The 70,783-nt window shown below is 46.5% G+C and overlaps 2 protein-coding genes and 1 pseudogene across 8 annotated transcripts; 1 reads left to right on the plus strand and 2 right to left on the minus strand.

Annotated features, from left to right (window-relative positions):
• Positions 1–14,346: 14,346 nt before the first annotated feature.
• CETN2 (centrin 2) lies at positions 14,347–17,468 on the minus strand. Its single transcript, XM_080652931.1, has 6 exons — positions 17,402–17,468; positions 17,130–17,276; positions 16,402–16,560; positions 16,012–16,140; positions 15,365–15,502; positions 14,347–14,960 (listed from the first exon to the last, which is right to left on the minus strand). The coding sequence occupies exons 1-6, from the start codon at positions 17,402–17,404 to the stop codon at positions 14,871–14,873; spliced, it is 666 nt and encodes a 221-aa protein (XP_080509057.1). The 5' UTR covers positions 17,405–17,468; the 3' UTR covers positions 14,347–14,870.
• A 178-nt stretch (positions 17,469–17,646) lies between these two features.
• NSDHL (NAD(P) dependent 3-beta-hydroxysteroid dehydrogenase NSDHL) lies at positions 17,647–43,097 on the plus strand. Of its 6 annotated transcripts, XM_080652571.1 has the most exons (9): positions 17,682–17,813; positions 21,099–21,236; positions 23,431–23,545; positions 27,637–27,795; positions 31,900–32,046; positions 35,435–35,563; positions 38,008–38,150; positions 39,908–40,010; positions 41,758–43,096. In XM_080652571.1, the coding sequence occupies exons 3-9, from the start codon at positions 23,474–23,476 to the stop codon at positions 42,088–42,090; spliced, it is 1,086 nt and encodes a 361-aa protein (XP_080508697.1). In that variant the 5' UTR covers positions 17,682–17,813; positions 21,099–21,236; positions 23,431–23,473; the 3' UTR covers positions 42,091–43,096. The 6 variants fall into 6 exon arrangements, with proteins under 6 accessions (XP_080508701.1, XP_080508698.1, XP_080508699.1 ...); XM_080652575.1 differs by lacking the exon at positions 35,435–35,563 and having other exon boundaries at positions 17,647–17,813; XM_080652572.1 differs by lacking the exon at positions 21,099–21,236 and having other exon boundaries at positions 17,667–17,813; positions 41,758–43,097.
• A 20,347-nt stretch (positions 43,098–63,444) lies between these two features.
• LOC308240310 (large ribosomal subunit protein eL43-like) lies at positions 63,445–68,329 on the minus strand (annotated as a pseudogene). Its single transcript has 3 exons — positions 68,289–68,329; positions 63,810–64,024; positions 63,445–63,642 (listed from the first exon to the last, which is right to left on the minus strand). The product of its transcript is annotated as a large ribosomal subunit protein eL43-like (transcript).
• Positions 68,330–70,783: the final 2,454 nt, after the last annotated feature.

Below are 70,783 nucleotides of genomic sequence, written 5' to 3' on the forward strand. Positions count from 1 at the left end.
CAAGAGGCTTAATAAGCCTCCCGGGTTTCGGCACCAGAATGTAAGGTTTAATCAGAGATGTAAGACTTATTCTGACCGAAGCCAATAAGTTGACCAAGACAAGCAGGGTAAAAGCGAAAAATCACGTTTATTAAAAGCTCTCGGGTGAGGTCCCACGGTCTGAGAGCACAGGCCGGGGGAGTCACACTTTATTCACCGGTGGGCTTCACCGGTGGGCTTAGAGAAAATGAATTCATATTCTAAGCAAGGCTACAAGCAGAACTTCCCTTTTTATTAAAGAGCCAGCCCTATGTGCACTTAGTGGTTATCTCGCTGCTGGCCTTGAAAACAACACAGTTCTATCCAATTAAAAAATGCACCTGGCATGGCATTGAAATTATGGGCACATCTAGTCTCTGGCCTACAAGGTCAGACAGCTTAAGTCTATCTTCCTCATTATTCAAGCAGGTTAAAGCAGGCTAGAAAGCAAAGTTTGTAAAGTTCCTGCTTTCCCAGCCCCAGACCTTACAGGTTCTCCCTGGACAAAGCCCATGCCACTACCACCAGCAGGAGGCCATAGGAGAATAGTTCTCTCCCCAACTCTGTGTTCAGCCTGCTTGGGCCTATGCTCTTGAAGGATTCTGCCATCTGGCCAGCCATACCTGTGAAAAGGAGAGTAGCTTGGGTCATAAGGACCCATTGGTAGAGCTCATAGCTGCCAGAATCTCTTTCAGGAATTGAAGGAACAGAGGGACAGAAGTTTGGCACTGGACTTCTTCCTTTCTTTGAAACCTGGCTCCCTCCTTGTTCTTATTATTCTTTATTTTCTGTTTTCCTTAACACTGTGCCTGTCACATAGCAGATGTTTAATACATTTTAGTTAAACAAATGAATGTAATTTCACCTCTGCTGTCTCTGTTGCTAAATACAATGGATAGTTTGCAGTCCTTTCATTATTGGATAACTGCAGAATGTGACAATGATGATGGCAGATGGTGTCCCTAGAAATGCATGATTTGCATAGTATTTGAGCCCACAGTGTTGGAGGAACGAAGCAGAGTTTCTAGTAGTGGAGCCTGAGAAGATACATGAAACAAAGGTCCTGGGAACAGTATGCATATTCTTGAGTATGAGACCAGTTTAGCAAATAGAAGTGGCAACATTTGTATCTGTCCCTGCAGCCTCTCTGCTTTTAGTTGCCTGGTTGTCTCTCTGCACAGAGCCTGACCTCACTCACACTGCCCACCAGCACCTTGACCTAGGGCAGTCAGGCCTTGGAGGTGTTATGCCCAGATTTCATGATTCCCAAAGACCACGAGGGAGCCGAGTTTGATGCAAAAGCAAAGAGCCTTTAATCGAGCTAGCTCGAGTTCAGTCCCACATACACACACTGGCACAGCGGCGAGGTGGAGAGAGAGAGAGCCCCAGACCCCAAATGCGCTGATTTATAGGGGGCCTGGGAGAGGTAGGAGGGGTGAGGTAGTGTGGCCTCCGCTGATTGGTCGGGGTCAGGTTGCACATGGGGGCAGGGCGCGGCTTACTTTCCTCTTGCATTTCTATTGGCTAATTCAAAAGTGTGGGTTGGGCTCTTGGAGAGGTTCTAGGGCGGGAACCTGACTCCACGAGGTGGAGGACATGGAACAAAAGGAACACCCGCCCTTTCATTCCCCCCTTGTCTTGAAACTTACAGGCCCAATCATGGGTCGGTTTGTATTTCTACTGAACAACATTCCTGGGTCACAAGGGTACACCATCCCAAATTCCCTGCACTGATAAAATCGGAGTCCCCAAGTCTTCCTGGATCACAGATGGGTCCGCTGACCGGATGTGAGTGTGATGGACCCGGGTCGTGACGCCGTCTACCTTGAGAGCGGTGGGGGTCGTCAGCACCACGACGTAGGGACCCTTCCAACGTGGCTCAAGGGAGACGGGTCTCCCGGCAGTGTCTCTTGACATAGACCCAGTCCCCGGGCTTATGCTGATGAGGAGTCAGGGCTGGGCCGGTCTCGTAGATAGCACGGAGGCACGGCCAAATGTCCTCGTGCGCCCTCTGGAACCTTCTCAAGGAAAGAAACAGTTCTTGACTTTCAAATTCTGTAAGAAATTCGGCTTTAAGGTTAGGGATAATAGGGGGTGGCCGGACAAACATGATCTCATAAGGAGTAAAACCCAGGGTGTAGGGAGAGTTCCTAACCCAGTAAAGGGCATATGGAAGGAGAGCCACCCTGTCCCCACCAGTCTCCATGGTCAATTTGGTAAGGGTCTCTTTTAGAGTTCTATTCATCCTCTCTACTTGCCCTGAGCTTTGGGGCCTATAAGCACAATGCAATTTCCAATTTGCCCCAATGGCCTTGGCCACTGCCTGCGTTATCTGCGAGACAAAAGCTGGTCCATTGTCTGACCCTATCTCAGCGGGAAAACCATACCTGGGCAAGATGTCTTCCAGCATATACCATCACCCCTTCTCCTCCTTTGCTTGGGGAAGCTTCCTAATGTGCTGTAACTCCTCCAGGGAATATCCTGGCTGAACTGGCAGGACTGGGTCTCCTGGGTCTGGGAGCTGTAGGGCCGTGGTGAGGATCGGAGAAAGAGCTACTGCCTTGGCCGCCTGGTCAGTCCTGTGGTTTCCTCTTGCCACTGGGTCGTCAGCCTTCTGGTGTCCTTGGCAGTGTATGATGGCCAATTTGGCAGGGAGCCGTAAGGCTGAGAGTAAGTCGAGTATCTCCTGTTTATTCTTTATAGTCCGCCCCTCTACTGTTAGTAGCCCTCTCTCTTGGTAGATTGCCCCATGAACATGAGCGGTGGCGAACGCATACCGGCTGTCTGTGTAGATGTTGAGCCGCTTTCCAGCTCCCAGTGTCAGGGCCTTGGTGAGGGCCACAAGCTCTGTTCTCTGGGCTGACGTCCGGAGGGCAGAGCCTCTGCCCATACAGTGTCCATTTAAGTGACTACAGCTGCACCCGCATACCTGCTCCAGTCCCATACGAAGCTGCTTCCATCTGTGAACCAGGTGGCGTCTGCATCTGGAAGGGGCTGGTCGGTCAGGTTCTTCCGGAGCCCATTCACTTGCTCTAGGATTCCCAGGTCCTCGTGCAGGGCCTCGTCGAAGATGGTGGGCGAGTTCTTGAACCCGAGGCAACCGAGTCCACGTCAGTTGTCCGCTGTAGCCCTCTATTGGAGAGGCTTTTGGTGAAGCTGGTACTCATCCTCCAGCCTTATGGTCAGGACCTGAATGGGGTGGCCCTTGCCTTCAGTAACCTGAGGCCCCCCTTGTCTGAAAGTTATCTGAGCTCCGATCTTAGTGAGCAAGTCTCGTCCTAATAGTGGGTAGGGGCATTCCAGAATTACCATAAAAGAGTGGGATACCCGGCCTGTCCCTAAATCCACCGTTCTTCGGGTAGTCCATGAATACTGGCTCATACCAGTTGCCCCTTGTACCCAAGACTTATTTGTTAATTTTCCTTGAGGCGTACAGAGGACCGAGTGTTGCGCTCCGGTGTCGACAAGGAAGTCAATGGAGGTCCCCTCCACTCTAAAGAGTTACCCTGGGCTTGGGGAGGGGGTCCGAACCCCGACTGCCCTAATCACTCAGTTCATCTAGCTCCAGGACCTTAAATCGATCCGCTTCGCCTCCCTTTTTGCTGGCCCTTTTCGGACACTCTTGTTTCCAGTGCCCTATCTCCCTACAGTAAGCACACTGATCTTTCTGCAGCTTCCGCCTCCCGCCCCGGGCGGTCCCCTTACCGTCCTCCTGGTTGCCGGCGAGTCGGCGGAGACGGCGGTTCCGTTCCTCAGAAGAGTCCGCAGTGGTGGCGAGCAGGATCTTAGCTAGGTCTCGGGTTTGTTTGCTGCTCGCAGCCGCCGCAGTGTGAGCCTGCCTTTCTTCCGGGGGCTCCCTGTTATTATACACCTTCTAGGCTACCTCCAGTAGGTCCTTTAAACTCTTCTCCCCCAACCTATCTACTTTTTGCAGTTTCTTTTTAATATCCACAGCCGATTGGTTTACAAAGCTTATGATCACAGCTGCCTTGTTTTCAGGAGCTTCTGGATTCATGGGGGTGTAGGTGCGGTATGCCTCCATGATCCGTTCTAAAAAGACAGCTGGAGACTCATCCCTTTCCTGCTGAACATTCCCTACCTTGGCCAAATTAGTTGGCTTTCTAGCAGCCATTCGGAGACCCCCCATTAGAGTCTGGCAGTAGACCCGGAGCCTCTCCTTACCTTCTGCCGTGTTGAAATCCCATTCAGGCCTAGTTAAGGGGAAAGAGACATCTATCTGGACCGGGTTGGTGGTTGGGTTCCCGTCCACGCCTGGAACCACTTTCCGGGCCTCATTGAGGATTCTTTCCCTCTCCTCAGTTGTGAACAGGACCTGTAAAAGCTGTTGGCAGTCGTCCCACATGGGCTGGTGGGTGAAAAGGACAGAATCTAACAGATCAATAAGCCCTGCTGGCTTCTCAGAGAACTTAGGATTCTGAGCCTTCCAGTTGTAAAGGTCACTAGTGGCAAAAGGCCAATAGTGATGGGGTTGATTGCCATCTGCATCTGGGAGCCCACCCGTAGCCGCTCCCGGAACTCCGCCCCAAGCCGCTCCTGGAACTCTGCTCCTCGTGGCGTCCGCTCCGATTGCCCCCCTGTGGACTCCTAGGAAGCTGATATGAGGAAGGAAAGATTAGTTCCTCCTGTGGACTCCTAGGAAGCTGATATGAGGAAGGAAAGATTAGTTCCTCTTCAGTTCCCCCCTGAAAGACAGGGTAGAGGGGAGCTGATGGTAGGGTGAGGGCCTTCTTCCTCTTCACCTTCTCCATTTCCTGCAAAGCAAGTATGGGTTTCGGCTCCGGGGGGCGCTGGGACAGAAAGGGCTTAAGCCAGGAGGGTGGCTCTTCCAGGAGGTCCTGCCAAGTAATAATGTAAGGGAGTTGATCAGGATGTCCCTTCTTGGGCTGAGAGACGATGTCCCTCACCCAGTGGATGGTGGGGAGGTCGAAGGGCCCCTCCGGCGGCCACCCGACACTAAAAGTCGGCCACTCCCTAGAACAAAAAGTTTACCACCGGCCCTTCCGGACCTCTACACTGAGGTTGCTAGCTCTTCCCTTAACCTCTTTGAAATGATCAACCATAATGCTTAAAGGAGTGGTTTGAGTCTGTCCCATGATGTCCGTCAACAGAGTCCACAAAACAAAACAGAAAAACACAGACACAGACAAACAAAGGGCCCTTGAGACAAGCTTTCCAACGCGAGTCCATTGGAACAAAACTGACAAAACCGAAAGTGCAGACGACGGCCTCACGCCGATCAGTGGGAGCGACCCACCTCGTCCCAGAGGTTTGAGGGGAATACGCGTCCCTCCTGAAGAGGATCGGGACGTCTCCCGATTCCTCCCGCCCGTGGTCCTCCGGTGCGTCCACCTAGACCACTTCGGGCACTGCCAGAGATCCAGAAATGAGCTCACACAAAAGAGACAAGGAACAGACAGACACCTAACGTGGCCAGTCAGACTCTACGGATCGGGGGTCCCTTGAGGTTCTTGGGGATCCCGGGCGAGCCCCCAAATGTTATGCCCAGATTTCGTGATTCCCAAATACCACCAGGGAGCCGAGTTTGATGCAAAAGCAAAGAGCCTTTAATCGAGCTAGCTCGAGCTCAGTCCCACACACACACACTGGCACAGCAGCGAGGTGGAGAGAGAGAGAGCCCCAGACCCCAAATGCGCTGATTTATAGGGGGCCTGGGAGAGGTAGGAGGGGTGAGGTAGTGTGGCCTCCGCTGATTGGTTGGGGTCAGGTTGCACATGGGGGTAGGGCGGCGGCTTACTTTCCTCTTGCATTTCTATTGGCTAATTCAAAAGTGTGGGTTGGGCTCTTGGAGAGGTTCTAGGGCGGGAACCTGACTCCACGAGGTGGAGGACATGGAACAAAGGGAACATGGAGTCGGTCTCTCCCCGCCCTTTCACTGCCTCCTGTACACCCCATACTGGAGATTGAGCCCACAACCTAGGCATGTGCGCTGGCCAGGAATCAAACCGTGACCTCCTGGTTCATAGGTCAAATGCTTAAGCACTGAGCTACACTGGCCAGGTCAAATGTGATTTTTTTTAAAAAAGTCAACCATGTGGTTATGCAAGGAGATCTCTAAATGAGCTCGTATGTGAAAAGATATATGCTTCCACCTTTGCTTCCATAGGTAATTCTTAACATTCTCAGCACAGCTGCCAGTGCAAAACTTTCCAGTGCAAGGCATGTTACTTTTCTGCTCAGGTACCAGTGATGGCTTCCCACTGCCCTCAGAACATTAACCCTTACCTCTGCCTACTCTGCAACCTGCCATTTTTTCACTTTGCCCCAGCCACATGGGCCCCCTCATTGTTCCTCACTCACACCAAGTCCACTGATGCCTCAGGGCCTTCCCTCTTGATGTTCCCTCTGCCTTGGTTCTCTTTCCCCAGATCCCTGAATAGCTTCGGGTCTTTGCTTGAATGTCATCTCCACAGAGAGGCCTTCCCTTACCAAATAGTACAGTACCCCCTCCATCTTTTTGTATCTCCTTATCCTGCTTTGTTTTCTTGAGATTTTTTTCTCTGTGTCTCCTTCACTAGAATGTAAATCCCATGAGGCTGTATATTTTCACTTCAAAGCCTACATCAGAAGAGGTGCTCATTAAGTATTGATGAATGAACGAATGAAGAGAGAACTGATCTAATGATGGATTTTTAAAAAAGCAATGGTGTCGTCCAACTGGTGTGGCTCAGTGGTTGAGCATCGACGCAGAAACCAAGTGGTTGCCAATCAGGACACAAGCTTTGGTTATGGGCTCGATCCCCAGTGGGGCTGTGTTCAGGAGGCAGCCAATCCATGATGTTACTCTTTCATTGATGTTTCTATCGCTCTATTCCTCTCCCTTCCTCTCTCTCTAAAAAATCAATAAAAATATATGTTTTTTTAAAAAAGCAATGGTGTAGATCCCAAAGAATAATTTCAGGGAGGCTAAAGCTGAAAATGGATTGAGGCTTTCAAAGAAAACTTCTAAAGACAGAGAAGTAAACGTTCTTTCAGGCTATGTAAGGAGGGGTAAGAAAAACTTTTTAGAAGAAAATAAATCCTCTCTTGTTGGATTTTTCCTTCAAGAAAATTGATTTTTCAAGCTAAGAAAGACTGGATGGAAGGGAGGGAGATGGGGGAAATCCAGGGGAATGGTGAGGTTGCTGGATCCCGGAGGCTCCAAGGAGCTTACGATTCCCAGGAAGTCTAGACAGCCACAGAGACAGCTTGGTAGAGTTTCCCCGAGCAACAGAGCAGCAGGGAAGCAGCAGCTGCTTTACTCGGTTTGTAGTCATCAGTGTACCCATTGGACCTCTTTGTATCAGGCACAACAGGCAGGCCCAGGAAACAGACCTTAGCCAGTACCTAAGAACACACACACACATACACACACACACACACACACACACACACACGACACAATTCTATGGTTTTGCATAGTTCTCTTCGTGAACCTGTGAACACGCAGACACACACACACACACACACACACACACACACACTCAATGATACAATTCTAGGGTTTTGCGCAGTTCTCTTCATGTCCCAAAGTCAATGTCCAATTCCAGGGCAATGGGTCTGAATCTTTTTTGTTTCGTGGACACTTTGAACAAATCTGGTGAAAATTGCCCACTTGCCTGTAAACACAAATTGTGCATGTTGTTTCAGGAAATTTAAGAACCTCCGCTGAAGTGTAAGTGTCCCAGGTGAGGAATCCCTTTTCTACCAGTCTACCCCTAAATTGCACCACTGGGATAAATGATGCAACCACTGAACCCCATAGTTAAAGATTGCGGCCTAATTCTGAATTTATTCATTCAACAAATGTTTATTGGATGTCTACTATGTGCCAGGCTCTGCTCTAAGCTCTTCTGATCCATTAGCTTATTTAATCCTCATAGATACCCTTGAGGTGAGTGCTATTAATAAACTCCCTTTGGCAGATAAAAACCAATGAGGTAATTTGCCAGAGGTCACAGAGAGGAACTTCACTAGTCCAACTACAGAGATATTTCATTGCTACTCATGGTGCCCTTCATGAGGTTGGTTTCAGTACTTCCAGATAGCCAGGTTCATCCCAAAAACATTTCTTTTCAACTGCATAGAGCAGAAACAAGAAACCACCACCATCACCATCCGAGGCTCTGTCACCTGCTTCTATTTACTCATTATTCCCATGCTTTTCTGACTCGCTCTGTAGTCATCAGAGTACCTGATGGACCTCTTTGTATGAGGAATTGTACACATATTTTCCCACATACATGATCTCACAAGGATATGACTTCACATTAACGTAAAAGCTTTCAGGCAGGATCCTGCCCATCCCCATCTGTTCATAGGTGTCCCAGAAGAAGCCACATCCAGCATGCATGGAGTGAGGAGTTCTGCAGCAGAGAGTCCAAGGCCAGGCTTTGTTTCCTCAACATGGCCATGTGTGCTTCTGGTCAGGACACTTAAGGGAACAAAGAAAGTTTTCAGTAAGAGAGCAGAATGAAGGAGTTTGCTGTGGCTGCCAAAACACAGAAATGATTGTCTCTTCATTCTGGAGGCTAGAAGCCCAAGATCAACGTGTCAGCTGGATAGGTTCCTTCTGAGGCTGTGAGGAAGAGTCTGTTCCAGGCCTCTCTCTTTGGCTTGCAGAAGGTTGTCTTCTCCCTGTGCCCTCACATTGCCTTCCCTCTATGCATGTCTCTGTGTCCAAATTGCCTCTTTATAATAATAACACCAGTCATTTTGGATTAGGGCCCATCCAAATGACCTTAACATCACCTGGTAAAGATCCTGTCCCCAAATAGTCACATTCTGGGATATGGGGGTTAGTACTTCACAATATCTTTTAAGGGAGCACAATTCAAATCATAACAAAATATAATGGTCAGAAAAAAAAAGAGCCACAGAATGCTAGAATTCTTTAATGAGTTAATAAATCCTTGATAGTGGATCAACAAAGTTGGTAAATGAGTAAGACTGCCTGTAAACAGAACATTATACCAGGCATAAAGCACAGCTATGAAGAAATCAAAGGCACATCTGTGCTCTTCCCTTGAGAAATTTTCAGTGTAGTTTGGGAGTCTCATTAAGACCATGTAGCAGATAAACAATTTTCCCTGCACCAAACTCAGAAAAGCAAACATGTCATTTAGTTCTCTTTTAATTAGACCTAATTGAGCTTCTAACCAGACAAGCTGTCATTCCATCATTGTCCATACCTAGTGCCTTTTCTGAAGGGTCCACAGCCCCTCCAGGAATGTCTCCACTATGGCATCCTTTCCATTACACTCCAAGGCTGTTTGGGACCACAGCCTTCTCGAGGCACCAAGAAGCTCCAGTTTGAACCCATTGTTAGATTGCAGATGATTCGGTGCCTTGGAGCTTCTCTGTCCCTGCACTCCACCCATAGGAAGGGAAATATCTTCAAAGTTGCTGTCTCAGAATTCCAGCTTGGAAGTAGCCCACAAGTCCTCTCTACTCTATAAACAAAGTCTTTTTCTGGAAGGAGGGAGCTCAGGGTGGGGAAGAGTTTTATAATAAGAGAAGAATACAGATTTGGGGAAAATATGGGCATAATATTTCATTAGGGACAACAGCAGAGGCATAAGTACATGTATGAACTCTATACCAAGGGTAACACACATAGGCACTTTTTAAGGACAGAACAGTCTAAGTTAAGTATTAGGGTTTGTCAGGTGATGCAGGCTGTGAAAGAATTCACAACTAAAAGAAGAGATGCAGAGAGGAAGTTTATTTTACTTTCCACCAAGTAAAAGGACCAAATATTGCTAGTCAATACAGGGCAGACAATAAAGAGTGGCCTGGTCTTTTAAGCAGACATTGTTGCTAGACAACAGGAAGGGAGTGGAATTCTGTTGAAGCTGAGCAGAGATATCTGGAGTTGTCTTGAAAAGTTATAGTTTCTTTGCTTCCCAGGAGACAGACCGGCAGAGGTCCTAAGGAGGTGTCTTATCAGTATTTTTCCCAAGCCTGTAAAATAGACTGGAGCAAAAGTTATGAAGAGTTCAAAGAGGCTTGCTTGAAGGATAGGGGAAAGAGGAACTTTCTACTAACTAGAAACACCTTGATTTGAATTATCCCTGAATTGTGAAAATAGCAGGGAGGAGGGGGAGTGCAAGAATGTAGCCTTAAAGGTAACTTATTTTATTCCACAGTTCAAACAGAGGAGCCAACAAACTTGGGGTTTAATTATCAGGCACTTCTCATAGATTGTGGAAGACCACATCAAAGAAAAAGAAAGACTTTTTCCCTATCCTTACATTAAGGAAAAAAGAAAATGAGGCAAATGGACAGTGATAACTGGTAACAAAGAAGGGTGGATGGCCTCTACATGAGGCTGTGGTGGGAGCATCACCCACTGCATGTCCACCAGGTATCTGGCACTACCCTACGCACCCGACATTTGTTAGCTCCCTACGTACAACACCCTTGTTTTCTAGATGAGGAAACGGAGGCCCAAGGCAGTTAGGTCATGTCCCCCAAGCCCACAGCTGCTGAACAGAAGAGTGGAATTTGAACCAGGTATGACTTAATCTGAAGGCCAGGCTCCTTCCTGAGCAAGGTAATGGCACGAGGAAGATAGTACCACAGATCATCTTGGGAAAAGACAGGACAGAGAAAGCAGATTAAGAAAACTGTAGCAACCAGAAAGAAAAGAGGGAGGCTCAGAAGAGAAGTCTGGGGATCATCAGGTAAAAGCTAGAGAAGAGGTGACTTGGCTTTCAGATACATCAAGTTCCCATGGCGATGTTTTAAGAAATTGGCCCTGAGCCCCTGTGAGAGTTTCAGGCACTGCTGATACCATTACTAGGATACTGTCACTGATTCACAATTGCAATCAATGCAGACTGCTTACTTTTGCTACAATGGAAGATGCACAATATTCCAGCAGCTTCTAGATTATAGGGTGGTGAGCTGAGCTGGTCATGAGACCTGGAATGGAGGGAGCTACTTGCTGTAAGATACTTATCACAATGGTCCTAAAGGGCTCAAAGAAAAGGTAGTTCCTGGACTTTGGGAGAAACTTGGCATCATGAGGGAGGGCCATTTGGGAGCAAGCAGTTCTAATCAAACCAAAGAGTTACTGTGTAGAGGGATGACTAATGGCTGTTTTCTATGGAGGTCTGACAGAGTTGTAACCATCAGTAAAGTGTTGTTTGGAGCGTCTTACTCCCTTTCAGTGTGCTGCCAAAAATCCTAGTATTTAAAACTGTAACAAAACCAAGAATTTAATATCTGATAGAGGGTGAAAGAACCTCAAGAGGGCACCCTAGGTCAGTCAATGTGCATTTCCACCCTTTAGTGTCCCGTCAATGGTCTGGGTCCAGCAGCAATTCCATGCCTGTAAGGACAGGATCTGAGCTATTCCCCCTTCTTTAAACAACTTCCTTAGATAGAATCTACTTAACTCAAAGCCTGAATATGGCTACCAAGGAATCCAGCTGTTCCTAGCAATTGAAACATTTTAGAGCAAAGAAAAGACTAATCCACCAGAGTTCATTCAAGGAAGCTTGATATGTCCCTGAGTTACTAGGGAGGACCAAAAGGCCTCACAGGAACTGACTTCTTCTCCCTCCTCATTTATTGCACCTTCCCCCCTCTAAAGCTCCCATTCCCTCCATCTCCCAGTATCTCTCCACATCCTCATAGGAACTGACTCCATCTCCCTCTCCATCCCCACCCCTACACCTCTATACTCCAGCTTTATATGAAGGAACGTCTCCATCCACATTCCTGCCATCTCACTATGACTCTTTCTGGTTCATCTTATATCAACTAACTTTGGCTCCCTTTCCTTCCCAAAACCCAGCCTAACTTGAAATGCCCCCCTCTTGCTCTCCATATCTCCCATGTGCATATACTTCTCTATCCCACTCACAAGAACTAACTACTCTCATTCCCCTCAATTACAACTGCATATATCTCTCTGCTCAAGCCCCATATGAAGGCACCTTTCCTCCCTCCTCTCCCCCTACCCACGACTCCCATAGAGCTATCTGGTTCATCCTCCCATAAACAGATGTCTGTGCTCTCTGTGCCAAAATCCCACTTACACTACCCTAAAGCTCTCTGGTACAGTCCAACATGAACTGACCTCTGTACCCTTTCCCTACCATCACCTCCATCCCACAGCAGCTCTCTGCTCTGGCTGAGTGAACTAAAAACTGCTCTCTCCTCCTCCCCATCATCCCCAAAGTTCCTAAAGCTCTGGTTCATCTGCACATGAACTAATTTTTGCCCTCTTTTCCTTCCCCTCCCCCCAATCACTCTTTTCTGCTCACATAGATGACTTCAGTCCCTCCACTTCTCAGTCCCATCTCACTCCCCAATATCTTGCTGATCCATCCCTAATTGAACTGAACTCTCCTACCTTCCCACCCCACTCCACCTTACAGCCCCTGCAACTCTCTAGTCCACCCACAAGTGCTGACCCTTATTCCCTCTCTCTCCCTGTGCTCATCCATCCAGCTCTATAAACAATCCCCATGAGTTGTTCTACCCTGCCTTTCCCTCCCTACCCACCCTTCCACACATATCCAGATTTTACCCAACCACTCCCCTTACAACTCCCTGGTCCAGCTGCACAGAAACTAACCTCTTCTATTTGTCTGCCCCCCATCTCCCTGCATCTCTTGTCCAGCCGCACATGAAATGGCCTCTGCTCCCTTCCCTCACCATCACCCTTAACTCATTCTACAATAGTGGTTCCCAACCTTTCTTTGGCCATGCCCCACCTAAGCATCTCTAAAATCCTGATGCCCCCTTGTGACATATAATTATTATTCAAAAAGTGAACCCCTATTCACATGGAGGAAGCCTAAAAGGCCATTAACTTTGTCTAAACAAGCTTCTAAAAAACATGGCATCCATGAAAGAGAAAAATAAAGGGACAAAAGGACAGTTGAAGTACTGAGGAAGAAATCACTAAGAAATTGTTTAAAATATTAATATGAAGTGATATGAAAAAATAGCAAATAAAGTTTCAAAACATATAATAAAGAAGTGAAATGCATAAATTTCACAGTATATATTTATATACTGAATATGAGGCCCCTAGAACCATAAGAAATGCAAAAATTTCACTGTTAATAACTCATTCTCAAATTGCCCCCCCTTAAAAATCAAATTGCCCCCCTGCGGGGTGTGTACCCCACATTGGGAACCACTGCACTACAACTTTCTGCATCATCTGCACCTGCACTGACCTCTCCAACCACTTCCTCCCCATCCTTCTCACTTCCTCCATCCATTTGGTCCTATCCCACACAAACTGACCCCAGCCCTCTCTCCATCCACATCCTCCCACCCCCTTGCAGCTTTATTTTATCCCTCCGCATGCACTGGCCCAAGTTCCCTGTCTCCATCTTCCTGAATCCCCTGCAACTCTCTGCTGTAGTCCCTCATCCACTTATTTTGTCCCTATTCCCTCCACTGAGCAACTGTCAACCTATCTTACAATGGCTTCTTGGCACAGGAGACTCATAGGGGTTGGAGGTCAAGTCCTCCAGGATGCCAGTGTCCAGGGAATGAGGCCCACAGCCATGCTTCTTAACATGCTCCCCACCTAGGGTTGCTAGTTGAAATATAGGGCACCCAGGTAAAATGGAATTTCAGATCAACAATGAATAAAGAAACAGCAGCAAAGTCCAAATAGGACATACTTGTACTAAAAACAATTTTGTTGACTTGAAATTCAAATTGACCTAGATGTTTCTTTTTTTATTAGCTAAATCAGGCAACCCTATCTTGAAACTAGGATGCCCTCAGCAGTCTGAAATCCATTCTCTACCCACCCTGTGTGGATAAAGGAACATTACATCCTTGTTCATTTTCCATTCCAGCCTTCATGCTCCCCACCCTCAGCCTAAAGCAGAGACCTTAATGCCATCTCTTACAGGTCATCCCTTTTGTGACCAGAAGGAAGCTGAATAAGGTCACCCAGTGCAACCTGATGCCAATATTCTAAGAAACCATCCAGCAAATAACTGACCAGAGGTTGTCTGAATTAAACCTACTGTCATAAGAACCAGGATTTCTATGATTTGTCCAAACATGACTTGCCAATAACTTTTTTGGACTTACACTTTGTCAAAACCATTTTAGGGCATCATTTAGGCTTACATGAAATGGATTCTTCTAGTTTTGACCAACAGGTTCCCAATGCAAAGAAACAACTCATGCCAATAGCAAAGGATTATTTCATTTTTTGCCCACAGGCTGGTAAGGAGTTTGAGATCTACCAGACTGCCTTCAACACAATGGTTTAGAAGATTAACTTAGTCAAGACCAAAGAACTCACTCTTAGAGAACAAAAGCTCAAAGTAAGAACTGCTTTATTTTAAAACAAAACAACTAGGAAAAACACATCCAAATGCAAGTGAGAGTTCACTGGATTTTTTAAAAGGAAAGGTGTCAATTAAAACCAGTTCACTGGATTTTTTAAAAGGAAAGGTGTCAATTAAAACCAGAACCATTGTATAGATATGCCTGCTGTTTGTGGTGACAAAGTTACAACATATATTTGCCTGAGAAGTCTTTCTGTGGTGGCATAAATGTGTGACTGCATGACAAGAGCGAAGCAACACAAGGTAGAATGGCAAGTAGGTGAAAGCTCTAACGTGCTCTTGTTCTTTTTTGGAGAATTAAAGGAAGCAGCAGGTCGCTTCACAAAGAACTTATTGTCAAAGAACACTTGCAACAGTTGAAAATGGATGTGAGGTTATTACTAAAGTATAACAGTGAGGTTAGTGGGGAAAAACATTTGTGTTCTCAAAAACCAGGTTTCACACAATAACAGGCACTAAAACTAATTGTGTGTGCTTAGAGTAGAAGAAATACTCTTAATAAAGGCTGGTCTTTTTCATAATGCGCAGGAATTCTTGTTCATTGACTTCCCCGTCTCCATCTCGATCAGCTTCGTCAATCATTTCCTGCATGACAGTAAGGATTCAGGTTAGATTAATTCATAATGAAGCTAAAATGTGACCAAGCAACAGACTTTTCTAATACTACATGAATAGACAATTGTCCAAGGTTCCTGAAAAGTTATCTGAAATCTAAGTCATACTTTGTCATATATATCACCTAGAAGGGAGCTCAAGTGGATTCCTAAAGCCTAACATTGAAAGTAAAACTGTCCATGTGTGTATTTTTCTAGGAGCAGGGTGTATAGGTTTGTCACACTACAAAAGGGAAATTAAGTGGTCAGCAGAGGGACAAGAAAAAACACTAGTTTTCCTTCAAAGTGGAGCTCACATCAGACAAAATGTAACTCAGAAGAGTGACCCAGAACTCCAAGCAGGAATTCTGGGTTCCAGGCTGGTGTATTACAAACCTGAAGCTCCTCATCAGTGATGTTTTCACCCAACTCGGTGGCAACACGTTTGAGATTGCTGAACGAGATGGTCCCAGTTTCATCTTCATCGAAAAGCTTGAAAGCTTTCAGGATTTCTTCTTTGCTATCTTTCTCACACTTAACAAGTAGAACATAAAATACATGAGTAGGGAAACACTGCAGTTATTCACTACTGTATAATCCCTCTGCCCTCCCCTACATCATTGCTTGGTCTTGGTAACAGCCTTTGTGACATAGGTCCTAGGAGATCAAACATCATTCAGGGTAGAAAAAGAGGACAAACTCAATGATATTACAAACCCCAGAGGCTAAAAAGGAACTTGATAAAGTACTGCACTTAAAACATTCTTTCTATACAAAACAAAGAAAAACTAGACTTGTTTTTAAAATATAGTAGGAGACAGGTGCAGTTAAAATTAGGGGAAATATAGGAACTGCATCTTGTCAAAATGTGAGATACTGTAATATTGTTGGTGTTTATAGGTTTTGTTGCTTGTGATTATCATATTGACATACCAGTTAAAGAAAGACAATAGCAAAAAAGTGACAGCAGTAGTACCTTCACTACTTTACAGAGGGTAACATGACTTTTCCTGTGACTTTGTGGTGTTGACGAGCTAACTTACCATTTTTTTAGTTATCACAGCCAAGAAGTCATCGAAATTCATTTTTCCTGTCCCTTCACTATCAATTTCACTTATCATCTTCGTAATCTCTTCTTTCTTGGGTTCAAAACCCAGTGCTCTCATCACCACCTACAATGAAAACAAGAATATCTCAATATGCACATGTAAATATAGCAAGAGCAAAAATGACAGTGTTGGGAGCATTAAGCCAGCATCTGCACTCATTTTACTGAATCACACTTGAAGTAAAGATAGGAAAACAGCACAGTGTATTCTTCCCTTGTTACTTTTTTCAGGGAGAAAAGGACAACGGGAGTAGAGTGGTGACAAGGAAAGAAGACAAAGAGGCACAGGAAAGGAAAGGCAGCAGCAGGAATGTACAAGTCTTGCCTTAATTTCCTTAACATCAATGGTCCCAGTTGCATCAGTATCGAAGAGATCAAAAGCTTGACGGATCTCCTGTATCTGCTCCTTAGTAAGCTCCAGCTTAGGACCCACCTTTTTTGGCTGGGAAGACGATGCCATGTCTGCCTCCTTAACGGTAGAGGCCTTTAGATGGTTTACAAACACATAAGCACAATATTATGAAATGTAGCCCATATATTACATAAAATAAAGACAACCATATATGCTTTTAAAATACTTCATACCAACCAATCCCAAAGCTTTGCTTAACTGGAGGGATAATAGGGTTTACTGGGAATAATGATCTTTCCATGCACCTCTATCCCTCCCTCTTTTTTACTATTGTTTCTAGAAGCAAGGACCAGAAGCTAGCTAAGAACCAGGGTGTGGATAACTGTACAGATGATAAACATTCCCTGAATTCTAATTCAAGAATTTCCTTGCCACTCACGGTACTCCGCTTCCCTCTAAGTATTCGTTCTGATTACTTCTAGATTTGACTATTAGTAAGTTAAGATGTACATTCTGTCAATATCGAATAATAAAACTCAATCCATTGGACACATCTTTCTCTGCCTTCCCCAAAAAGGTCAGAGCGCCCTATATTTAAATTTCAAAATGAGCATTAATATCATAAACCTCCCCCCAAACACTGTGTGGAAACTTTGGTACTGCGAAGCGGCCGGGAGGCCAGGGTCTAAGAGGGGTCAGACCTTTGGGGAATCCGTGTCTTCTTGGCCCTGAAACAGTTTGCGGAGAGGGCCAGGTAAGCCCGATGGGCGAGTGGGGGCCGGGTGAGGGTTAATAGGAGGCAGCAAGGAGGCACTGGGCCGCCTAGGAGGCTGGCGTTTCTTCAGGCCCTATGGAGAAAGATAACACAGGAAGGAGGGGGCGTGCCGAAGCCAAGAACCGCGCGGGAAAGACAGAAGGGCTCTGGGAAGGAACCAGCCTTTGGGAAAGGGGCGCGATAGAGGGCAGCACTCACCATCTCCGACCAACTCCGCACACGGTTGTTAAGGTAACCAATGTACACACAGTAGTTGGGCGCAGTTCCCATCACACCACGCGCGCAGCCTCGCTCCCCATTGGTGACGCGCTCGCCGCCGCCACTCGCCATTGGCGTAAGGCTTGGATGGGCGGGACTAACCGACAAAGGCCCCGCCCAGGTTTGGGAGCGGCGCATTCATGGCGGATACCTGACCTCATTGGGCAGGGCCACGCCTCGTGCGTAGATCGGGTGAGCGCGCGCCTAGCCGAGCGGGTCCCGTACTTAAAGGGGCCTCCACCGGTCCTTTGCTCACGCGGGCCGCGAGGAAAGGGTGGTGGCCAGCGACCACAGCTCTGTAGATGCTGGCTGCAGCCCTGCTGAAACTTTAAAGGGGAACGTCTACGGACGGGTAAGGGTCGCGACCTCTCCCTTGGAGGCTGCCTTGTGTTGGCGACTGGGCGGGAAGGCTAGGGGCTGGGTGGGGCGGTCCGGGTCCCGGCTTTCTAGTCTGGCCTAAGACTGAATTAGGGTCAGGGCCTCTCACGGATGAGAGAACCTTATGTGTTGGAGTGCAGGGTACTCGCAAGGAGACTCAAAAAGGGAAGGGACGTGCCGAGCATTGTCGCACAGGTTCGAACGACTGGGGCTTAGAAGCCGAATCCAGCTGTGCGCGCGCACACACACACACACACACACACACACCAGGTTCCAAGTGAGAATCACACACACACACACACACACACACACACACACACAAACACACACACACACCAGGTTCCAAGTGAGAATCACTTGAGTTCTTCCCTGGCTAAAGCAGCCCAGGAAGGTGATTGGGGGCCTGGGAACGGACCTGGGAGGGAAGGAGATATGAGCGAGCATGAGAGGGAGAGGGCATCACAATATTTTGACACCCAGACAGTAAAAGGCAGATAGGGAGGAGCATTCCAGGCGAGACACTCTCCTGAGTAAAGTCACAGAGGAGTTTTGGAAGTGTGAGGCATGCTTGGAGGAGTATAAGGGGGCGGGTGTATGCAAAGGGAAGCTGTAGCTGAGGAGCTGAAAGTGCAGGTCCGCCCTCCTCAACCAGCCCTGTGTTAAGAGCTCTAGGGCTCCACGTGGCTTTGAGCCCTTACCTGCTTCCCCTCTGGACATTGGGTCAGTATTTAGGGAGGCAGAACCCAGAGCAAAAGTTTCTCAGTCTGAGAAAGGCCTGAGGTTTATTAGCATTCCTTAAATGAAAGTGTTTACACACCTTCTGTTTTTGCCCTCTTCCGCTTTGAACATGAACCGGGTCCAGACATTTTGGTCAGGTCATATATGATTTTTTTTTCTGTCCCCTCCACATTCACCAGCCTCTAAGTTCTACCCTTAAGTGCCATTTATTTCTTTTCTTCTTTTGTACCACTGCTGCTCCACTCCCAATGTGGGCCTTCAGCATCAGCCTCCCAACTAGTCCAAGTCCAAGTTCTCACCTTGGTCTGCAAGGCCTGGCATGACACACCCCCCTTCTCCCCAGCCCCGGGACACTGGCTTCCTTATTGGGCCACGAAAGCACAGGCACACTCCTACCTTAGAACTTTTGCTACGGCTGTCCCTTCTGCCTGCTTGGTCCACTTCTCCCCCCACCCCCCAGTCTTTGCTTCACTATTACCTTCTCAGTGAGCCACCCTAAGCTCCTTATTTAGCCCTGCAGCCCCCAGCACACCCAAGCCCCACATCTTGCTCTACTTTTTTTTTTCCCACAGTGCTTATCACCTTCTAACCTACGGTACCTTTTACTTATTTATTTTGTCTTTATTGCACATCCAGCAGAAGGTTAGCTCTTTGAAATCAGGAACCTTTGTTTTGTTCACTACCAGCACACCAGTACCTGTAACAGTGAGGGGGACACATATTAGGTGCTCAATAAATCTTGGTTGAAAAACTGGTGAGTAATCCGCCTGTTTCCTGCTTCTTACCTATTTAGTCTACCCGGTTCTATCAGGTTAATCTTCCCAGTGAACAGCTCTGGTCAAGTCACCCCCATACTTTTAAACCTTCAGTGGTTCCCCTGGGTACAGAGTAAAGTCCAGACTCAGCCTAGCATCTGAGCCTCCTGCCCAGTTTTGCCCCTGTTAGTCTTTCTTACTTCATGTCCCTCCACATCCTACTTCCCAGTCAGTCTGTAGGTGGCAGACTGACAAGGAGCCACTACAGGTTCTGCCTTGACTGTGCACCAGCTGTGTGACTTTAGGCAAGTCGCTTGACCTCTCTGAGCCTCAGTTTGTCCTCTGTTGAATGAGACCAGTACTGTCTCCCTAACTGGATACAGGTTTTCAGGCAATATTAGTTCTTTTCTCTGATTTGCTCTTGTCATTCCATCTACCTAGCATGCCTGGAGCCTTAGACTTGGCTAAAATCCCTTCTCCATACTGCAGCCAGAGTGATCTTTTTGATCTTAACACTCACCCCGGCTTACAACTTCCAAGGGCTCCCCCATTTCCTCACGTAACTCCTTAATCTTGCATGCTCTCAATTTTGCTCCCAATCTTTTTATTATTTTTTACAATCCTCAGTCAAGGATGTGGTTTGGTTTGTTTTGTTATTTTTTGTTTGTTTGTTTGTTTTTAGAGAGAGAGGGAGGGAGGGAGAGAGAGAGAGAGAAATTGTGCAGTTGCCTCCCATATGCTCCCTGACTGGAGATCGAACCCATAACCTTTTTGGTGTACAGGATGATGCTCCAACCAGCTGAGTCACCCAGCTAGGACTTTGCTCCCAATATTGCTTCACACCATGACATTTGTCATAAATTTGTCATAATTGCCAGAGCATGCTGGCTCTGTGCTATCACCTCATCATTCTCACCATGGGCCGTGGAATGTCTTTTAGGACACCCACCCCGTCCACTTGACTCACTCCTGGGCCTTGAGAGCTCAGCTCGGGGATTGCCTTCTGGACCAGGCTTCCTGCTCTGGGGTAACCCTCAGCAGAGCTCAAAGGCACTTCTGCAATGCTCTCCTAGGTCTGTTTCTCACACTAGGTGGTGGGCTCATTCTTATGCAGGTTCTGCTTGGTAGTGGCCAGCATTCCGTGCCTTGTGAGTGAGGTAATGTAGGAACAAGTGAGCTGACACACCTGGCTGCCCTTTTACAAGCTGCAGCTCCCTTTTACCCCTGGGGCTTGTTTGGGCCCCACCTCAGCTCCGAGGTCAGCAGGAGAGATTGCTGCCCTACAGGTGAAGTCTCTTAGACTAGCCACAGCAGCGCAGTTCAACCCAGACTACCTTCCAGGCTCTTTGCTGGCCCTCCAGGGGCTCACAGCCTAGTGGGCCAAGACAGATGAGGGAGGAAAGGTATAAACCAGTGTGCAAAGTGATAGAATGGTGCTAAGGAAGCTGCTAACCTTTCTTAGGGACGGAGAAGGGGTTTCACAGCGGTGACAGTTGAGCTAGGCCTTGAAGGATGGGGAGGAGCGCACCATGGAGCAGAGAGGGAACAGCATATGCTAAAGCTCACAGGCATGCTGTTGGCTTTCCCAGTAGCCACCATATATTCAAAGCCAGGGCCTTTCTGTGTCCTAAAAGTAAATAGATAAGCAGAGAGATGGATGACTGACAGAAACATACAGATACTTCAGGTCTGTGAAGGGACAAGGAGGGAATATTCATCTTTCCCTGTCTGGTTTGAAATGGACAGACTATCCCTTTTCTCTCCAGGACTCAGCCGTGTGGAACTTGTCCCAGCAGAAAGGAAAAAATCGGCTTTACTCACTCATCTCTTCATTGGATCCTGTCAGCAGCCCTCATCCTCTTGCCCAGAAGTTGAGTGAAGCACTTGGGTTTCACCAATAGAAGGTAGCTCTCTTTTCCTAGATTCTTTGCAGCCTAACACTTTGTCCCAGTGTGTAGAAGCGCACACATATACTGGTTTTTAATGGATTCAGAGATCTGCCATGTTAAAGGAGAAAGACTTCAGGCTTCTGATTTGTGAACTTGAACAATCAGCCTCTCGCACGTTGCTCTTTGGGGGCTTATTTTCCTATTCAGAACTGTTCTGAGTGAATGGGCGGTAAAGTAGAACTGAAGATTTACCATTTTCACCATTTTCAAGTGTACAGTTCAATGGCATTTAGTAGATTCACATTGTTGTGCAGCCATCACCACATTCCATCTCCAAGAATTCTTTTCATCTTGTAGAACTGAAACTCTATTATATCTACTAAGCGGTCACCCCCCAATTCCCTCCTCCCCCAACCCCTGGTACCCAGCATTCTACTTTCTGTGTCTGTGAATTTGACTACTCCAGGGACCTCATAGAAGTGGAATCATACAGTGTTTGTCTTTTTGTGTCTGGCTTGTTCCCTTAGCATAATGTCCCCAAGGTTCTCATTTCACTTAACATAATGTCCTCAAGGTTCATCCATATTGTAGCATGCGTCAGAATTTCTCCTTTTTTGCATTTTATTTTATTGTGGAAAGAACACTGAACATGAGATCTACCCTCTTAACAAATATGTAAGTGTACAATACAATATTGTTGGCTATGGGTACAATGTTGTGCAACAGATTGCTAGAACTTACTAATTTTGTTTAACTGAGACTTTCTGACCACTGATTAGCAACTCCCCATTTCCTCCTCCCCTAGCCTCTGGTAACTCTTTGATTCTATGAAATTGACTTTTTTTGTTTTGTTGAATTTGACTATTTTAGATACCTCAGATAAGTAAAATTGTGCAGTACTTGTCTTTCTGTGACTGGCTAATTCACTTAGCATAATGTCCTCAAAGTTCACCCAAGCTATCACATATTAGAGAATTACCTTCGTTCTAAGGCTGAGTAGTATGCCTTTTTATGTATATAGCACATTTTCTTCATTTATCTGTCGATGATATTTAGGTTATTTTCCATCTTGGTTATTGTGACTAATGCTGCAATAAAGCTTAGGAGGGCTCATCTCTTTGAGATCCTGATTTCAATTCTTTTGGGAATATGCACAGAGGTGGAATTGCTGGATAATATGAAAATTTCGTTTTTAACTTTTCGAGGAACTTCCATACTGTTTCCCATAGCAGCAGCACCATTTTATATTCCCACCAATAGTGCACAAGGATTTCTTTTTTTCGCATTCTCATCAGCATGTTATTTTCTGTTTTGGGTTTGCTTTGTTTTTTTATAATAGCCATCCCACTGGGTATGAGGTAGTATCTCATTGTGGTTTTGATTGGCATTTTCCTAATGATTAGTGATGTTGAGCATCTTTTCATGTGCTCGTTGGCCATCTGCAATGTCTTTTTCGGAAAAATGTCTATTCAGTCAGACCTATTCTTGGTGTTCATTTTAACCTGAGCATATTATCAATTAGGGGATTAAGGTGGGTGGGTTGTCAGTGGGATCTGGTTCATTCCCCAGGATAGTCTTGGATACCCCAGCCCCTAGAGACAACTACAGTATAACCAAAGTTCTTACCTGGCTCATAGTATTTATACACTTTAAAATAATTTGTATATAATTTGATACAACATAGATTTTACGTCGTTTTTGTTTTCACAAGAGCCTGTTTGCTGAGGATCGCATGAGACTTGTTTGAATGGTGTGGATCCATGTGGGCAGGACAGGTTTCTTCTTTTCCCTCCTATATTCCCGCCTAGAGATGGAGGGGAGACAGACTTTAAGACTTCTTGCTTTTCTAGTAGGACAGGTGGGCTATGGAATTGGCAACTGTGCTATTTGAATTGCAGGACTGTGAAGAATACTTGTGTGGATTTCCTGGGGCTGCTGCAACAAATGACCACACACTGTGGGGCTTAAAACAACAGACATTTCTGCTCGGCAGGCATGGCTCGGTGGTTGCATCAACCTAAGAACCAGGAAGGAGGTCACGGTTCCATTCCTGGTCAGGACACATGCCCGGGTTGTGGGCTCGATCCCCAGTGGGGAGCGTGCAGAAGGCAGCCAATCAATGATTCTCTCTCATCATTGATGTTTCTATCTTTCTTTCCCGCTCCCTTCCTCTCTGAAATCAATAAAAAGCATCTTTTTTTTTTTTAAGAAAAGAAGGTTTCATCACAAAGAGGACCATATTTGGAGCTGAAATGGAACAAGCAGTTGGCGAACTAAAGAGAGACCAGATCACAGGGACACATTTGACAGAAGACATTCCAAAAGTGAGTACTGACACAAGAAAGGTTAGCCCAAACCAGATAAGGGCAAAGTCAAGCACATACATACCAGTAAACCATTGATAATTAGCTGTGGGTTAAACATTATATTTGGTACATTTATTAAATCAATTAATGTTGAATATTATTTTTCTAGATAAGATAGATATCTTTATTTAAGGCATCAGCTACTGCTGTGTACCAATGTCAGAACCTAGTGGTTTAAAACAACACCCATTTCTTTATTCACGATTCTATGGTTTGGGCTGGGCCTATTGGGGAGTCCCTGGCTGGTCTTCCCTGGCCTCACTCCCAAAGCTGCAGTCATGCGAACTTCCCGAGGTGTATGTTCCAGATGGCCTCACATGCCTGGCAGGAACTGCTGTCAGCTGGGTACCTCAGTTTGCCTTCATTTGGGCCCAGCAGGCTAGACTAGGCTTCTGGGTGGAATGGCAGAGGCCTTCCTCTGGGGTGACAGGGTCAATAGCAAGGCCTCCCAGAGATTTTTCCATTCACTTTTAACGAATGCTGATGCTTCAGAAATGTAATCATGCCAAGCCAAAATGTGTTTATGTCAAATGCTAATAAAGGAGAACTCCCGTGAGCCACTGCATCCCCCTGGTTGGGGGGTCAAGCTCAGAGTGAAGCCTCTTCTGCACCCCTGGAGTTGAAGATTCATCTTAGATTCTGTGTTCAGACAAACTAGCAGGGTCATGTGCCAGCTGGACTTCCTCATTTGAATAAATTAGGATTTTACTGATACTCAGCAATAAAAAAAAAGCCTAGATTCCAATGGTTCTATCAAAGGTTTTTCTTTCTCATTGATTAGCACTTATAGGAAGTAAAAGTAATACATGTAAACTACAAAAATCAAAAGAACACTTTCATCTGAACTTATTTATTCATTCTGTGTGAGACATCTCTGAAAAACAGGAAAAAAAGGTTGGAAGAAACCCTATGGCCTAAACATTCTCTTATCTCAAGATCATACTGCAATTAAAATAGGATGTCTAGATGGATTTCTTTCCTATTAACACTCTCTCTAGAGCAAGAGTTTTGTTTTTGAAATACAAATTGGAAATCTTTAAATCACTTGTGATCCCGAACTAGATAACTTTAGGTTAGGAATATCTTTTGAAATGTGAAAGAAATTTATACTAAAGTAGTTAGGAGCAGTAGATAGATAGATATAAATATACAGATGGACAGATAAAGTAAAGATTGGTCACTTTTTTATATATTTTTTCAATTACAAGTGACATACACTATTCTGTTGGTTGCGGGTCTACAGCATGGTTATTGGACATTTATACGACTTGTGGGGGGATCACCCCGATAAGTGCCCATCTGGCACCATGCACAAGTATTGCAATGTTGTTGACTGTATTCCCTGTGCTGTGGCCAGCATTATCTATAATAGCCGAGATGTGGAAGCAAACTAAATGTCCATCAATAGACGAATGAGTAAAGAAAATGTGGTAGATATATACAATGGGTCCCTTCTTGGTTTGCCTTACTACATTTAGCCTTTCTTTTTGTAAATTTAAAAGATCTATACCTGGATTTGCTTACATTTTTTTAAAGAATGTTTGAGAATATATATCACAGTGAATCAGGAAAAAAAAAAAAAAAAACTCTTGTTGGTTGGGCATCGTCCCCTGAACCAAGGGGATGCTGGTTCAATTCCTGGTCAGGGCATGTGTCTAGTTGCAGGCTCCGTCCCCAGTCGGGGACTTGCAGGAGACAGCCAATTGATGTTCCACTTTCACATTGATGTTTTTCTTTCTATCTCCCTCTCCCTTCTTCTCTCTCTAAAAATCAATAAAAAATATTTTTAAAAAAAGAAAAGAAAAAAATACTCTCTAAGATACTCATTTTATAACTCCCCCAAGTAACCCATTCTTGAGCTTCGTTACCTGTTTCCAGTCTGGAGTTTTATTCTTCCTTCTAATACATGTTCCTTGTCCATTATGCCCACTTCCCCTGCATTGTTTCTCATGGCCATGAAGAGTGGTTATTTCACCTGATCTCTAACTTCATGGCATTATAGGTGTGATGAAAGACATCAGCCCCGCTTTAGACCCAGGCAGACTTTGCGGAAACCTAGAAAAATCAATTAGAGAAGCAGGGAGGATCAGAGTTATTTGAGAAAAAAAAAAAAAAAAAACTGAACTTGGGAGGAGGGGACGAGAGAGGATTGCCAAAAACAGGACTGAATGGGATTAGTGTTTAATTTGCCTATGCCCTGGGAATATCTTAGAAATTTCAGTCAAGGTGCAAGTTATTGAGCATGATATGATTACATGTATGTGGGAGTAATCAAAACAGTATAGGCGAGACTGAGTTGAAAAGATCATTTGGTGGGAGTGGCATAGTGAGGCCTGGACAAATGATGCCAAAGCTCCAGAGCCTTCTGCAGATGCCCGGTGGACCCCAGTAAAAATGTCATTCCTAATGGGACACCAGCGTGGCAGGGGTGGGTTTATAGAAGGGGCCCTGGCACCCCTGGAGTCTCCTGCATCTCAGTTGTATAGGTATGTAAGGAATAAATAGGGGTGTTTGCTTGTTTGTGCTTAATCAAGAACAGAATTTCTTTAAGATTTTTACTTCCTAGACCCCAACTTTGATTTACTCTGCATAAGCTTAGGAAAAATGGGGGTTTGTCATCTTAAGGAAGTCCAGATTTGGTTTTAGAAAGACCCGAAAGAGAGGAAGGATATCACAGGTCCTCCTTTGGGCACACTTGTAGGCGGTGTAATAAACATGCAGCAGCCACAATTTTGCATTGACTCCATGGAGTGAGAATATTTAAGTGCTCTGTCCTTCCATTATTTACCAGAGTTAGAATTTAACTAAGAAAGTGTCCATGTTGCAGGAGCTAAGATACAAAGATTAGAGCTCTTTTGCCCGACCATGGTGGGTCCGTGATTGAGCATTGGCCTATGAACCAAGAGGTCACAGTTCAGTTCCAGGTCAGGGCACATGCCCGCGTTGTGGGCTTGATCTCCAGTGCAGGGCATGCAGGAGGCAGCCGATCAGTGATTCTCTTTCATCATTTCTGTTTCTATCTCGCTCCCTCTCCCTTCCTCTCTGAAATCAATAAAAATACATATTTAAAAAAAAAAAAAAAGACTAGAGCAATCCCAGATTCATTGACCTCCTCAGAGCTCAGAAAAGGGAAAGCAAAGCCCTGGGCCTGGCTAACAGATCACCCATCTTCATGGAAGCCCCACCAGCAGATGCCATTGGATTGTAACAGTCTTGGACATACTAAGGCAAGAAGGGGTTAGGCAGTGAGCCCAATGCCACCCAGCTCAGCTCCATAGGGTCAGGGAGAAAAAGAGCCTGACTTTCTCTTACAAGTATAAAGACTGGGCTCTCCTCTTTCTCATGTTTTAAGTGCACTCTGATGTTGAGTGGGAGCATGTTTTGTTTTTGTTGTTTGTTTTGCCTTATAAGTGCCCAGAAATCAGCTACCAGAAGCAAGAAGATATCACTTTCGTGTTTTTTTTCATATTGTCCAGTGTTTTATGTGTGTGTTTTTTAAATATATTTTTTATTGATTTCAGAGAGGAAGAGGGAAGGAGAGAAGGATAGAAACATCAATGATGAGAGAGAATCATTGATCGGCTGCCTCCTGCAGGACCCCCACTGGAGATCGAGCCCAGAACCCAGGCATGTGCCCTGACCAGGAATCAAACTGCGACTTCCTGGTTCATAAGTCAGTGCTCAACCACTGAGCCATACCACCTGGGCCATATTGTCCAGTTTTGATCATAAGGGGTTTAAGTTCTTTCAGAGCTGACTCCTTTTCCTTTCACTGAACACACAGCAGATATTGGGTCATCAGTGCAGCCAAAGTCTTTCTCAGTCTCATTTCTTCTCGCTCTTCCCTCTTCACTGATCCCGGGAGAGGATGTTGCCACCAGGGATAGAATACCAGAATTCTATAAAGCTTCTAACTTGGTTCAAGAAGGGTTTCAAACAAACAAAGAGATGGACCTGCCATCTCAGTGGCTCATGATGTGTGAGTTCAGGCTCTTTGTAGGTTCCAGTTCTCACCGCATCTGTGCCCCCTGCTGTCCCTCTCTCCACAGGCCAAGAAGTGCACAGTGATCGGAGGCTCTGGGTTCCTGGGGCAGCACATGGTGGAGCAGTTGCTGGCAAGAGGCTACTCCGTCAATGTGTTTGATATGCGGCAGGGTTTCGACAACCCACAGGTGCAATTCTTTCTGGGGGACCTCTGCAGCCAACAGGTAATGGGCCACCCAGCCTTACCCATTTCCCATCGGCCCCAAATGGAAAGCAGTGGACTTCCCCTGCTCAGAGGCTAGGCACATTGTTGTTCCAAAAAATTTTTATTTTGAAAAATGTTAAAGTTAGAGGAAAGAATTTGACACCCACCCACATTCTTACTCCTCAGAATGAATAACTGTCATTTCTGTCCCTACTGCTTCACTCTGCCATGGTAGTGCAAAAGCAGCCTGGGCAATACATGAATGAATGGGCATGGCCATGTGCCAATTAAACTTTATTTACAAATAAAGTTGACCGTGGGCTGTAGTGTAGCTGGTAAGCTGCTACTCCAGAGTGTGTACCCAAAAGTACAATTCTGGGGTTTTAAAATTTATTTATTTATTTATTTGTTTGTTTATTTATTTATTTATTTATTATTTTTTAAAAATGTTTGTATTGATTTCAGAGAGGAAGGGAGAGAGAGAGAAACATCAGTGATGAGAGAATCATTGATTGGATACCTCCTGCATGTCCCACACTGGGGATTGAGCCTACAACCCGGGCCTGTGCCCTGACCAGGATTGAACCGTGACCTCTTGGTTCATAGGTCGACGCTCAACCACTGAGCCATACTAGTGGGCTGCCAGGGATTTTTTATTTTTTATTTAGATATAAATCACATTCCATAAATTTTCCACTTTTTAAGTATACAATTCAGTGGTTGTTAGTATATTTATAAAGTTGGGCAGCCGTCATCACTAATTCCAGAACATTTTCATCACCCCAAAATAAAACCCCAGGTGCATTAGCTTCCTATTTCCTCTCCTACTCACCCAGCCACACATCTTCTGTCTCTGTGGATGTGCCTATTCTGGACATTTCATACACGTGTAATTATACAGCAGCCGTGGGCAAACTACGGCCCGCGGGCCGGATCCGGCCCATTCGGCTGTTCTATCCGGCCTGCGGAGCCGAAAGAGCAGAGGGTTCTCTTGCTGTCCCCTCCGCTCCTTCACCAGCAGCAGTGTTAACATGGCAACGTCGGGAAACACGGCCGCAGCTCCTTCTTCTGAGTGGGAGGATTTATATCTGCCCATTCAGTAGAAGGAACAACCTCTCAATCTTCCAGAGGCTCCTTGTAATGCCCGCGGACGCGTCCCCCAACATCACCCTGGGAATGCTTAGACACATTATCATGGTGATGTAGGGAGACACACCCCTGGAGAGCACAGTATCAGAGCATTAGCTAAAAGGGAGACCAACAACACTGTTCCCACTGAAGTTGATGTTTTAAAGACCAAAAACCTTTCAACCCAGTCTACATTGCCATCTACATCTATGTCCCGGGCATAATTTGGAAGTTGCACTAAAGAAAATGTTTAATTTACTGTTTACACATTTTGTTCTTTTCTATTTGTTTTAGTTTTAAATTATTTTATTATATTTAAGTTTAATTTGAAAGGCTTTTGTACCTTTCCTTTGTTAGGCAATTTTATTTTGCCTTTGCCATCTTCAATATAAGGTATGTTATTGTGCTATGATTCCTCCATTTTTTGAAGTTTCAAATTATAATAATTAGTGCTTACATTCTTCTTGTTAAAATGTGTGAAATGAATAAAACTATTGAAATAAAAAAAAAGACCGTACCCTTTTATGTAATGATGTTTACTTTGAATTTATATTAGTTCACACAAACACTCCATCCATGCTTTTGTTCCGGCCCTCCGGTCCAGTTTAAGAACCCATTGTGGCCCTCGAGTCAAAAAGTTTGCCCACCCCTGTTATACAGTATTTGTCCTTTTATGACTAGCTTCTTTCAATGAACATAATGTTTTCAAGCTTTACCCATGTCAACAAGAGTATTAATATTTTGAATTTTGTTAGATTTTGACAAATTGCTTGACAAAGCTGCTACGTTAATTTTTCATCCCCATCAGCAGTGTGGGAATATTCCCATTGCTGCACATCCTTACCAACACTTGGTACAGTTAGTCTTTTTGGTGTCACTGTTAGGCAATGCTTTGTCATATGTCCTCCCTGTTTGGGAGTGAGAATGAGATCATCACTGAATGCTGAAATCAGTTGGTAGAAGGTTGCTGGGGAGGAAGCTATTCACATAGTCTCAAATGATCACCCCACTGAAACTTTAAAAAAATTTTTTTAATCGTCACATGAGGATATTTTTCCTTTTTTTTTTTAATATATTTTATTGATTTTTTACAGAGAGGAAGGAAGAGGGATAGATAGTCAGAAACATCGATGAGAGAGAAACATCGATCAGCTGCCTCCTGCACACCTCCTACTGGGGATGTGCCCGCAACCAAGTTACATGCCCTTGACCAGAATCGAACCTGGGACCTTTCAGTCCGCAGGCTGATGCTCTATCCACTGAGCCAAACCGGTTTTGGCGAGGATATTTTTTCAATTGATTTTCAGAGAGAGTGGAAAGGAAGGGGTAGGGGGATAGAGAAAGAGAAATGTCAATTTCAATTGCCTCCCACGCATGCCCCGACTGAGGCTGGGGATCAAATCTGCAACCCAGGTATGTGCCCTTGACTGGGATTGAACCCTTGACCCTTCAGTGTGCAGGCCGATACTCTAACCACTGAGACACGCCAGCCAGCACCCACAAATTACTTGTTAATTACACAAAGAAAGAGGTACCTTTTTTATGGCCAGAATCTGACAGCCATCACCTTAGCCAAGTGATCAAAGCCAACATGCCAAAAGTATTAGGCCTGAATCTAATCACGAGGAAACAGACTAATCCAAATTGAGGGGCACTCTGAAATAACTGGCTTGAAAAGTGAGTGTTCCAAAAGACTAAATAAATAAATAAATAAGATAGGGAGATTGTTCCAGATTCAAAGACCTGGAAGAGGTACGAGGACTAAATATAATGTGTGATCGATCCATGATTGGATCCTAGATCAAAATATGAAAATGGCTATAAAGGACATTATTGGGACCATTGGGGAAATTTAGATATAGACTAATTATTGGACAAGAGTGTCCTGTTACATTTCTGCGTGTGATCATTGTTTTGTGGTTATTTAGGAAGATGGCATTGTTCTTAGGAGATGCTAGGTGAATAGTTTAGAGGCAAAGTAGCCTGATGTTTGTAACTTACTCTCTAATGGTTTCAGAAAAAAAAAACACAAACATATGTCTATGCGTATCTACATAGAGGGAATTGCGACACAATATTAATAATCAGTGAATCTAGGCACATAATTCATGGGCGTCTTTGTCTTGGTGATGTTAGCATCTATTGATGGTTATTCTTAGATCTTATTACTTAATTAAGGCCTTGCCAAATGGTGACGTGCTATCATTCTCTCTTTGTTTCTTACCTCACATCTTCGTAACTTATGCAGATTAAATGCGTGACTCTTTCCCTTTATTTACCAGTTTGCAGAAGGAAATTGTATTATACTGGTGATCAAATTGTCCCTTTGGCCAGTGAGAGCCTTTATAAACTGGCTCTTAGTCCTTTTAGCAGGATCTCAGGAGTCTTGGCGAGCTTTCTTGCTTTCTAGTATGACAAGGTGTTGCTGGCTCATCTCATCTATTTTCTGCCCCAGATCTGCAATCAGGCATTGCTCTGGGGACCTCTGGTTCCTCTTAGCAGTAAATTAAATATACCTGTTTTCAACTCCTTTAAGGTCGTTGTTTTATGTCTAGTTTCACAGAAAAGAATACTCCTGTATATTGGCCATTTACACTGTCTTTCATGGTGTGGAACTTTTTCATATGATTTATAATTTGTGTCTATAAGCTCATCTTCCCCAGAAGTTTTACCCTCAGGTGTCCTGAATCATGCCTTTACCCCATTGCACAGATGTTGCCTCTGCTCAGGTCCCACAGGCTTCTGATGCCCCAAACCGGTTTTTATTAGGGACCATTTAATGGGGAAGGGGCGATTAAAGGGACAGCATTGTTTCTTTCGCATGTACTGCTGCATTGTTTGAATCTTTTACAATGAGAATGCATTTCTTTGTTGACTGTAGAATTCTAAAAGGGCAAGACACCTATGCGCCACAGATTGGAGAGTGGGAATGTGAGGAGGCTGTTTACTTGTGCAAAGCAGGAGTGATTTGTTTTGTCTTTGTTTGCTTTTCCAGGACTTGTACCCAGCTCTGAAAGGTGTAAGCACAGTTTTCCACTGCGCATCACCCCCACCATCCAGTAACAACAAGGAACTCTTTTATAGAGTGAATTACATTGGCACCAGGAACGTCATTGAAACTTGCAAAAAGGCTGGGGTTCAGGTAAGGGGAAGGCTGGAGTGAGTGCTGTCACACATTTCTGTGCATGGGTCTGTGCCTGGCTCTCTCTTCCACTCCATTGGCCTTTGTCTGTGCTCAGGCCACTGTGCTCTGCCTTAATTCAGGGAGTCTAAGGATGCATCTCAGTGTGTGGTAGGACAAGTCACCCCCAACCATGTTCTTCAGAATTTGCTTGGTCAACCTTAGACCTTTCCTCATTCATATACTTTTTTTAAATGTTTTTAAAATTGATTTTAGAGAGGAAGGGAGAGAGAGAGAAACATTGATGTGAGAGAGAAACTTCCATCAGTTGCCTCCCATACATGCCCCAACTGAGGATCAAACCCGCAAACTGGGTATGTGCCCTGACTGGGAATCAAACCCACCCCCTTTCGGTGTATGGGACGATGCTCCAACCAACTGAGCCACACTGGCCAGGGTTCATCCATATACTTTTTAGGATCAGCTTGTTGAGTTAATAAAGCCTACTGGAATTGTTATTATAATTGCATCAAACTTAAAGGTCATTTGGGAGAGAATTGACATGCTTCCAATATTGAGTCTTCCTATGCATAAATACATGTGATCTCTCTTTATCTCTCTCTTTAATGCCTTTCAGTAGAGTTTTATACTTCACTAGGGGCCCAGTGCACAAAATTCGTGCACTGGTGGTGGGGGGTCCCTCAGCCCAGCCTGCCCCCTCTCACATTCTGGGAGTCCTCAGGGGATGTCCTACTGACGGCTTAGGCCCACTCCTCCCTTTGTGGGAGGCGACCAGGCTGATCAGGGGAAGGCACCAGCCCCATCACCCCCCTGCTGCAGCCACTGCCAGTTACCGCAGTCACAAAGGTGTTTTCATCAACACGGACTCCAGTCCCTTCACCATGAAAAAAATGACAACTTTCTTTAGGCATTTTCAAGATGTGTCTTTCATAGGATATGACATTTCTTTCTTTCTTTCTTTTTTATCCTCACCTGAGGATATGTTTCCATTGATTTTTAGAGAATGTGGAAGAGAAAGGGAAAGACAGAGAGAAACATCAAAATGAGAGGAACACTTTGATTGGTTGCCTCCTGCATGAGCCCTGACCTGGGCCCCAGCCAGTGGGGAGCCTGCAGCCTAGGTACATGCCCTTGATGAGAATCGAACCCAGACCCTGCGGTCGGCAGGCCCAGGCATTATCCACTGAGCCAAACCGGCTAGGGTAGGATATGACATTTCTTAGCACTCCAGCAGCGGACCTTCGTTTTTTTTCTCCAGGAGTGTGGTGGAAAAACCCTAGATCACTTTTTTGGATTCTTATTACCCAAGTTACTAAGAATATTACCAGTGGCATATACGGAGCTTAGCCAATGAGCAGTCAGAAAAGCTGTTTCCTCTGTAGTTCACACTGATCACTGGCTCAGCCCCTGCCCAGGCCCTAAAGCCTCTGGCCGACAGACAGCTTGCCTTAGATGGGGTCCTGGGGCTTTACTTCTCCCAGGAGTTTGTAGCACACCACAGCCACTAAACCAGAGTTTAATGTCCAATTGGCATGAGTCCCCCCGCACTACCTGAGGGCCTGCTACTGGTTTGCTATTACTCCAGCTTAGAAAGTCCCAGGAGAACTCATCTTCAGAGAGACACAAGGTCCTCCCCTATCCAGGGAGTGGAGGCCTGGCCTTTTGCAAGTTGGAGTCCTGTCCCTGCCCCTTTGAGCATAGGGAGCCTCACAGAACTCCCACCTTCTTGGACTTGACCGAGAGAGCACTGAAGCATCCAATGGGCCCTGTGCACTCACTCAAGGCGCCTGGGACTTCCACCCTTTGTGCTTAGGAGCTGCAGGGGCCCCCCAGCTCCCTCCAATCACTGACTCGGCCTCTGCCCCCTCCGATCACCGGCTCTACCCCTGCCCAGGCCTAAAGCCTCGGGGCCTGGGCAGGGGCCCCCCAGCTCCCTCCGATCACCAGGTCCGCCCCTGCCCAGCTCTGATCGCAGGCTCGGCCCTTCCCAGGAGCCCCCTGGTTCAGGCCCTTCCCAGGCTGCTCAGGGCCCACGCAGGGCCTACCTCCAAGTGACCTGGGTGCTGAGGATGGTCCCGGGACCCAGGCTGCTGGCGCCTGCATATGCAAATTAACCGCCATCTTTGTTGGGTTAATTTGCATACTCACTCTGATTGGCTGTGGGCATAGCAGAGGTATGGTCAATTTACTTGTTTGTCTATTATTAGGTAAGATAGTGGTTTTTTACATCTTTTGAAAAATTTATCCCTATGTGCCTCATAATGGTTATTGAAATATCTTTTACATCACATTTTCAATTGCTAGTGTATAGGAACACAGTTGATTTTTGTGTATTGATTTTGTACTCAGCAACTTTGCTGAACCCTTAACTTTAATATTCTCTGTACATTCATTGTGTTTTCTGTGTCCACATTTCCCATATCTGTGAATGGTGATAGTTTTGTTTCTTCTTTTCAAATTATAATACTTTGTTGTTTGTCTTATCCTAGGACTCCAAGACAGTGTTGAATAAAAGTGGTTAAGGTATTATTCAAGCCCGGCCAGTGTGGCTCAGTGGTTGAGCATCAACCTATGAACCAGGAGGTCACATTCCATTAGTGGTCAGGGCACATGCCTGGGTTGCGGGCTTGATCCCCAGTAGGGGGCATACCAGAGGCAGCAGATCAATGATTCTCTCTCAAAATTGATGTTTCTGTCTCTCACTCTCCCTCTCTCTGAAATCAATACACACACACACACACACACACACACATATATATATATATATATATATATATAAATATACTTTATACATATATATATATATATATATATATATATATATAAATATACTTTAAAAAAAGATATGATTCAAGTTAATGATGTTCAGTGTTGGATGAGGTTCCTTTAACCAGATGGGCTGGGAGCTGGAGACCCTCAGAGCATCTTCCTTTTGAATAGTATTTCTCAAGTGGGCATGGGTGCATGTGCTGATATGACAAGGTTGGTGTCAGAACCAGCAGGGATATTTTTCAGACAGATCTCCCTCCGAGTTTGTGGGCTATCCTTCTGCCATGGAGAATCACTCCCATAGTGAGATACCATGAATAATGGAAGTCTGTTCTATCCCTCAGTTGCGATAGAAGATTAAAAAATGTGAAATCTATATTAGAATGTAATGCCATAATGTGCCTAGGATCCTCATAGCTGCAAAAGATGGTGACCTTTGGATTATTTTAAGAAAGCTTGAAAAGTGAAGGCACTACAGTCAATAGTTTGTATAGTGCCTTGCATGCAAGGGTCATGAACAGGTACCATTTGATTCTCTTTTATCCACAACCATTGGAATGGTTAGTTAGGGATCATTCCTGACTCGTATTTTTTTTCATCTTCCTTTCTGCTCTGCCAGAAACTCATTTTAACCAGCAGTGCTAGTGTCATTTTTGAGGGCGTTGACATCAAGAATGGAACTGAAGACCTCCCTTATGCCATGAAACCCATCGACTACTACACGGAGACGAAGATCTTGCAGGAGAGAGTACGTACCTGAGAGCTGGTTGAGTGACAGGCGAGTGCAAGGAATATCTGAGGGGCTTAGATTCCTAAGAGAAATATTTGTAAACATATGAAGTTAGTATTCTGAGGCCTAAGTACCTAACTTGGGAAGTAAAATTTGTCGGTGAAATTCAGTTTAAAAAATCATAACAAAATAGCTTAATGTGGTCAGACACTGTTCCTTTTACAGGAACTGCCTCATTTCAACGCCACAATGACGCCCTAAGGTAGGTACTGTTATCATCACCAGATTATAGGTGAGGACAGTTGATGCCCAGAGATTCAGAAGCTCCCTGAGGCCATGCAGCTAGTAGGTGGTGGAACCAAGGCAGTTTAGCTCCAGAGCCTGCACTCGAGCTCACGCTATGCAGGGTTGGTTACTCAGTTGCTATAGAAATCAGAAATCAGGCAATTTATGGCAATCCAAAGTAAGCAGGCAGAACTTGGGCTTCACACACAAGGAGTGTGTTTGCATTTGAAACACCTTCCTAGTAGCACTCTTGTTCCCCTCCCTTTTTAAAATTAAACGGCGGAAGGATCTTGCTTTATTTTAAGGAAAAGTACTTTTCTACTTGGCAGCCTGGCTTTGCGAGAACCTGGATTTAGCAGCAATCTGAGTTGAGTAACAGGCACCAAGCCTTCAGACTCCTGAGCTCTGGGGACCCTGACAACAGCTAGTTCCAGGATTAATGTCCAGGGAGGGCACTGCCATGAGGACAGCCTCAGCTGAAGGCCACGAATGCTCACCAGCCACAGACAGCTTGCCTTAGATGGGGTCCTGGGGCTTTACTTCTCCCAGGAGTCTGTAGCACACCACAGCCACTAAACCAGAGTTTAATGTCTAATTGGCATGAGTCCCCCCCACACTACCTGAGGGCCTGCTACCGGTTTGCTATTACTCGAGCTCAGAAAGTCCCAGGAGAACTCATCTTCAGAGAGACACAAGGTCCTCCCCTATCCAGGGAGTGGAGGCCTGGCCTTTTGCAAGCTGGAGTCCTGTCCCTGCCCCTTGGAGCATAGGGAGCCTCACAGAACTCCCACCTTCTTGGACTTGACCGAGAGAGCACCGAAGCATCCAATGGGCCCTGTGCACTCACTCAAGGCTCCTGGGACTTCCACCCTTTGTGCTTAGGAGCTGCAAGTGGCAGCTATGGCCCAGACCTTTGGTGTGTCACTTGCACTGACTTTCGGTGCTCAATGGGAAAAAGCAAAGCCTGTAAACACCCAGAAGTAACCCCCTAAAGCATCCTGTCAGCCGTTGTTGGCACACAGTAATTCACTGTCAGTGTTCAGACCTCCCAACATAGACAATGAATGTGGTATTGATTTAGGACCCCTTCACCTCTCTTCTTTTTAGTAACAGAGATGAACCTTGGTAGAGGGCATTGGAAGGCTTATTTAGTCATTTACCCCATTGCCATGGGGACCAGGGGCCTGGCAGGAAGAGGAGAGACAGCTCTGGGAATCTCATGCGAGGCTAATTCTTCACTGTTGGGCAGCTGCAATGGTTCTAAACTCACTAAGTCACTTCAACTCTCTGGGACCCAAATATATACAAAAATTTTGCCACTGTAGAGTAGAGATCCTAGGGTGAGGTGATAAATGATACTTACCAAGCGTACTTACAGAAACAATTGGCAGGGCCATCTCATTTCATTAGCACACAGTTCTGTCAAGGTAGGTACTGGCACATTCCCCATTTTTACCAATAACATAAATCCTTTAGGAAGTTGTGTAACTTTTGAGGCGAAACCCGTTTCTCTGTACTTTATGCCCTTAAGTTCTAGTTTGTCTGTTAAGCCACAAAGAATGTAGCTTTCCTCTCCTGCTGACAGTGGATGACAGGAATAGTGGCTGCCTCCTCTTGAGTGCTTACTAGGTAGACACTGCTCTGAGGACTTGACCTGTATTGACTGTCCTGTTTCTCCCATACCTTTCACCTTGTCAGGCCCTTCTTTGTGACCCACGTGGATTCATCAGAGCCCATTACTGGGAGGTGGTGCTCAGCACTAGCCAGAGCAGCCCAAGACTGGCAGAAACGTGCAGTCAGCACAATAGAGCTTAAAGGCAGAGCCCCTTAGGTGGCAGCAGCCTCGTGGGAGGTTCAGGGCCGACTGGCTCACCGGAACCCCCAGATCTTGTCCACAAAATGCTGCCAAGGCTCATCTTCCCCTGGCTGCATTTGTGCATTTTAGTCTTGGACCCAAACCCAGGCCTTTCTGTTTGATCTCACTGGTTTTGACCCAGCTGTCTCTCCTGCATTTTCCAATTTGGATGGTGGGGGTGGAGGGGTAGAGAAGTAGCCAGAATTATACCATTCATTGATGTAGATCTTCAGCCCCGGGCAGTGGGCAGCACCCGTGTCCCGTGTGGGAGGTACTGCTTAGCTGGTATGGCACGTCCACTGCTCCTTCTGCTCTCCTTCAGGAAGTCCTGGGCGCCAATGATCCTGAGAGGAATTTCTTAACCACAGCCATCCGCCCCCATGGCATTTTCGGCCCAAGGGACCCCCAGCTGGTCCCCATCCTCATTGAGGCAGCCAGAAAAGGCAAGATGAAGTTCATGATTGGGTAAGTCGGTCCATTGTTGCTTTTCTGCAAGATCCCCTGAACGCACTGTAACAAAGATTACATTCATCTCTCTCTTTTTTTGTTGTTGTTATTCCTCACCCAATGATATTTTTAGAGAGAGTGAAAGGGAGAGGGAGAGACAGAGAGAAACATCAATGAGAGAGAGAAACATCGATGTGAGAGAAACACATTGATTGGTTGCCTCCCACACGTGCCCAGACCAGGGCCGGGGATTGAGCCTGCAACTGAGGTACATGCCCTTGTCCAGGATTGAACCCAGGACCCTTCAGTCCACAGGCTGGATGCTCTATCCACTGAGCCAGACTGGCTAGGGCCAATTCTCTTCTTACGTGGCCTTCTCTACTGCCCTCTATGTTCATTTGCTGAGACTCCCATAGCAAATGACCCAGACCGGGGGTGGGGGTGGGGTGGAGGCTTACAACAGAAAGGAATCCTCTCCCAGTTCTGGAGGCCAGTAGTCTGAAATCCAGCCTGGTTTGGTCCGGGCAGGATTGGTTCCTTCAGAAGATTCTGAGGGACAGTCTCATCCAGGCCTCTCTCCCAGCTGGTGGTGGTGGCTGGCAGTCCTTGGAATTTCTTGGCTTAGATAGATGCATCACTCCAGTCTCTGCCTCCATCTTTGCATGATCTTCTTTTTCTGTGTGTCTTTGTCCTTTTTTCCCTTGGTTTGTAAGAACAACAGCCATTGGATTTAGGTCCCATTCTACTCCAGTATGACCTTACCTAACCTTGATTAAATCTGCAAAAACCCAAGTAAGTTCCAAGGGGACATGAATTTGGGGAGGACACTATTCAACCTGGTACACTCTCTCCGGCAGGCTGGGGAAATATTGGTGTCCCTGTTTGGAAATTGAGGGAACAGGCTCAGAGGGGAAAGCCTGACCCACAGTCAGGGGCCAGGCCCTCAGCTCTTGTTGCATCCATGAAGATAGGAGGAGGCATTAACATTCCTTTCTGAGCAAGGTGCAGGTGGTGGGGCCTAGCAGGTAGTGGCAGTGTGGCTGGCTGCCTTCCCCAATACATTTACTTTTCCTTCCATACTTATTTTTTCCCCTTTTCTTCCTGTCTTTTTCTTGCTACCTTGCCTCCCTGCCTTTCACTTGGCTGCCCTGTTCTATTGCTTTGAGGGATTACACAGAGATGGTAGAAACACATGAGGCCAGAGCAAGGCATTAGCCCAGTGTGTCCCGGAAGGAGTTAAGGGCTGCTGCCCAAAGTGGAGCTCAGAGCAGATGACACCAATGTTGGCCATGCATGGGGCAGGCAGGGCACCAGGCTTTCCAATACATTAGTTGGCCCTTAAGTATCCCACTGCCTCTGAGGGCCCCAGGAGTCCTGGCCCCTTGCACATCTTTAACTGTTACAGATGTCAAGGTGAGTCTTTTAAAATGCTGAGACTCAGGCCCTAGCTGGTTTGGTTCAGTGAAAGAGCGTTGGCCCGTGGACTGATGGGTCCCGAGTTTGATTCTGGTCAAGGGCATGTACCTCAATTACAGGCTCGATCCCCGGCCCTGGTCAGGAGGCAACCAATCAATGTGTCTCTCATACATCCATGTTTCTCTCTGTCTCTTCCCCTCCCAGTCTCTAAAAAATCAATGGGGAAATATCCTGGGGCGAGGATTAATAAAAATAAAATAAGGTGCTGGGACTGGTGAGCAACCACAGGTCCATGTGCAGGGTCTCAGCATGCAGCTGAGTGCTCCCAGCCCAGTGTAACCACATCTGTATACCCACAGAAACGGGGAGAACTTGGTGGACTTCACCTTCGTGGAGAATGTGGTTCACGGACACATTCTGGCTGCAGAGCACCTCTCCCAAGACACGACCTTGGGTGGGAAGGTAAGGCACCTGCTTCTCTCAGCTCAACAATGGCTGGCCCACCACATGCTCCCCCTGCACGTTTGCCCATCTTCAGATTTCTTCTCTGTGTGATTGGATGCACTGGTACATTCCCTCTGTGATTCTGTATCCTGGTAGACCTGCTTTAAGATCCTGTTGGCTTGAGGTTATGCCCCTATGGTCAGGAGTATGGCATCATGGCAGTACCATATTGCACAGGGCAGCCCAAGTCCAGAAGTGTGAGCTGCGGTTGAGAGATTCAGGACCTGGTTCTCTGGTTTTCGGGCCTGGTTCTTCGTGAACTTAACCTGACTGCCTACCTTGGATGTGGCTACTCCAGGCAGGGTCCCGTGAACATTGGCCAGAGTGTGTGCTATTCCCCCTTCCTCCCACTCATTCCAAGTGTCTCCATTTTCCTCTCATCATCCAGCCATGCTCATGCCTCTCACCCCACCTGAGGTGCAGATGTATCTGAATCTCCTGGCGTTTGGCATCCAGTGGGCAGGCTGGGCATGTGGGGGAGGTGAGCCCACCCAGAGATGAGAGAGCACATTTGGCCCCTCATCCTTTCCTCTCATTCCTGCCTTGGAATCCCTCCTGTTTGGGCCTCATTTGTTTCTCCGGGACTTGTTCCATTTTCCCACTCATATAACTCTTGGGGTGGCTTTTGGTTTAGACCAAGCATGTCAAATTCAAAGGCTAACACGGGCCAAATAAACAAGGTTTAAGTTTATGTGGACCACAAAAATACAAAAGCTTCAATTTTCATAGAAACGTAGGTTTATTTCGATAGAGACATGCTGAATACAAAGGGCTGAAATAAATGAGTCATCATTAACATAAAATAATAAAATATTTTAATAAAAAGCAATATTTTTCTTGAACGTGAACTTACCAGACACTCAATAACTGCACAATAAGCGTAACGCAAATCTATTTTTCTTGTTCTTCGAAAGCGAAATATTTCCTGTTGCGCACAGCAAACAAGTCAGTGCAAAACTAATGACGTGGCAATCAGCTGCTAAAATATTCACTGCTAGTATTAGTGGAGAGAAATGGTGCGACTGTGCATAAGGCGCGTAAGGGAAATGAATGCAACATGATTATAGTCATCAGTCATTAGCGAACGTTGTAGTTCATTATTAATAATTATGTATAACAAGATATAAAAATTAAGTTACGAAACTTTTATTAAAACGTTTCTTACATACCGTTATATTGGCTAGGCCACAAAAATATTTATTGTGGGCCACATGCGGCCCATGGGCCGCGAATTTGACATGCTTGGTTTAGACCAAACACAGCACATTTGAGAAACTTAATATGACCCATTCATTGTGCCTGAAGATAAGAAGATGAGTGTCACCATGCTTAACATAGTTACCAAATGAAATTAACAAACGTGCCTTCCCGAGTGCAATCTAAACTTCACTGTAAAGCCTGACTTACAGAGGAAATTTACACTGCCTTCCCTCTCTGCTCCTAAAGGGGCCCATAGCTGCAAATCCAAAGGTTGTCTGCCAGCAGCTGACACTTGTGGATTAGAGGACCACGGAAATGCTGTGATCTGCATGCGCTTAATATCCACCTCACTTTTGAGCTGCCCTGCAAAGGAGCTGTGGCAGGCAGGCAGACGGAGAGTGGCCACTGGTCCTAGACTGAGCCAACAGCTGTGGCTGAACTCTGAGCATGGCCTGCTCACCCCTCCTGCTGCGGAGCAGTCTTTAACTTCTTGTTCTGTCTTCAGGCATTCCACATCACCAATGACGAACCCATCCCCTTCTGGACATTCCTGTCCCGCATCCTGATAGGCCTCAATTACGAAGCCCCCAAGTACCACATTCCCTACTGGGTGGCCTACTACCTGGCCCTCCTGCTGTCCCTCCTGGTGATGGTGATCAGTCCTGTCATCCAACTCCAGCCCACATTCACCCCGATGCGGGTCGCGCTGGCTGGCACATTCCACTACTACAGTTGCGAGAGAGCCAAAAAGGCCTTGGGCTACCAGCCGCTGGTCACCATGGATGACGCTGTGGAACGAACTGTGCAGAGCTTCCACCACCTGCGGAGGGTCAAGTGAGGCCCCCGAGACTGGGCCCTCTCACCACATTCCACCTCCAATACCTCTCCTAGTGGATCAATAAACTAACCTCCTTCAAGGGACTTTCTTCTGAGCTCAGATACCTCCTGCCAGTTAGATAGGAGCACACCCGGCCTTTCCATGACCACAAGTGAAGCCTTAGTGGAAGCACAGGCTCAGACTTGGACTTTTAGCGGGCAGCTTTGTATTCTTCTGTTTTGTGTTCTCTCTCTCCCATCCCCCCTTTCTCCTGGTCCTTATCATCCCACTGTCCTTGTACATAAGGAAGCTGTAGCAAAGAACCGACCCCGTTGCTAATTGAGGATGGAGAACTACATTCATTTCCATGCAAACCAATATAAGAGTAGAAGCCACAGACTGTTTAAGGAGCCACATATTACAAACATCCTAGAGGAGAAACAGAAACACATGGTGAGACTGCAAGTGTACATTTTAAATAGAGTTTAGAGCAAACACTTCTAAAAAGCTTAAGCAACTGTAACCCTCCCCCTCAATCCCTCCTTACATGCGTCCAAGTTCTCCAAGGCCCAGCTGCAGTGCCTGTCTGCATTGTTTTGTTTTTTCTTCATAAAACATTCTGTCATGGTCACATTTCACTTTATCAACAGAGTCCTGTTGTCCTTAGTGGCACAACGGTGATCTGTCCCTGTGGCATGCTCTTTCAGCTGTTTAGTGACTCTCCTGACATCAGACTGCTTGATGGTGTGGTATGGGAAAGGTCAGACAGAAAAGAGTCTCCTTTATCTGCTTGGAGTTTGGGCAGAAAGGGCACTTCGCTCATAGAACCCCTCATACAGAACCCTTCCAGCCAGTTTCCAGAAGGCTTAGTACATATAATGACTCAGCGTTCTCTCTTTCCTGGTGATGTTTTGCTTACAGAACCTGGTTTCTTCTAAGACTAATTGACATGTAATCTTCAAGACCTGTTTTCTTCTCTGCTTTTGTCCAAAGTTGGGGAGGCTGGAATAAAGACATTGCACACGCCATTTGGTTTGTGTAATATGGGCAAGATGCCCACCTGTGGAGAGACTGCTAAACTGATAGGGTAGGGGGAGTATAAACAGAAATAAGACAGTCTTTGCCCAAAGGCACTTAAAAATAGATGCGTTAAGATACATTCACAATCCTGTGTAATACCAGGCAGGAAATGATACACTGGAGACAAGGTGGTGTAAGTTCAGAGGAAGGAGACATGGCTTCTAGCCAAGACCATCAAAACACCTTTGTGAAAGAGGTAACAGTATTGAGTTGGACCTTGAAGGATGGATAAGAGTCAGTAAGTAGAGGCTGTTAGGTGGCATTTCAGGCTTCAAGGTCAGGTTCACAGTCAATGGCTTGTCATAGTTTCATTAGTAGTGCGTGGTCTTTCTCAGATTCAGTGAAGTACAGAAGTGGCCAGCCTGGCTTGGGGTGGGAAGTGTGGAGCAGTGGGAGGTTGGTCAGGCTGGAGAGGTAGGTAGGGCCTCAGATGCAAAGCCAAGGGGACTGAACTTTACCCTGTAGGCAGGGGAAACCATTACCAGTTTAACCATGGCAGGCTAAAACCAAGAAACTCATTTTGGCCACTCTGTAGAGCCTGGGAAACCAGATTAGGAAGTGATGCAGCCCTGGAAATAGAAATGAAGCCTTCATGGAAGCACCTAGAAAGGAGTCAGAGCTCCCTACCTGATTTCCTCAGGGAGATGGGAGGGAGTGAGGAAACTGAGGCATGGAATGGGAGGACTCCACTTTCAGAGGGTCTCTGCTTGGAAGACTGAGGCTGGCAGGCCTCGCCGAGAAGCATCTAGGGCCAAAGTGTCCTCAGCTTTGTCCTCTCCGCTTCCCTGGGGAAATGCTAGCAGCCGCCTTGACCAAAGATGTCCCTCGTCAAACTCTGAACTGACATGTTTCCTCATGTTTGTTGGGCGCTGTCCGGGCTTCAATGATGAAGAGACAGACACAACCCACAGCTGACATTCTAGTGGGCTCGTGCAAATCAATACATAATTGGAAACTTGAAAGTTCCAAGAAGGAAAGGTGTGGGAGCGACTGAAAGTGAACTTGGCCCAGTTGGAAATGGGGCAGAACAGCCATCAAAGGCTTCCCAAGGAAGCATCATTCGTGCAGATCAGAAAAGTGAGACTGAGATCATTAAGTGGCTGGGGGAGCCCTCCAGACAGACCCTGAGCCCCAAGTGGGCAAAGGGCCGCCCTCCCCGCCTGGTGAGGGCTTATGCTGCCCTTCCTTGCTCCGGCCTGCAGTCCTGACCCAGACCCAAGTAACCTGCCCCCCAACCTGTTTGTAGAAAGTCTGACTGCCAGGAAACCACAGCCTCCAGCCCCTCCCCCTGAGAGCTTGTTAGAAACTCTGGAGCCCCACCCCACACCTACTGAACCGAGACTCTGGGGGTGGGCCTGGCACATTGTTCCCAAGCCCTGCCAATAGTCTGGACTGCTGAAGTGGCCTCGCACCAGGTCGTTGATTCTTAACTAGAACCTTGTCTCAGCCACTGCAAGACTGAACTTGCCCCCTCACAGGCCCAAGTCCCAGGGCCACCCGACCTGTTCCTTTCCTGAAGGCCGATAGCCTTGCCGCACACCTCCCTAAAATGACTTCCTGGAGAACCTACCAGGGCCTGCGCCCCTCCTGTGGCACATCCATCTGTAGAATCCGAGCCAAGGGAAAGGGGACAGCTGAAAGTCCATGCCCAGTTCCGCATGTTCATTGGGGAGATCTCTCATTTCAGTCATCTCTCCACCCCATTGACGTCGACCTAGTTCATTCAGCACCTGGCTCTGTCTGCACCTGGGTCAGGTGTACTGGCACAGCCCAGCTGATCTGTCTCCTCTGATCCAGCCTCTATGCACATCCAGGGAGTCCTTCCTAAAACAGACCTAGATCCTCCCTCTCCTCCACTGAAAAAGCTTCAATGGGTCCTGATTTTCTCCTAACACATTCCATGGCCAGTCCATCATGGCCTGTGCTCAGCCCACCTTTCCAGCCTCTTCTATTGGGCTTCACCCCTGCTGTGCTCTACCCAAACTGCTCGTGCCCTGTCATACATCCATCCCTTTGCTCAGGTTGTCCTGGATTCCTGCAATGTCCTTTCCATATGTCCCCAGGTCCAGAATGGCCAGCTCCCTTTCATCCAAAAAGCCTACCCGGATCCTCCCAATTGAAAACCTTGCCTGTTGTCTAGGCTCCCAGCCTGGGGATCTCAATCTTTGCCTCATTTAGTGTGTTACCTCTGTGTACTTTTCTCCCACCCGCACCGGTCCAGGAGCTCTTACGGCAGAGCCAACCAATGTCCCCACAGCACAGAATGGGCATTCAGGAAACACATTAAACCACCTGCCTGGCCTGGAATCCTAGAGTAACAGCAGCAACTGAAGGAAACAACCCAAGGCCTGGGGCATGGAGCAGCCAGTGGGACTGGTTGGAGCAGAGGTTCTGAGCCCAGCGTTCACGTGTGGTTTGGGAGTTCTGTGAACCACATACTAGTAAATTGGATGCAGCCTTTGTGTGTGTCTTTTGTCAGGAAAAGAAAGGCACATAGCTATAATCTGCTTTTCAAACATGACTGTGGCCCAATCAAAATTTGAGCCAGTGGAGTGGGGGCCAGTAGCTGTGGAGAAGCCCACTTTGTAGAGAGGGTCCAGGAGAGACAAACTGAGGGACAGAATGGGCCTCCAGGCCTTATCAGCACTCCCATCTGCATGTATTCCTGGACCAGAAGTGCTTGTGGCCCGCTGTTCCATCTGTAGAGTCTGTGACTCTAAAACAGGGAAGGACTGGAACCAAGGTGGAGGGTGGCTCAGCAGACAGGAATGGTTGAGGCCTCTGGCCACAGCACTCCAAGCTCTGGTGTGCGTTTCTATGTACTGACAAGTAGCTCTAAGCTTTCTCTCTCCTTGGTGTGTAATAGCCCTTGCTGGTGGAAAGTTCTCCCTTCTGCTAAACTGAAATACCTCTTTTTTTAAAAAAAAATATATATTTTATTGATATTTCACAGAGAGGAAGGGAGAGGGATAGAGAGCTAGAAACATCGATGAGAGAGAAACATCGATCAGCTGCCTCCTGCACACCTCCCACTGAGGATGTGCCCGCAACCAAGGTACATGCCCTTGACCGGAATCGAACCCGGGACCCTTCAGTCTGCAGGCCGACGCTCTATCCACTGATCCAAACCGGTTTCGGCTGAAATACCTCTTGATGTGACTTCCCTTGCCTTCCCTACCTCTATCCAATCCCAGAAAGCTAGCTTATAAGCTTCTCCTGTGGTCCTGCTAGGCCCACAGCCTCCTGTTCATTCTAAACCTTATCTCCAAGAACATTTCATCCTCCCAGCTTTCTCTCAAAAGGGTCTCTCTCTTCTGGCTTCCTACAAAGCCTGGAAGCCATCAAAGCACTTCCTCAGTTATAAGGTAATCACCAGTTTAGCTGCCCAGTTCTCCTACGTCCACTTGTCAAGGGCCAGGGGCTTTTGATTTATTTATATGTCCCTGGATTCATGTACAATGCCTGCTCCTGGGAAGGTGCCCAGTAAGTGTAACCAGACTGGAAGGGTCTTTAGAGGGGAAAGCTACCAACACCCACATTGACCAGCTGGGGGAGCTCCAGAGAGAAGAAGCCACAGCCAAGGGCACTCAGGCAGTTAGCAGAGCCCTGGCTAGACCCTGGGCCCTGACCCCTGAGGTCAGTGCACTGCAGGTTACCCATTTGATTCAGGCAGCCTAATGCAGCAAAGGTGCCCAGGTGGGGAGGGAGGGACATAGGCTCTGATCTGAGGCTCTCCAACGTGAAGGGCTTAAAGAGCACAAATAGTTGGGAATGGAGAAAAAGAAAAGAGGCTTTGCCCTAGCTGGTTTGGCTCAGTGGATAGAGCTTTAGCCTGAGGACTAAAGTATCCCGGGTTCGATTTCAGTCAAGGGCACATGCCCAGGTTGTGGGCTCGATCTCCAGAAGGGGGCATGCAGGAGGCAGCCAATCAATGATTATCATCATTGATGTTTCTCTCCCTCTCTGAAATCAATAAAAATATATTTTTTTTAAAAAAGAAGAAGAAAGAAAGAAATGAGGCTTTGGGAGATACTGCAATCTTCCCTCACCAGCACTGCCTAGTTATTGATCATGGAAAACCCAAAATGATGATGGAGCCAAATTAGAGCCTTCTTTTTGTCAGATCTGCCTCTCACCCACTCAATCCCAGGAGGTTTGCTCACATTTGCTCCTTCAGCCCAGAGAACTTTCTAGAGTGACGTGAATAGGGGATAAAAGGAGAGAGAAGAGGGTGAAGTCCTATCAGCCTTTTTTCTGTACTGCAGCCTGTCTACCAGCAACTCTTACAAGATGCCTTTTTCTAGCAACTTCTGGGAGACACACACACTATTGGCTTTGTTCTTCATTGCGGGGGGGGGGGGTGGAGACCATTCATTCAGGAAATATTAACTGAGCACCTGCTAAGTCCAAAAGGATGCAGAAGTGACCAAGATAGAGCCCTTACCCTCTGAGTCCCACAGAGAAAGTAATAATCCAAGTGCTCTTTGACTTAAGAGTAAGAACCAGAGGTCTTAGCATGATACATGGCCTTCATCAGATCCTAGTTTGACCAGAGGTACTTTGAGAGACGTTTGGAAGAAAATAGGGAAATTTGAATGTGAATTGATATTAGATAATATTAGGAAATTATTATTAATCATTAGGTAAATTAATGGTATTGGGGTTATGTAAAAAAAATCCCTATTTTGTAAAGATGCATATTAAACTGGCAAAATGTCAGGAGATATATACACTGAATGGCCAGATTATTATGATCTCTGAACGCATAATAATCTGGCCACTCAGTGTATATCCTATATAATAAAAGGCTAATATGCAAATTGTCCCCTCGACCATGAGTTCGACCAGCAGGCAGGCCAGCCAACCGCCCATGTCCCCTCCCCCTGGCCAGACCCCACCCATATATATACACACACATACACACACACACACACACACACACTGAGTGGCCAGATTATTATGCATTCAGAGATCATAATAATCTGGCCACTCAGTATATAATTTCATTTTAAATATTTAAACTATTTCAGAAAACTAAGGATGGCAAATTAACAATTGTTAAACCTAAGTAATGAGTATACAAATGCTTATTATATACTATTCCCTCCACTTTCCTGTACATTTGAAATTTTCCATAATACACAATTCCAATAAAGCAGTTTTCTAACAAAAAAAAGAGCAGAGTTCTGCAAATGTTGAATTCAGGGTCAACTCCCACTTACTGTCCACTTCACTCAGTAAAGTTTTATTGGCACCCAGCCATATTCACTCATTTGCATATTGTCTATGGTTGCATTCATGCTACAATGGCAGAGTTGACCAGTTATTGTGTGACCCATAAAGCCTAAAATGTTTACTATCTTCCCCTTTACAGATAAAGTTTCCCAATCTCTGCTTAAGAGTGACTGATAAACCAACACGCAAATGAAAAGATGCTCAACACCATTAGACATTAGGAAAATGCAAATCAAAACCGTAGTGAGATACCACCTCACACTCACTAGAATGCCTACTAACAACAACAACAAAATGAACCAAAAAAAGAAGAAGGAAAAAAAAAGACGAGACTAATTTGGCCAACCTGAGAAGAGAAGGAATGGCATTCTAGCCTTTGGCTGAGGCAACCACTGTGGGCTGTGGCTAGAAATGGTAGGAGATGAAGTTGCAGGGGTCAAGGAGCTTGGACTTGATCACCCCCTAGAGAGTGACATAGTGACATTTGTGTTTGAATGGTGAGGGGAGAGTGCAAAGTGAGGAACTGGAGGCAGGCACCAATGGCAAGCTACTTCTGTCCAGGAGAGAGGGTGAGAGTGTGTATGTCTCAGGAAACTGGTTATGGGGATACAGAGAAGAAATAGTATGGAGATGGTTCTGGGCTAGAATAAACAATACTCGATGATTGGATGTGGAGCTAATGGACAGGGAGGGATAAAAGAACTAGAAAGCTTGCATTCTGGCCACAGTGAGTCTGAGGAACCTTGGGGTTCTAGAAAGCAAGAGATCAATATTTGAGGGGTCTTGGCATACTGCTGCTACTTGAAGTCATGGGAACACAGGAGGATAAAGGATGGGACCTGGAGGATTAAAAGGTGAACTCAAAACTAAGGCATCAAGGAAAGCTAGGGAGGAGAGTGGTCAGTGGTGTCAGCCAGTGCAGAGAAGTTGAGGAGGCTGAAGGCCAAGAGTAGATGCCCAGACAGTGAATAGGAAAGTGTCCCTAAGGTCTAATAGTCACAAATATGTTCTGAGCACCTCCTGTGTAACTGCCCTTGTGCTAGGGGCAAGGGCACCATAGTGAACAGTCTAGATAAGAGCCCTTGTGGAGCTAATGATCCAGCAAGGGAAGGGGAGGTAGTCATTAATGGAAGAATCACAATTTATTCAACTGGGCTATGTGGTCACAGGGAAGCTGCATCATGAGGCAGCAAGTGTCATCCCAGTTGTGGTACACTGGTGCTCAAGGCAGATTTCCATGAACTCTTTATGAAACTTGTATCTTTTCTTCATCTTCCCCTACCTATTCTTCTTCGATGGTGGCCTTCTCAAGGGAAGATTTGCTTAGACTTTGAGGACCCCTCCAGCTCCCGCCCCAGACAATACTAGTCATGCTGTGGACACTCCAAATTTGTTGAATGGTTTTGGTAGGAGGGGATTAGAGAAAAGACCAAAGATGAATGCTGAGCGAGATGACAGGAACAGAGTTATGGAAAGGCTGCCAGACAGCTGGCTTTTGTTCAGCACCTCCTCAGCCAGAACATTCCCAAATATACAGATGGACAGACATATGGACCAGTGTTCTCTCCTTTGATTGTCACAACAAGACTGTTTATTATGATCTTCGCTTTGTACAGGGAAGCCCAAAGCCTTTAGAGGTAGGGTTTTCACAAGACATACAGCTGGTTGGGGCAGAACTGGGCCTCAACCCCAGGCTGGCATCCCTCTGGCCCAACATTATTTTTCCCAATGGCCTTTCAATTTCCCAGGGTAATCCTGAGTGGCCTAAGCCCCTTCCTTACCTCTCCACTGGGTAGGAACACTGGATGTATGAGAGTCCTGTGGTGACTATAAAAAATTACCACAAACTTAATAGCTTCAAACAATGCAAATTTATTCTCTTATAGTTCTGGAAGTCAGAAGTCCAAAATCAGTTTCACTGAGATAAAGTCAAAGTGTTAGTAGGTCTGATTTGCTTCTGGAAATTCTGAGGGGAAAACCCATTTTCTTGACTTTTTCAGCTTTGAGTGGCTTGGCTATGGCATCACTCTAATCTGCTTTCATTGTCACATCTCAAAATGTGGACACCTCTGGGGGCCATTATTCAACCTACCACAATGGCTAGATATACATAATATCTAGAAAGGGACCCCTCTGGGCCAATAGTCAGCAGGGCGGGAGTGTCCTGGCAAAACCAGTCAGGCATGAGGTTATATCTGAACTTCAGTACAAGGTAGTGAGGCAACTAGCTGAGTAGGTAGCCTGGTAGAGTCATGCCTGAAGCCTGGTCAATACAGGCAGATGCACCATAAGAGGGTGCTAAGCAAGCTGCTGAGGCATGGAAGAAAGGTATTGGGGCACAGATATAAGGCAGGCCTCCTGCTAGAAGGGGGACCAAAGACCAGACAAGTCCCAACAAGTTCCAAAGCTATGAATCCAGGGTGTGGCAGCCCCTGCCAAGCTCACTGGGGGAGGCAAGCCCCTGGGTAGAGTGCCAAAGGACTGCCTACCTGATGCTCCAACTCACCTCTGACAGGCCAAATGCTTTGAGCAAACTGTGCTGGATCCCTGCAGTCATCTGCCAAATACTATTCTAATCATTCCATGGCTAGTTTGGCACCTACTGATGATTGCAAAACTTGTACAGAGGTCACTAACAGACTGGTGCTGGCTTAGAAGGTGCTGAGAAATGTGGGTGGGTCTGTAGGGCTGGCTCAGAAAGGCCTAAGAAGCCTGTGGCCCAGGTGAACCAGTGTTTGTCTGAACATTGCCTCCAGGCCCAGGGCGGTGACCTCTGATCCTGGGACTGGGACTTTCATCTTGGGAGGGGAGGCACTGGGAATTGGACACGCCTCTTTGTGCCTTGTTTGGGGCTGGGATTAGCTTTTGGAAGAGTGAAGCTCAGAGACTAAGTGAAGGCTGCCCAGAATAAGGCCATCTACTCATAGCCAACCAAAGGGGCTCCCAACATGGGTCCAAGTGGAACCAAGACCAAGCCTGAAGAGACTGGGCCCTGCAAGAGAGGCAAGGATAAGACCCAAGGCTCCAAGGCTCTGCTGGTAGTTCAGCAGAGGTCACCCCATGCCACTGCAGACCTAAGGGCTCCAGAGGTCTCCAAAACTAGTTCTTGCTCAGACCACTGGGTGCTGGGGGCGCTGATTTCATTGTGAAGGGGCACAAGATAACCTTTGACATCTATAGCCTCTCTAGACTTGGGGCTCCATGGGCAGTCTGCTCAGAAACTTTACAGGAAAACCTACTAGCCTAGGAGGCCCATTTCTAATGGCAGCATGTTGGGGGCTCTCCTTGGAATGCCTCCTGCCCTCTGCCTAGCAATTCTTGACTGGATTGGCAACAAGGCCAGGTGAAGTTCCCACTGTGCCCTCCTCTAGCCTCCCACTGTGCCTGCTCAGAGCTTCCTCCACTGATGACACCAGACCAACATGCCTGGCTCTTGTATCTGCCTCCCTCCAGAGTGAGGAGTCCTCCAAAGCAGGGCCTGCTCAGAACCTCCCTATGACCCCTGCAGTGCCAGCACAGGCATTAGCACCCTGGAGCCTGCCTCTCCCCATTCAGCTTGAATGCTTCACAGAGCTGAGCTGAAGGGAATTGAAGGGAAAGCAGAAACTGCCGTGGGGGTTCACCAGAGGAATCCTCCACTGTGGTAGGCCACTGGCATGAGAACCCAGCAATGAGAAAACTGTAATGACTGGGGGCTGAAGGAATTCTTCAGGACCCAATTCATTGTCTGGGAATAGTCAAGCCCTACCCAGCATACTTCTGGGACCAAACTCTAGCAACCCCTCAGCCTAGCCTTCCTCCTCCAATGTTTGAACTCAGTGAGGGCATATAGGCCAGCACCCTCATTGTTCAGATAAGGTGGCCAAGATTCAGGGAGAGCTGAGATTATTTCAAGAAGAAAAGTCCAGCCCAGAGGTGTGGCTCAGTGGTTGAGCCAGGAGGTCACAGTTTAATTCTCAGTCAGGGCACATGCCTGGGTTGTGGGCTCCATCCCCAGTAGGGGGTGTGCAGGAGGCAGCTGATCGATGATTCTCTCACATTATTGATGTTTCTATCCCTCTCTCCTTATCCCTCCCTCTCTCTGAAATTAATAAAAACATATTTTTTTAAAAAAGAAGAAAAGCCCATTCATGAAAGAAGAGCTATTACAATGACAATCCCCTCCTAGAGTCTTCTGTCCAGCTCCTTCTAGAAGCCTTTGGCCCTCAGTCAATCCCAGGTTTCTATGCTGAGAAAAGGAGTGAGGGAGGGAAACTCATAGGAATGAAGCACTGTTAGCTACCGGAGATCAGGCGGGCAGTGTTATGGGTTTCATTGTGTCCCCAAAAAAGATACTTGTGAATGTGACCCAATTTGGAAATAGGGTCTTTGTAGATGTAATCAAGTTAAGATGAGGTAATTCAGGTGGGCCCTCATGCTATATGACGGTGCCCTATGAGAAGATAAAACAGAGACACAGACACAGGAGAAAGCCATGGGGAGACAGGGTCACAGATTGGAGTGATGTGGCCATGAGCCAAGGGATGCCTGGGGCCACCAGAAGCTGGAAAAGGCAGGAAGGATCCTCCCTTAGAGGGTTCTGAAGGAGTGGCCCTGCTGACACCTTGATTTCAGACTCCTGGCCTCCAGAACTGGGAGAGGAGAAATGTCTGTTGTTTTAAGCCCCCCACCCCACAGTGTATGGCACTTTATTGTGGCAACACCAAGACAATCTGCAGACTCTTTCCCAAGTGTCTCCTAGTAGGCTCACAGCAAGTCAGAGGCAGAGGCCTGGCCAACTTCCCATTACAGTGTCAGTGCCACTGTGCTGCCTCTCCTGGCCTGCTGCTTCCTTCCAGTCATGAATAAACAGAGGTCCTCAGCTTCAAAGTACTTTGGACATACTAATTAACTCTTGGTTAATTGGATGAAATAACTTGAAGCTCTAGTGACATCATCTCCATTCTGTGCCCAGATTTAGCCACAAGTGAAGTCTGATGACTGCTGGGCTATGAGCCTCGTCTTGTGGTAACATGTTGTGCCTTTCACAACTGTTCCACGAATTACTGGTCAGGGAGGCCCCCCAGCCCCCTTCAGCTCCACAGGCTTCAGAATGGCCAGCTGTAGGGGACTCTTAACCAATCAATCACACACGAAGTGGTTTCTGTGATTAAGTGTGTGTGTGTGTGTGTGTGTGTGTGTGTGTGTGTGTGTGTGCGCGCGCGCGCTACATACCTCTGCACTGTCCCACATTGCTGAAATGGTCTTACTGGCAGTTCTAAACAAAAGCCTACAAAAACTCAGATGTACCTTCAAATCTTCCATAGAATGACCCTCGGGCTCTGTGACCCTCAGGACCTGCGTACCTCCTACCTTCCACAAGAAGAATTTATCTGCCCTTTATGTTCAGGACCCCAGAGGGTGAGCAAGACTTGAACTGGCAAGTAGCTGCTTACAAGGCCTAGAGGCAGAAGTCTGTCCCAAGTCAGAGTGGGGAGGGATTCAGACCAAGGCTTGCAGGTCATGGCAGGGAGGGGCAGGGCTGGGGCTCTCCTGACTGCACCGGGCTTCCCAGTAGATAGAAATGCACAGGCTGTGGTGCACAGAATCAGGGGACCAAGGTTGGAGTTCTGCCTTTGACTCTGCCATGAGTGAACCTGGACGATAGCAGCGGCCCTATCCCAGGTCTCCCTGACTCCTTTCAGACTCCCCTTCATCCTCTACCCAACAGCTAGGGGCTCTGAGCACCAGGAAGCTCTGCTCTTGCCCTCATCTGTGTGTCCCAGCAGGTGGGCTGGAACATCATCTGTGGTGCAAAGGCCATCATTGTCCAATAACAAAGGAAGGAAGGCCATCCCTCCATAATGCTCTTCCAATCTTTCAGATTATGAAAAACAAAACTCCGAATTTGGTGCTCTTGTGTGTGTTTGTAGTTGTAGCTCATTCTCCCTGCTGTGGAGTATTATAATACATGAAGACACCACAATTTTCTTGTTCTGACAGGCACTGTGGCTACTCGGGGCTATTATAAATAGTGCTGCTATGGCTATTGTTGTGCATGCCTTTGTTGAACATATATATGCAATTGTGTTGAGTGTGTGTACCTGTATGAGTTTGCTGGGCCTGCCATGACAAACTACTACGGTTTGGATAGCTTAACCAGGGGTCCTCAAACTACGGCCCGCGGGCCACATGCGGCCCGCCGAGGACATTTATCCGGCCCGCCGAGTGCCGCTGCCCGTCCTGCTTAGCAGCCAACTCGTCCTGGGCCCGCAGTGCACATAGGAATTTGTTCATAGTTTTTTTTTTTAAACTATAGTCCGGCCCTCCAACGGTCTGAGGGACAGTGAACTGGCCCCCTGTTTAAAAAGTTTGAGGACCCCTGTTTGTCTCCCAGTTCAGCTTTCACCCACCTTCGCAGGTTCACTTGTGGCAGATGTCTCCCAAACACCATTGCTTATCAGATGCATACTATAAAAGAACTACATTTACAATGTTTAAGAAAATGAATGAGATTTCAAGAAAAAATGTTGACAGGGAACAGGACTGAAATCATATAGAGTATACCCTCTAACAAAAAATAAAATAAGCTACAAATTGATAACAAAAAGATAGCTGGAAAATATTGACATGTTTGGAAATTAAGCAGCATGCTTCTAAATAGCTATAGGTCAAAATCATAATGGGAAATTAAAAATATTTTTAGTATTTTAATAAGGAAAATACTGCATATCAAAACTTGTGGGATGTAATCAAGATCATGCTTAGAGGGAAATTTTAGCCATAAATGTGTGTGGTTGAAAAAGAGAAAAGGCTAAAATTAATTAGCTAAGTATCCATCTCAAGAAATTAGAAGAAGAGGAGCAATTAACTCAAAGAAAAAATGAATTAATGAAGGTAAGGACAGAAATTAATGAAAAAGAAAAAATACGACAGAGAGGACTGACAAAACCAAAATTTATTATTTGATAAGAACTCTTTAAAAATTAAATCAGCAATTAAAAGTCCCCCCCCGACCCGAACCTCATGATGGTCAATTTTACATGCCAACTTGACTAGGCTATAGTCCCCAGTTACTCCATCAAACACTCTTCTAGATATTGCTGAGAAAGTATTTTATAGATGTGATTAAAGCCCATAATCAATTGGCTTTAAGGGAGATTATTCTGGATAACCCTGGAATAGGGTGGCCCTGATTCAGTTCATTGAAAGGACTTCAGAGCAGAGCTGAGGCTTTCTTAATGAAGAAATTCCTCCTGTGGATGGAAGCTTCAGCTCCTGCCAAAGGGTTCCACAGCCAGTGCTACAGATTTCGGGCTTCCTAGCCAGTCTCCACCATCATGTAGCCAATTCCGGGCAATAAATCTATATCTCCTACTGATTCTGTTTCTCTGGTTGAACTCTGACTGATATACCTCCCCCAAACAAAATTTCCAGGCCTAGATGGTTTCAGTGGTGAATTCCACCAACCATTCAAGGAAAAGATTCCAGTCTTACAAAAAGAATACTCTGTAGAGACTAGAAAAAGAAGGAAGGTTCCCTAGTAGGAACAGAACTGAAAAGGAAAATGACAGACCAATCCCACTGATGAGCATAAATGCAGAAAGCAACAAAGCAAAACAAGCAAACAAAAATGTTATCCAAATGACCATAGGCAAAGGATCTTATATCAGAACCGAGGGTATCAGTGCAGGAGTGCAATTGCAAACCAGGTCTTGGAGGGGCCAATGGCCTTAATGTAAATGCTGAAATTCAATTTGAGAATAGTAGCACACCAATAGTCAAATTTTCTAATGAAATGCTTTTTTTATTTTTAAAAATTTTTTGTTGAAAATATTACATGTACCCTTCCCCCCGCCCCATTGACCTCTTCTAACCTGTCCCCATCCACCAGACCTTTACCACCCCACTGTCTGTATCCACGGGTTATGCCTATATGCATACAAATTCTTTGGTTGATCTATTTCCATTCACCCACCCTCCATGAAATGCATTTTAAATCAGTGTGCATATCATTCAATTACCTTCATATCCTTGGTGCCTTTGATGCCTTTATGTCACAGGATCCAAGGCTGAGAATCTGAGTTGAGGAAGGTTCTTGGCCTCACAACTGCTTGAGCTCTACCCCTGCATTACTTCCCTGAAAATCCCCACCTCACTCGAAAGCCACAGTCCTCAATCTTTGCCACATACCTGAGTCTTCAGGGACATTTGCTAAAGATGTGAATCGTTGGACCTCATTTCTAAGCTGAGAATTAGGAGTTCTGCGGGAGGAGCCTGGGCATGTGTATGTTTCAAAAGTTATCCCAACGTCTCGTGCTTTCTAGGGCTTTCAAAGCCAGGCAGCTGTGTTGCCTTGGGCAAATGACCTCATGGTTCTGAACTCCAGTGTCCTCATCTTGACCATGGTAGCATTCTGGCCTTTAGGAGAGGAAAAGGTCACTGTTTTTCTGGCTTCCAGGAAGGGCCCAAAATGTGCTGAAGACCTGTGTGGAACAAGGGTGGATTCCCTTGGGCAGCCTGGGGTCCATGGGGTCAGCTCTGCCTTGCTCATTCCCAGAAATAGCAACGCTTCTGCTAGAGGGCTCAGTTGGAGCTGAGCCACCATCTCCCCCTGCCTCTTTACCTAAGACAGACCGACATGGACCATTTCCTGGAGGGGCTGGTAAGGTGTAGTCCTCATTCTCTTTGTAAGCAGTCAGATATTCAAGGTCAGGCTCCCCAAATGCAAGTCATCCCCTGATCTGTTTAGAAATCTCCTGCTAAAAGCCAATCATATGCTTCTTTTTCAAATGTGGTATCTTGCACAGATATTTAAACTCTGGCATAAGCAGTAGGTTGCACCAGCCTCTCTTATAGTTAAAGCCTGCAGGATTCCAATAATTTAATTTTGACCAAAGGAAGAAAGCCTCCTTACAAAGTGGCAGAAAAAAAGGGGGATCCAAGCACCATAGAGGATTTTCTCAGGGCACCCACTAACTGAAGCACTTAGCATTGTGCCTGGCACATAATAATCCTGCAATAAATATTAGCCTCACTATTAGTATGGCTAGCACGACTCCCACAAATTCCGCCTGATTCTTGATTCTGCATGTAACCTGCTAATTGAGCAGTCTGAGCTCAGTGAGGTAATAGACATGGAAGTTAGGAGTCCAGACTCTGAAGCAAATGTGACTCCACATTTACAGCCAGGCACAGATCCACCACTTGCTAGCTGTGTGACTGTGGGCTTCAGTCTCCTTATCTGTAAAATGGGAATAATCAAAGTATTTATCTCATAGGGTTGCTTTGAGGCCTATATCGCCACCTTTGGTACATCCTGGTGGAAGCTATCTGGCTGCAACTGTTGCTGGCTGTCTTTAGACTGTAAGAACATTTAATGCCTGAAGTTCTCAGCCAGGAATTCGAAAAGTACCTGGCTCTTAGTGGGAACAAATTGTTTTCGAATGGCTCCTGGTACTATTTTGGGAGCAAGCAGGTCGTCCCCAGTGGGTATCCCATTTCCCCTCTGCTCCCTGCTCAGGCTGGATTAGTAGGTTTCTGCTCCTTGCAACTGGATGAGTTTTTACAAATGTAACTGCTATTGCCTGATCTCTGACCCCTTCTTTGTAGGCTCTTTCCTCATGGAGCTGGGCAGGGCTTCTCCCTGGCCCTCCTTATCCTTGTATAGACACAGAACCCTTCCCATATGGCCTAAGTGAGGCCATGCCCTCTGTGGCATTCAGGGGCAACCAAAAGCTGCCTCTGCCCTGGCACATTTGGTCTCTGCCCTGGACAGTCCTTCTGAGCCCCAGCCCCATAATATTCTGGTACTTTGGTTGTCACATGGGCCCCTCAGTCTCATTATCTTTTTTAAAAATATATTTTTATTGATTTCAGAGAAGACGGGAGAGGGAGAGAGAGATAGAAACATCAATAATGAGAGAGAGTCATTGATCGACTGCCTTCCGCCTGACCGCACACTGCCTGCAACCAGGGCATGTACCCTGACCAGGAATGGAATGTTATCTCCTGGCTCATAAGGCAATGCTCAACCACTGAGCCACACTGGCCTGGAGAGTCTCATTATCTTCCAAACCAATTTTATTACCTGCCCCTCAGATTAGATTCCTACCCCATGGCCTTCCATGGCTTCTCTAATTCCTGAATAAAACCTTTGTGCAGGTAACTAAAGCAAACAGGCTCTCTCTCTCTCTCTCTCTCTCTCTCTCTCTCTCTCTCTCTCTCTCTCTCTCTCTTCTCTACCATTCCCATTCCTTGTTCTAATGCAAACCAAGCATTTGTCCTCTCTGTGGATGGGTCAAACATTTTAACCCCTTCAGACCAAAGGAGGAGAGGACCAGTGGGGGCCTCCCTTGCCAAAGCTGGGAGTGGAGGCCAGGGAAAAGGGAGATGAAAGTATATCCCAGCCACATAGGAACATTTTTGTTGGTGCAAGAAACCTACATCAAAGTGGCCACAAGATGAGCTAATAGAAGATGGACAAATGTGACTCCACATTTACTTAGCTTGATGTGGAGTCTTGACTTCATAGGGAGGGGCCCCGCCCATGCCATTTTGCTGACCTCTTCCTCTCCTTCCCAAGCTCATGGAGCAAGAGGCCCCCCATTAAGGTTGGTTTATGACATTTGATATTCTTATCTCTATTTTAAAGCACATGCTGACCCTCTGTCCCCCTCCCTGCCTTTTCCCCTGGGGAAATATAATAAAGGAATAAAGACGTTTGTCTTGAAAAAAAGCTGTGAATCCAACTTTTATAGATAGGGATAAGCTACAAAAAGCCTTGACCTGATGGTGGCATTTCACTGACAGCAGATTTCCTCCTTCTTTCCTTCTCTCCCTCCTTTTTGTAGTCATTAACCTATGGTCCAAAGGAGCACTCAGCCACTCCAGAACAACATGATTTCACCTTCCACTTCTCCCTCCTCCTTCCTTTAGACCTGAAGCTCAAGGAAGCATGGAAGTCCCCTCTAAATGGGTACAGTTTCTGCCATATCCAGGCTCCCCTCCCACCTACTCTTCCCAGGACCATCTCTTTCAATTTCCCCCCAATGTCCTTCTCCCGTCTCCCAATTGGTTCCCACCCCATGCCAGTGGCTCCTCTTCCCTCTGGACTCAGTGACTTGTTAAGCCTCTTGGGAATTTTTTCTCCCCTACCAGACATAACCACCTGGGACCTGGGCTTGGCACAGGCAGGCACTTGGGACATATACATGGTCTACCTGAAGCCTGCCTCAAGTGTCATTTTCCTCTGTCTTGTATCACAAGGAGAGAGTGGGGTCTGGGATTCAGGGGACACCTTCTGGGGTGACTTCATAGAATTTTATATAATTTTAATCATTTTGACTTTTAAAACATAAATTTAAAAAGCACAATTTAACTTGTTTTTAAAGCACACCACATTACCTGCTTTTTACTTTGCCAGTTGGACTTACACTGAGTGGCCAGGTTATTATGCGTTCAGAGATCATAATAATCTGGCCACTCAGTGTATGTCTTTATTGGTCATTCAAGTAGGGCAAAGGAAATATCCTTTTAAAACTCAAGCAAACTGGGTGTTTGTCTTGTATCCTGACAGAGGGGAAAAAATGGAAAAGAAAAATAAATAAAACACCACAGACTTACTGGGCTTCTACTTGTGAATAAATATTATTACACAAATGTTAAGAGTGGTCAAATGCAGTAATTGTGTGAGGACAGCTAAAGGTTGGCTGTCCTGCTATCCATGGTGTGATGGTGTGATTGGAGGGGGGGAGTTCGAGTCCCACCACTGGGTTTAAGTTTTTGTTTTGTGCAGCTGTTTTATTAATGAGAAAGAATATGTTCAAGAGATTGTCACCTCCAAGTTACTCCTTGGGGAGGGACCCACTTGTCCACGGAGACTGCCTTGGCCTAGAATCCAGCAGTGTGAGGTGAGCCCTGTGTGCCACCTGCTTGATGGACATGCTGGGCCACTGCAGATTGGACAGTGATGCCAGGGGACACCCAGGTGTCATCCTCTACCTTGAATTTTGAAAAGTGAACATTTACAAAATGTCATCTCCATTTTCTTTCTATACTGGAGAGGAACCCATTCCATTGCTCCAGCATTTACTGAGTGCTTAGTGTGCGCCAGGAGGGGAGGAATGGGAGTCGGTTTCTGCCTTCTAGAGGTCACAGGCTGTTGGGGAGACAGAGAAAAACCATGATGTGTTCTGTGAAGGGAGCACATATGTTGACATGGCAGTCGCTGATAGCTCAGAGGGGCTATAGTGAGGAGAAAGCTCGCCTTTGAGAAAGGTGTCCTTTGAGAAAAGAACAGCTGTAGATAGTTCCATGTGCATCCAATCCCTGCTATGTGAACTCTGTTTTAGGTCAAATTAATTCTTTCTCAATTCAGGGTGGCCCCAGATTCTGCCATACAAGTTTGTTGTAGTAGAGTTCACGTTCACCATCTCTACATTTTCTGATTTTGCAGAGTTATTTCTTCCTAGCACTGACCTTTACAGACTTAAAAGTTCTTTGTTAGAGACACCGGTTCATTATTGGAGTTTTCTGCCTCTGACAGTCAGTCAGCTCCTTGGCTGTGGCTTCTCTCTGGGCCCCCCGGGGGCCTGGCCTCTCCTTCCAGCACAGAGAGTAGGGGAACCCACAGCTGCAGGATTTGTGGGGGTAACATATTACTCTTGGCTCAATGCATCACCCAGAAGCAGGAGGAGCTCCCTCCTGGGCAGCCCAACTACTGGCCCTGGCTCCGCAGCTCTAGAGCTCCTCAGCCAGAGGAGGTCTGGCACGATTTGAGTGGGCTGCTTGTGAAGTCGGCAGGGGCCTCAGCATGGCTTGGTGGGCTGGGCTGGGCCAGTAGCAGCAGGGGCTGGCAGGGGTTGACAGGGCTGGCTTGGGTGTTAAGAATAACTCTCTTTTCTTTTTTGTTTTCATTAGTGTGTTTTTTTATTACGAAAGTAATACTGTCATAAAAATTCAAAGAGTGGAGAATGGAATAAAGAGAAAACTCAAAGTACAAGTACCTTCCCACTCAGCCCACACAAACCCACTGCCTAGCGGCAGCTGCTCAAACCAATGTCATATGAAACCTTCCAGATACTTTCTAGCATATACAAACACAAATATAAGGGTGTACTTTTTGAAAATCACTTTCTTAAGAAAAAGAGATATGTATATTTAAAAAACCAAACACTACAGAATACATTTTTTTTAAAAAGTAAAAGTAACTCCAAATCCATCTCCTAAAGATAACAAGTGTTAACATTATTAAAGGTGTTTCTCAATGCCTTTGGACAATTTTACAGAAATGAAGTAATGCTATACATGCTGTCATGTATCTTAAGTAAACTGCTTTCCCCACTTGTTTAAGAACATATTATAGGCATTTCCCAGGTCCCTAACTAGAGACCTATAATCATCACTTGATCAGCTGCATATTAACCTGTGATAAATTTTGAACACACCTATGGATAAAAATGTAGACTAAATGTTAGCATTTTTTAAAAATATTTTTATTGATTTTTAGAGAAAGGAGAAGGGAGAGAGGGAGGGAGAGAGAGAAATATTGATATGAGAGTGAAACATTGATTGGCTGCCTCCTGCATGCCCCCTACCAGGGATCAGGGATGGAGCCTGCAACCCAAGTGTGTGCCTTGACTAGGAATGGAACCAGCAACCCTTTGGTACACAAAATGACGCCCAACCAACTGACGCCCAGCTAGGGCATTACCAGTTTTTAATATTATAAAAAATATTGCAATGAGCATACTAGTACTTGTGTTTCTCACTTACTCCATGCAGTTGCCACCTGAGCATAAATTCCAATAATACAACTCAAAACTGCAATGAACTAACACTTTGCATCCACTACATTGGCAACAATAACACATCTGACAACAACAAGTGTTGGCAAGGATGTGGAGCACTGGGCATTCTCAGACATTGCTGACAGGAAAGAAAATCAATGCTCTGTTATCAGTTTGAACATGTATGTATCCTATGACCCGGCCTTTCTACTCCTGGGTATCATATACCTCTAGAGCAGTGGATCTCCAAGTGTGATTTTCCAATGAGTAGTGTCAGCATCAGCTGGGATCTAGTTAAAAATGCAAATGATTCCTAAACAAATCAGAAACTCTGGGAGTGAAGGCTAGCACTATAACAAGCTCTCAAAGGGGATTCTGATGCCTATCAAAGTTTGACAACCGTTTATCTAGAGAATTTTTTGCCCATGTAATCAGGAGATATGTACAGAATGTTTAGAGCAGTGTTGTTAACAGCAAAACCACTAGAAATTCACCAAATAGTGGAGTTGGGGAAAAGTAGGGAGATTTCTGGATCTATTGGGAAGGTGAGGCTGGAGGATTTCCTGACAGATAAGATGTGAGGAGTGAAAGTAAGTGAAGACTCAAGGATCACACCAAGGTTTGGGGCCCCAGGCACATAGAAGGATATGTGGCTATCAATTTTGGTGGGGACAGCTGCAGGAAGAATGGATTTGGAAGGGCTGGTAAGGAGTTTGGTTTGGAACACCAAGTACAATACCTAATAGGTATGCAAGTGGAGATATCGAATAGACCTTGGGATATAGGAATCTGAAATTCAGGGGAAAGGCTGTCTTGGAATTGTTAAGTTTGGGAGTCACCAGCCTTCAGATGGTATTTAAAGATAGGAGATGTGGACAATGAGAAGAGGCCAAAGGAGACTTAAATGGGCCAGTGGGATAGGAGGGAAAGTAGAAGAGTAAGGAGTCCTGGAAACCAAGGGAAAAGCGTTTCCAGAAGGAGTATTTCTTATGTCAAATGCTGTTCACATGTCTAGTAAAATGAGAACTTAAAACTGATCATTGGATTGAACAAGTTAAGAGCACTGATGGCATTGGCAAGAGCCATTTCTGTGATATTCTGGAAGAGATAGAAAGAAGAGAAATCAGAGACAAGGAGTATAGATAATTATCTTCAGGATTGTTACTGAGAAGGGGAAAGGGAAATAAATAAATGGAAGGAAATGTGGGATCAAGAAAAAGCTTTTGCTTTTTTTGTTATATAAATTAACCCATTTATTATAGGCTCGCAACGTTTCAAACTGTGGAGCTTTCTACTGGTCTTTCAATTCCTTCAGTCTTCTGATGGCTAACTTTACTGTGATGGCAGAAGTGGTGTTGTAGATCCAGGCACCACCAACAACTGTTTTCATGCAGGAACCACAGTGCCAGGTCCCCACGGCTCACCTCTTCATCTTGGTTTTGCCACAGAAGGAGCAAGTGTACTTAGGGTGCTGGCTGATTTCAATTTTCTTTTTTTTTAAATTTTATTTTATTGTTTAAAGTATTACATATAGTAGTACATATATCTCCTTTTTTCCCCATTGACCTTCCCCCAGCCTCCCCTACCGCCTGTCACATGCCCTCATCCCACCCCCACCCCCCAGTGTCTTGTGTCCATTGGTTCAATTTTCTTCACCATTTTCCTGAGGGAGGCGCCATAATGGTCCGTATTTACCGACGTTTCTGACCTTGGTGCATTTAGCAATGTCGCCGGGAACTAGGTCAGACGCTGAGAGCAAGCTTTTTTTGTTGTTGTTTGTTTGTTTATGGTGAGAAGAATTATAGAATGATCCAGCCAAGAGGAAATTATTGATGATTCGGAAGAAAGGGAGAAATGTTAGCCAGATGTCCCTGAATAGGTGGCAAGAGATGTGATCAAGGGCACAAGCAGATAAATTTTCCTTTTATCTCAAGCCAGGACAGGTCATCCTGAGTATCAAGACTAAGATAGAAGGCATAATCAGGGGTCCTCAAACTTTTTAAACGGGGCCAGTTCACTGTCCCTCAGACCATTGGAGGGCCGGACTATAGTTTAAAAAAAAACCACTATGAACAAATTCCTATGTGCACTGTGGGCCCGGAACGAGTCGGCTGCTAAGCAGGAAAGGCAGTGGCACCCGGCGGGCCAGATAAATGTCCTCGGCGGGCCGCATGTGGCCCGCGGGCCATAGTTTGAGGACACCTGGATAAATAATGGTGCTGGCTGGTGGGTAGATGTTTATATGCATCACATTTTATATACTATACATGTATACCATTTATATATCAGATAATAAAAGTAATTTTTAAATGGCAGTATTGCTGGGTCAAAGGAAGTCCTCTTTGTTCATTTTGTTACATATTTGCCAGCCCAGAAAGGTCACAGCAATTAATACTCCCACCCCTATGGCCCCTGGGACATGAGAGTAAACCATTTTTCCATATCCCACGTAACCCAGGTTTTTCAGATCTATTTTAACTTTTGCATATCTGATGGAGGGGTGGGAATAGTTGCATTTCCTTCATATATTAATGGACTTCAGCAAGTCTTCATTTGTGAATTGTCTGTTCCCTGTTTTGCCATCCCATTTTCCTATTGCTTGCTTTGAAAAGAGCCCTTTTTTATTTTAGGAAGATTAAGCCTTTGGCTGTCATATGTGGTACAAATAACTCTTCCTCATTTGTCATTTGTCTAATGCCAGTTATGGTGGGTCTTGCCTTACAGAAGTTTTTAATTTCTCTCTCTTTTCTTTTATGGTTTCTGGTTTTCATGACATACTTAGAAAGGCTGTCCCCACCCCAAGATTCCTTCTAGGACTTTTATGGTTTTATTTTATTTTTTACATTAAATTTCTAAGCCATCTGGAATTTATTTCTGTGTGGAGTATGAGGTAGGAGATCCAGTCTCTTCCCCCCACCCCACCCCAGTCAGTACAACATCATCTATTGAATGATATACTTCTAATCCACTGATTTGAAATGTTACCTTGATTATACACTGCATTTGAAAGTAAATTTTATTTTTTCTTCTATTCATTTTGCAAATATCCCTTTTGTGTCCACTCCATACCATACCAGGCACTTGGGGGAGCAGGCAAGTACAAGATGTGTTTCCTACATGCAGGAGGAAGGGAGGAGAGAGACAGGAGACAGTGACTGCCCGGTAATCAATGCTGGGCAGAAGTGTAGCCCAGGAAGAGACACTTAACTGGGTCTTGTGCTTAGGGATGATTTCCTGCTAGATGCATGAGTATAGTAGGGGTTAACCAAGGCAAGAGGACTTCAGTCAACAGTAAGGTTTGGAGACAGACGGCAAGGCTTATGTGGGAATCAGCAAGAAGTCCAGTATGGTTTCATTGTGCTGGGAGCTTTGAGCTTGAGAGTTTGGAGAAGAGATGAGAGCCACAGCAGGCACCAGCCCTGGACAGGGAGAGGGAAAGATGAGTCTCAGATGGCACCCCAGTTTCCAGCTTGGACAGCTGGGCAAATAGAGTCACCTTATTTCCCAGACAGAGAACACAAGGGGAGATCATTCTGGCTGATTCGTGGAAAATAGATGCAGCAGAGCAAGAGTGGAAAGCTGGGAGACCAGGGAGGAGCTGACAGAGGATACTGGCTTGAACTAGGATGGTGGTGGCAGTGGAAGTAGGGAGAAGTAGTAGGGTATATTTTGGAAGTAGAGCTGCAATCAGGACGTGCTGATTAATTGGATGTGAGAAATGAGGGAAAGAAAAAGAGGAGGTAGGGATCAGAAAGTAGAAGGCCTGTGCTAGACATTCTAGAGGTGATGACAGGATGCAGGCTCTATCTATAGGAAGAAATGGCTGCAGTGTAGTTGACTAGGTCTTCAGAGATGTCAAGGTCAAGAACTGGGAGGCCTGAGGATGAATGGATGTTCCACAGGCATAGATACTGAAGTCACACATTCACTACTCCACCTCATTGCTATCCTGCCCCCATCCCTCCCAATCACTTCCTCATATTCAGTGAGGTATGGAGGGAAAGGAAGAATGAGCCAGGTGTGAAGATTTGCCTGAATGTTGGATGTGTTAGTCGGTTAGCCTGAGCATCAAGGAAGATGAGGTTTTCATCCAAGGACAGATTAGTCTATCCAAGGTAGGTGGGATATGGGGAAAGGAAGACTCTCCCCAGGGGAGACTGTAGGGATACCTTGCTTAGTGGAGGGTGTCCAGCTTCAATTAAGGAAGAAGTGAAGCAGCTAGAGTGCCTCTGTCCTCCAGAACTTTCTGTGATGATGGAAATGTTCTCTATCTGTGCTGTGCCACATGGGGGCAATTGAACACTTAAAACTGGACTATTGTGACTGAGCCACTGAATTTTCCATTTTATTTAGTTGTAATTAATTTAAATTTAAATTGTCACATGTGGCCAGTGGCAACTATAATGGCAAGTAGAGTTCTAGAGATATGTGCTGGTTAGGGAGCTATGGTCCTCAAGGTGACAACAGGGCAGGTGGGGGAGGAGGGGGAAGGGAGGAGAGCACAATGCCAGAGATCATAGAGCTATTTGGTTGAGTTCATAGTCCCCAAATACAGGTTACTGGGGCCAAGAGGGATGGATAGGGGCCAGGTGATGAGAGCCAGTCCTTCCCTCTATGCTGAGAAGATTTGAATTTCTACCAAGGGGGGGCTTTGACCAGCAGCCCCTTGTCCTGCTCAGATGGACAAGGAGGCAGCCTCCAAACACTTCTCCCCTCTACTCTCTCAAAGGCTGGAGGAAATCAAGGCAGCTGAGCACCCAGGGAGGGAGGTTTCCAGAAAAGACTAACAGAGAAGCTTACATCCTGTAAGAGGTGAATCACAGTAACCTGGCTCTCCTGTGTGAGGGGGTTAAAGGGATCCACCGAATTTCCCCTTACCAGGTGGGCATTTCCCAAGCGCAAGGGCAATGCTTAACCATAAGGAACAAATCAGCAACTCTTGGAGTTGGACAGACCCTCAGGTTTCTGTGGCCTCGGCTTCCCCAGCCAGCGGTTTTGCCAAGCTAGGCTTAGCAGGGCCCCTAAGTGAAAACTCCCTCCCTTTCCAGACAGATCTAACTGTTCAGAAGTCCATTTTCCCATGCAGACTGCATCCCCCTGCCAGGTCTTCCATCCCAGGGCCCCAGTCAGTTCTGGGGGCACTACACAAACCCCAATACTGACTCAGGCTTCCTGTTTCTTCAACAGGTGGTGGCTTCCACACATTTTCTCTTCTGGACCTGGGCTCACAATACCTAGTGGGCATCAGAGGGTCCTGGAGGCCAAGCTGCTTCTGAGACAGGCTGGGCCCCCCTCCCCGCCCGGAGGTGGAGCTTGGGCCAGACTCAGGGGCATGGCTCCCAGCAGGGCCAGCTGATTCCCCAGGCTGCCGACAGACTAGACCCTCAGCATGGCCCCTTGGTGGGAGTGGCTGAGCTCCAGGGATGAGGGGGCGCTGGGCAGGGAGCCTACTGTCTCCTCCTCATGACTTCCCTTCCTCCTTATCCCAGGAGCCTTCGTGCCGTCCAACTGTACTAAAACTCCGGAAAACCATGGCGGGGAGGTTTTCCAATTAGAACATTCTTTTTCCGATCTGTGGATGATTCTTAAAGCAGCAAAAAGCCATTCTTCAGGGCATGTGGGGATTATCTGCCAGCGGGGCCTTGGCTCGGCTTGTGCATTCATCCTCTAGAGGCCTGGACTGGGGCTGCTTCACAGCCAAAGACAAAAAGCAGTCTGCATTCTGGGGCATCAGGTCACACAGGCCAAGACTGATGGTGAAGCAGTTCCTGGGCTTATTCAAAGTAGTAGATTCAAAAGGCAGCGGAAAGTTCAGGCTGCAGGGGTGGGAGATATCCCAGTGGCCAGGGAGGCCTGCTTGCATGACCTCCCTGCTCCCAGTGGAGCCACTGTCCACAGAGCATGGATTCGTCTCCTTGGAGCTGAACTGGTCTGCCTTCTGCACCAGACTGGGAGTTATTCCAAGCCAAGACTGGGGGTGGTAGTGCGTTGGAGGAAGGAGGCCCAAAGGGGGCATTTGGTGACTGAGAGTATGTGTGAGTGCCAGGGAGGGGGACCAGTCCCCTTAGCCAGAAGTGCAGGCTGATGGTGGGGCAGGAGGGCTCCAAATGTAAGACCAGGCAGGCAGGGTCTCACTCAATGTGCTGGCCCTGCAGGTTCAGGTCTCTAGGGGCCATTGTGGGTGCAGCCACACTTGGGGACCCTTGCCCCCAGGGGGACCCACCCTACTTGGAGCCTGCGGAGTCGCCTAGCAAGTGGAAACTGGTTGAAGAGCTTAGAAGGATGAGGCGGCAGGGCGGGCCCTGGAAGGGAGGGAAGGAGGGGATTAGGGTGCAAACAGGAGCCCAGCCCTTCCCACACATGAACCTGAGCACCCAGACTGGGTGGGGGCTCCATTCAGAACAATTGGAGCCCTGGTTTTAGTCCCAGCTATGCCTCAGACTGGCTATGTGACCCCAGCTTGATGCCATCCCTCTCTGGACTTACGTTTCTCAAATTACACAGTGGCAGAGTTTGGGTTAGTTGTTCATCTCCAGTGCCTTCTGGTGTGGGGAGACTGCCTGGGTTGGCGTTGAGGCCTGACAGCTTTCAGTGCCCCATCCATCATCCCCCTCCCTAGCCTGGGAACTCTTCAGCTAGACTGGCATGCCTGAGTTTCATTCCCAGCCCTGGAGATCAGAGGGGCCTTCCTGGATCTTGTGAGCACTGTTGGCAAGTTCTTTCTAAACAGCCACCTATCCCTGTACTCATCTGCTTGCTTCAGCCTGGCTTTCCAGAGAATCTATTTCCATTGTCTGCTCATAGGCTATGGCCTCACTTGGCATAGGGGACCTCTCCACTCCTGTCTCAACTTTCCAGACCTCTTCCCTACCCAGGCAGTCAAGCTTAGCCCCACCCTTAAGCCCACCCTACTTAGAGGCAGCACCTAAGGGCCTTCGTATCAGTGGGGAGACTGCCTGAGCTGCGAGCTTCAGGAGAATTCTGCCAGAGCCTGGCCAGCCTTAAAGCTGGAGGTAGGGGCCAAGACACAAGAGAAGCTGAGAGTAGACAAGAATGGGGCCAAGTTCAAGCCAGGCAAGCATAGCTAGAGCCCAGACTTGGGGCAGCCATTAACCACCAGGGTCTTGGCCCTCAAATTCTAGGCCAAGGAGAATTTATGAAGGAGCAAATGTTGCGACTGAGAATGGTTAGGAGGTCACCACCAACTGAACATCTTGTGTAGGGGCCTGGTGGTATGAGAGCAGTTGGTGTGTCTGGATTCAGGTGCCTGAGGGCAAGGAGTCAAAGAGGAGGCTGACAAAGTTGGCAGGGACCCTGAAGCTTGGATGAGGTGGCTAGGGGTGGCTCTGGCAGGGGTGGGGGCGTTCTACTGGGGCAGTGAACAAGTGGGCAGGGCAGGGCAGGGTAGGGCAGGGCAGTGACTGTTCAAGTCAAACCCGTTTGCAATTGAGATCAGCTGCAGGGCCTGGCAGACTAGCAGGGATGGAGGAGTTGAGGAAAGGCTGGTCCCTTTGGCTGACACTATCATGGTGGATCTGGCCTGGGCAGGGCTGAATCACCTGGGACATAGGAAGAGCTTGAGGCCCTGGGGAAACCCATCTGATGCCCTCCCCTCGCTGACTGGCCATTGGTGGCTTGGGACACCACTCTTGATTGTGCTCTCTAGCTGGCCCACCCAGACTTAGGGCTCTAGAGCAAACTTGCCCATTCCCAGTGGTGGCATTGGGAAGGAAGGCCACCCTCTTCCTCACCCCTACATCAAATTCATCACTGTGTCCTTTACATTCTATCTCTTTAAGATAGGGTCTCTTGAAGGGGAAGGGGGCCCAGAGAGGGGATGTGACACACTCTAGGTCTCATGTTTAGGAGCTAGGATGCCAAGCCAGATACATCCACAGCCACCAGCAGCTCAATGTGGGAGTGGGGCAGGAAGGCGATAGATGTTGGCCACCAGACTAGAAGCAGAAAAATGGTTGTTGGCAAGAGACAGAGATGAACTGAAGTGACTTTACACTGAGTGGCCAGATTATTATGATCTCTGAACGCATAATAATCTGGCCACTCAGTGTATCCTATCTAATAAAAAAGTAATATGCAAATTGACCATCACTCCAACACACAAGATGGCCATCCCCATGTGGTCAAAGATGGCTGCCCCCATGTGGACACAAGATGGCCACCACAAGATGGCCTGCAGGGGAGGGCAGTTGTGGGTGATCAAGCCAGCAGGGAAGGGCAGTTAGGGGAAACCCAGGCCTGCAGGGGAGGAAAGTTAGGGGTGACCGGGCTGGCAGGGGAGGGCAGTTGGGGGGGGGGCAAGGCCTGCAGGGGAGGGCAGTTAGGGGAGACCCAGGCCTGCAGGGGAGGGCAGGTGAGGGAGACCAGGCCAGCAGGAGAGGGCAGTTGGGAGGGACCAGGCCTACAAGGGAGGACAGTTGGGGGGGGGGGCCCAGGCCAGCAGGGGAGGGCAGTTAGGGGTGACCAGGCTGGCAGGGGAGGGCAGTTAGGCATCGATCAGGCTGGCAGGGGAGTAGATAGGGGGTGATCAGGCTGTCAGGCAAAAGCAGTTAGGGGTAATCAGGCAGGCAGGCAGGTGAGCGGTTGGGAGCCAGCAGTCCTGGATTGTGAAA

Source organism: Plecotus auritus, assembly GCF_963455305.1.
Source record: "Plecotus auritus genome assembly, chromosome: X".
In the NCBI taxonomy this organism is placed as follows: domain Eukaryota; kingdom Metazoa; phylum Chordata; class Mammalia; order Chiroptera; family Vespertilionidae; genus Plecotus; species Plecotus auritus.

Coding starts and splice junctions, on each gene's coding strand:
- CETN2 (XM_080652931.1), bottom strand. Junction 16,141..16,401: donor TTGATGTTAAGGAAATTAAG/GCAAGACTTGTA, acceptor TTTTCATTGTAG/GTGGTGATGAGAGCACTGGG. Junction 15,503..16,011: donor CTGTGATAACTAAAAAAATG/GTAAGTTAGCTC, acceptor CTACTTGTTAAG/TGTGAGAAAGATAGCAAAGA.
- NSDHL (XM_080652572.1), top strand. CDS start 23,474: ATGGAACAAGCAGTTGGCGAACTAAAGAGAGACCAGATCACAGGGACA. Junction 23,546..27,636: donor TGACAGAAGACATTCCAAAA/GTGAGTACTGAC, acceptor CTCTCTCCACAG/GCCAAGAAGTGCACAGTGAT. Junction 32,047..35,434: donor GCAAAAAGGCTGGGGTTCAG/GTAAGGGGAAGG, acceptor CTGCTCTGCCAG/AAACTCATTTTAACCAGCAG.